The 61845-nt window shown below is 34.1% G+C and overlaps 2 protein-coding genes across 6 annotated transcripts; one reads left to right on the top strand and one right to left on the bottom strand.

Annotated features, from left to right (window-relative positions):
* Positions 1 to 5393: 5393 nt before the first annotated feature.
* Positions 5394 to 8363, bottom strand: LOC111395635 (V-type proton ATPase subunit a2-like). Of its 4 annotated transcripts, XR_002702825.1 has the most exons (5): positions 7959 to 8363; positions 6748 to 6856; positions 6492 to 6602; positions 6227 to 6400; positions 5394 to 5699 (listed from the first exon to the last, which is right to left on the bottom strand). XR_002702825.1 is itself a non-coding variant. In XM_023021720.1 (4 exons), the coding sequence occupies exons 1-3, from the start codon at positions 6817 to 6819 to the stop codon at positions 6314 to 6316; spliced, it is 270 nt and encodes an 89-aa protein (XP_022877488.1). In that variant the 5' UTR covers positions 6820 to 7952; the 3' UTR covers positions 5394 to 5699; positions 6227 to 6313. The 4 variants fall into 4 exon arrangements, 2 of the variants coding, with proteins under 2 accessions (XP_022877488.1, XP_022877489.1); XR_002702826.1 differs by lacking the exon at positions 6748 to 6856; XM_023021720.1 differs by lacking the exon at positions 7959 to 8363 and having other exon boundaries at positions 6748 to 7952.
* A 15271-nt stretch (positions 8364 to 23634) lies between these two features.
* LOC111395633 (beta-caryophyllene synthase-like) lies at positions 23635 to 26190 on the top strand. 2 transcript variants are annotated; one of them, XM_023021719.1, is made up of 7 exons: positions 23635 to 23812; positions 23934 to 24210; positions 24366 to 24738; positions 24897 to 25115; positions 25220 to 25358; positions 25447 to 25695; positions 25794 to 26190. In XM_023021719.1, the coding sequence occupies exons 1-7, from the start codon at positions 23675 to 23677 to the stop codon at positions 26082 to 26084; spliced, it is 1686 nt and encodes a 561-aa protein (XP_022877487.1). In that variant the 5' UTR covers positions 23635 to 23674; the 3' UTR covers positions 26085 to 26190. The 2 variants fall into 2 exon arrangements, with proteins under 2 accessions (XP_022877487.1, XP_022877486.1); XM_023021718.1 differs by having other exon boundaries at positions 24363 to 24738.
* The last annotated feature ends 35655 nt before the right edge of the window (positions 26191 to 61845 follow it).

Raw genomic sequence — 61845 nt, 5'->3', positions numbered from 1 at the left:
ACACACACACACACACACACACACACACACACACACACATATACATACCAAATTGTAAAATTGGGTAAAAAAGGTCTTCCTCGAAAATTGTAAAATCAAAGGAAATTGTGGGATAATTGTGTTTAAGAAAGGTTGAGTTTTTGGAGTTAAATCATATTTGGGACCGTGTTTAAGGATGTTTTATTTTCATTATGAAAGTAACTTACAATTTGAGCAAGATCTATAATTTTTTGTACAATTGAATTCTTTATAGAACTTCGAATAATATTGGCGCAATCACCAATTTTTTGTTCTAATTTATATGAAGTCTTTTCTTACCCTGTAGATATAGAATCTGTTAGTTCAATAAGTCTTTCTATTTTATCAAGATAATTCCTACTTGTGGAAGCAATGTCGTTAGGAATGGATTTTTAAAAAGTATCTCTAGAACTAAGTCTTTTTAAGCTATCTTAACTGGAGAATCTCATTTTGATATTTATTGATAGTCTGTTGGGATGAAGAAATTTAATCTTCAAGGATCTATAGTCTTTCTTCTAATGAATTCTTTTTAAGATTCAAATTTCTAACAATTTTGGCTATAGTTTCACAACTATCGCAAAATTGTATTGATGAAGATGATGACGATGCTTGAGAAGTAATGGTTTGCATAGTCTGTCTAACTCTTTCAGATATAAAAAAGTTAAATCTTATCATTTCTCTGCAAAAGTTTAAAGCTTCTTTGAGTGTATGAAATCCTTTGAAGAAGGGGACAGGAAATCTTTCTACTTGTTGTGGTACCTCTGGCCAATAATTAAATATACCAGGCTTTCTACATTTAATTACTACAAGAAAACTAAAATTTTTGCTTTTTACTTGATTATGAATCTGTTTAAAATGGTTAGTTAAGGTATTAATGTTGTCTAATTTTTGTTTAAAGTCAAGTGCCCATCCAGAGATTATCCAATAGACAACACTCCTTTCTTGTAATCCTTCTAAATTATTTCCTCTGAATCGAAAATTAGATCCTTAAAGGGCAATTGTTAGAGTGACATTCTCAAAGTTCATCACCTTTGATCCATTTGCATCATGAATATAATGGGTTAGAAAATTAATAACATGCTTACTTAATTTATCTGCTAAAGTATTATTTCTTTCGTCTATATGTTCTATACTAATTTTAAAAGTACTTAATATCTCACATAATTTTAACCATCTTTTATGCCTTATTTTATCAAAATTTGTCTTTTTGATAAATTTTATTATAGCTTCATAATATGTTCTTATTGTAAACTCAGTATTTAGGAATAATTTAAAGTTTTCTATGCTATATATGATGGCTATTATTTCATAATCTAAACTAGTTAAATACTTTCCTATTATCTTATATTTTCCGTTAGCACATCTACAATTTTTTCTTCATTTTTATCACTATATTTATTTGGTTTGGAATGTAAAATTCCTCCCCATCCTAATTCGTATCCATCTGTTTCTATTATCTTATATTCGCTATCTAATGGTAATCCTAATTGTGAAAAATTTTTAGTTTCTACTTTCTTTCCTAAATCTTTGACAAACTGTCTAACATAATTTAATATTCCTAGAAAGGCCTATAATTTCTTAGTTTCTTCTATTTTATCTAAAAATTGTAAAATTGTCTGTACTATATATGGTTGTAGCCGAATTCTTCTGTCTCCTAAAATTATTCCTAAAAATTCAAATTTTTATTTGTTTATTTATTTCCATTTTCTTTTTACTTATAATTAAATCATTTTTTATAAATTTATTCAAATTTATCTCTAGATGTTTCATGTTTTTTTTGTAATCTTTACTATATATTAAAACATCATCTATATATACACAAACAAATAGAAGAAAATTAAATATACTATTCATCTTTCTTTGAAAAATAGAAGATGCATTTTTTAATCCAAAATGCATGATTAGCCATTCAAAACGTTCATTTGCATAAATACTATATATTGGGCTAAAAGATTTATCATCGGATAATTTTACAATGTTACACTATATTTCTTCTATTATCATGGATCTAACTTTATTTTCTATATTTTTATATTTATTGGGGCATTTGTTAGCAAAATGTTTGGGGTCTCCACAAATATAATATTTACAATCTTTTTTTAGTTTTTGGTTTTCTAACAAATCTATTATAATTAGGTCTTTTATTTTTATAGTATGTCCTATTTAGTCTAATATTATATCTTTTTTTTTTTTTATCTTGATATTGTTTTTTATATATAGATTTTTTAATCCTTCTTCTATATTTCAAATTCCGTTTTTCTACTTAATGTTCTTATTAAAGGATTATCAACTAATTTGCTACTACTAGCTGCAATTTGTTTTCGTTTATCCATTACGTATAGATCCACTTAGTTTTCTTAAATTTACTAGGTTTTTAAATCTTACTTAAATCTAATTTTTCTAGTTTATTTATTATATTATCTAAATCTTGTCTAGTATCTATTGACTTTTCTTTTTCTAATATTTTAACTTTACTTTCCAATTTTTCTAAGCTAGGACTAATTACATATGTTTCTCCTGTATTATTAAATTTTCCTTTTAGTATTTCGGTATGTTGGTTTTTAATATATTCTAGATTACTTTATATAGTCTTTATATTTTTATTTTATTTTCTAATAAAGTTTCTACGTTTTTATTTGAATTGTTCATTTCTAAATTTTCTCCTAAATTTGCGAGTAAATCTACAATACTATTTACCTATTTATCCTTAGAGCGTAAAAGATGTTTAAAATTTTTATCAAAATTACAGATCAAAGCTGTATCTAAACCATCTTTTCTTTTAAAATTTCCTAAGATTTCTAAATTTAAGCAATCTATTATTTTCATAAACTAATTATCTTTTAGACTAGCAAACAGCTCTGATACCAATTCGAGTGATAAGATTTTGTAGTAAGAAATTTAAGCCAATTAAATTCTGTTTGAATAATTTGTGGCAAAAAGTCTTATTTTATTTATTTATAGTAAAGTTCTCTATGTTGAAAGTGACAGAAAATACTTTGTGCGATTTTGAAAATGTCTTTAAGTGAGTAAGAAAAAGTCTATCTATTAATTAAGGGAAAATGACAAATGTTTTGAAAAAATCTTTAAGTGATTGGAAAAAGTTTGTCTACTAATTTATGCAAGTAAGAAAAAGTCTATCTATTAATTAAGGGAAAATGACAAATCTTTTGAAAAAATCTTTAAGTGATTTGAAAAAGATTTGTCTACTAATTTAAGCGAGTAAGAAAAAGTCTATCTATTAATTAAGGAAAATGACAAATCTTTTCAAAAAATATTTTAAGTGATTTGAAAACGTTTGTCTACTAATTTAAGCGAGTAAGAAAAAGTCTATCTATTAATTAAGGGAAAATGACAAATCTTTTGGAAAAAAATTTAAGTGATTTGAAAAAGTTTGTCTACTAATTGAAGCGAGTAAGAAAAAGCTATATATTAATTAAGGGAAAATGACAAATCTTTTGAAAAAATCTTTAGGTGATTTGAAAAAGTTTGTCTACTAATTTAAGTAAGAAGGGAAAATGACAAATCTTTTTAAAAAATCTTTAGGTGATTTGAAAAAGTTTGTCTACTAATTTTAAGTAAGAAAAGTCTATCTATTAATTAAGGGAAAATGATAAATCTTTTGAAAAAAATCTTTGAGTGATTTGAAAATGTTTGTCTACTAATTTAAGCGAGTAAGAAAAAGTCTATCTATTAATTAAGGGAAAATGACAAATGTTTCGAAAAAATCTTTAAGTGATTTGAAAAAGATTTGTCTACTAATTTAAGCGAGTACGAAAAAGTCTATCTATTAATTAAGGGAAAATGACAAATGTTTTGAAAAAATCTTTAAGTGATTTGAAAAAGATTTGTCTACTAATTTAAGCGAGTACGAAAAAGTCTATCTATTAATTAAGGAAAATGACAAATCTTTTCAAAAAATCTTTAAGTGATTTGAAAATGTTTGTCTACTAATTTAAGCGAGTAAGAAAAAGTCTATCTATTAATTAAGGGAAAATGACAAATCTTTTGAAAAAAATCTTTAAGTGATTTGAAAAAGATTTGTCTAATAATTTAAGCAAGAAAAAGTCTATCTATTAATTTAGGAAAATGACAAATCTTTTGAAAAAATCTTTTAAGTGATTTGAAAACGTTTGTCTACTAATTTAAGTGAGTAAGAAAAAGTCTATCTATTAATTAAGGAAAACTGACAAATCTTTTGGAAAAAAATTTAAGTGATTTGAAAAAGTTTGTCTACTAATTGAAGCGAGTAAGAAAAATCTATATATTAATTAAGGGAAAATGACAAATCTTTAGGTGATTTGACAAAGTTTGTCTACTAATTTAAATAAGAAAAAGTCTATTTATATATTAAGGGAAAATGACAAATCTTTTGAAAAAATCTTTAGGTGATTTGAAAAAGTGTCTACTAATTTAAGTAAGAAAAAGTCTATCTATTAATTAAGGGAAAATGACAAATCTTTTGAAAAAAATCTTTAAGTGATTTGAAAATGTTTGTCTACTAATTTAAGCGAGGAAGAAAAAGTCTATCTATTAATTAATAGAAAATGACAAATCTTTTGAAAAAATCTTTAGGTGATTTTAAAAAGTTTGTCTACTAATTTAAGCGAGTAAGAAAAAGTCTATCTATTAATTAAGGGAAAATGACAAATCTTTTGAAAAAATCTTTAGGTGATTTTAAAAAGTTTGTCTACTAATTTAAGCGAGTAAGAAAAAGTCTATCTATTATTTAAGGGAAAAAGACAAATCTTTCGAAAAAAAAAAAAATTTAAGTGATTTGAAAATGTTTGTACACTAATTTAAGTGAGTAAGAAAAGCCTATCTATTGTTTAAGGGAAGATGATAAATCTTCTGAAAAAAATCTTCAAGTGATTTGAAAAAGTTTGTCTACTAATTAAGAGAAAACGCCAATCTTCTTACCAATTACAAAGTCTTCAAATTACGTGGCCAAAATAGAAAATTTTCTAAGTAGCTCCAACAAAACCTATTAAGATAATAAAATGTTCTCTTAGAAAGGAAATCTTACTACTTTTATCTTTATTTTCTCTTATAATTTTTATGTGTTTTTGCCTTTTTTTGGCAATTCTCAAGATCTTCTATCAAGAAATTCCGACACTGAGAGATGAAAAACTCAATGATTTATTTCTTGATCCGTAAAGAGGAGTCACCACTATTTCTATCTAACGTTAATAATATCACTACACCAAAAAAAGGTTTTTGCAACGTTTTAACGTGTGTTGCGAAGGTCGATGTTGTCATTGAGAGAAGTTTTTGTAAAGTTTATTCAATGTTACAAAAGTCTATATTTTGCAACGTTTGTTCACATATATCAATCACAAAACATGATAGAAAATAACTATATCAAATATCTCCAATAATTATTATTAACTGAACTCTAAAATGTAACAATATTTCTTAAAAACCTAGATCCAAAATTATAAAACACCTAAAAATCCAATATATTTTCCCAAAAAAATAAAAATAAATTATTAACTGAACTCTAAAATGTAATAGTATTTGTACGAAACCCATATCCAAAATTCTAAAACACCTAAAAATCCAATATATTTTCCAAAAAAAAAAAAAAAAAGCACTAAGTTGCGAGTGAAATCACCCTATCGGCTTCCCTAATTTTCTTCTCAGCAATCTTCAACATGAGCTGTGCCTTAAATATCGATCCTGCCCTATAAAAAAAGGAGATAAAGATAGATGTCACATTTTAGACATTTGTACCAATTATAATCGAGAAGAAAAGCAAAGAAAAATAAATTGTTCAACCATCAATTGCACCATGAACATACATTCAATTTACTAAATATTAATTTCAGTATAGTGATCGAAAAAATCAGCCAATACAGTAGCCTAAAACGGGGCTCCAATACCTGTTCTAGTGATAAATATGCTGATCAACCAATTAATTTTACTAAACTTCTTTTTACTCCTTTTTCTATTTTTTTTTTAAATTTTTAAATTTTTTAATTTTTATAGGCAGGGGGTGAAGATTGGTTTAGATGCCCATGTATATTAGAGTTTATCACACAATACACCTTATTATGCATCAGCAACAAGCCAGCACAAACCAAAAAGAAGATAATTGATTCCGAACTTCGATAATTCGATTTTCAAAAGAAGCATGCATGATAGGATAACAAAAGTTCCATCATTGTGTAAATCCAGAATTCAGAATTAGTGAAAGAACATCTATTATTACCTTATCTCCTGACACCGGATCAATCACTGGATCTTCCATTACCACTTGTTGAAGAAACACATTTCCCCTGGTTGCTCTAAACAGAATTCATTCAAAAGCCATAGATTTTTCTCTACCAACAAGTCCACTAACAAATCCCAGCTTCACTTGATTTAAGGGATCTGTTGTCATTTCCTACCAATATCATAAGCAATATATTAAACAAACATATAATGAAGACTATTGACTGGAGTGAAAAAGATAATCATGATCCATTTAAGAGTACTTGTTCAAGTAACAGGGGACGATCAACTGATCCCTCGCCAAGGATATGTGATTCAAATTCTTTGTGCTGAGCTGCAGCACTGGTTTGAGCTGAACGGAAAAACTGACTGGCCTGAATCAAGAAACACATAATTTTATTCATATTAGAGATTGGTAAGAGCTATTACCCGACTACATAAATTGAGAAGCACAAAGGTTCATGCAGAATAAATGTAAGCTTTTATAGCTGGAAAGCTAAAAAAGTAGATTGACATTACTTTCTGTACAACGAGCTTATATTCTAAAAGTTCATTATATGATCGTTGCAGCTTTTCATTGTTTGCATTCATCTCAACCAGCTCTACTTCCAAGTTCTCCAAGTTTCACCTTGTCCAAATGCATATTTGTTGTAAAATTCTCTCATCAGTCCAAAAGAATACACAGCATGAAGAGCAGAAAACTTACAAGATTATACTATTTAATAATAGGGATACATTCACAAAGTTGCATATACATATATATTGTGCGTTAGAAATCACACACTACAACAACATGCAGTACAAGGAGCTTCCTTAGAAGATTCTTGCACATTCAATAAGTACCCAAATGAAGCTTCTCAGAAAGGAAAAATCTCAAATTTCAAGCTCATAAACTAACACCATTATGCATTTGAAATAAGATGGACTGATTTGGGGGTCAGTAAAGAGATTGCACCATGCATGATCAGCCGAGTATATTACTGAGTATAATCCTCTTCCACGATAAGCCAAATTTTGGCAATGAAAGATGCTACATGTGTGTCTACCACAATTTGTCTAGCACTGTAATTTAAATAGGGAAAAGTACGAGTATTGAAAAGAGAAAATAACAAAATGGGTACTTCTGTTTTGTTTTTGACAAATATTTAGACCTGATTAATATGTGGGAATATGCAGAAGTGGGTGTCCGGCGGTAGGAGCACTCAGAGTGAAGTGTCTTATTTTGGTTTCACTTTCTCAGTTAAAAACAAAGCCAACTGGCTAAAACAAAAGGATTAGAACAAAATGAACACAATCTCTTCACTAAACCATATAAAATCTCTGATATGCAGAAGAAAAGCGATAAAGTATCAACTTCTTCAGCTCCCACAGATTAAAATATTATCACGTGCTTAGCCACATGACCACAAACTGAAATTGTAACAACTAATATGGAAGTCAGGATTGTAACATCAACACAAGTCAATGAACAACCATTTATAATAGAAAATAAGAACCTCCACCTTAATTCAATTTTGACATCTACCGTAATACTGACACAAAATACTTAAGTATGCTACTTAAGCAAAAGATAGGCAATCCTTGAGGCAAGAACCAATCCTATCTCCACATACATTATTGACCGGAAGTACAATATGCAAGCAAGGCTTGAAGCAAGAATACATATAGTTCAAAAATTAAAATATCAAGTAAATTCAAAAGAAGAGCCATAATTGAACTTAATTAATCACCTGAACTATACCACCAATCTACTGCTCCCTTATAGATCCAAAATTTTGCAATGTAATCCCAGATTCTTTAATCCCATGATCCATCCATGAGTTGCTGGACCCTAATCCCAGCTTGCACTCTCACCATTTTCTTTTATTTATCCACCTCCAAAACCTCATCCATTAAAGCCAAATTGACCATCCCTGCACGCGTCAATCCAATGCCATTTGGAGACAAGCCCGACCCCATAGGCCGTATCTTTTGCTTATTTTGGTTACAATCTTTAATTACAGATTCAAGCTCTTGGAGGGGCGGCGCCGGCAACTTGAGAGCGAGAGAAAATAAGAGAGGCGGCGCCGGCGACTTGAGAGCGAGAGCGAGCGAGAGAGAGAGATGGAAGGCTACGGTAGTGTTTTGCTGTGACTGTCTGGCGATGTCCACAATAAAATTACTTTTTTTTTTTTGAACTAAGCGGGTCGGGTAGGTTGAATCTTTTTCACGGGTCAACCCATAACCCGACCCAACCCGAACCGCCTCCTTCACCCAAAACCCGAACCCAAACAAAAATTTTAAAAAACCGACCCGAAAATATTTTGTTGGTTAATGTTGGTCAAAACTTTGCAAGTTTACCGTTAAATATATATATATATATATATATATTTTTTAATTTGGTTTTTTTAAAGTTTGTTAACTAACTAATCAATTGATAAGGAATTAGTAAAACTAAAGCAATTAAGACTTCAGAATTCTATAACAATACTTGTTAATATGGTAACACACACCAACCGTCAAAACTCACGCCAACAAAATAATTCACTTAAAATTATTTAGAAGAAAAAATTTAACTTATATATTGTAAAAATTACTTATAAAAAATATTAAAGAAAAATTTTAATTTAATATTTTCAATTTTTCTTTTAATTTTTTAAATCAAATATTTGGTCGCTGAAACCTTAGATGAATCAGGGACCAACGAATTTGGTCACTATAGAAGTCAAAATGTTGAAATAATAAGCTAGAATGAGACTTGGAGAATGGAGAGGCGAAGTTGTGGTGGTTGAAGTCCCGTCAAAGACAGAGATGCAAGATTGAGGCATGGAGAATGGAGAAGTGAAGTTGAGCTGAGTGATAAGGTCTGCAACATTTTTCTCTTTGTCTTCTAAATTGAAAGGCCCAATAATCCAAAATAAATAAAATAAATAAAAAGAAAAAAAGTCTAATTTTTGGCAACGTTGCGAAAAGTCTACCTTTTGCAACGTCTAAAAAAAGTTGCGAAAGGTACCTTTTGCAACATTTAAAAAACATTGCAAAAGATAATTTTCGCAACGCTTTTTAACCGTTGTAAAAAGTCTACATTTTGCAACATTTAAAAAAGATAGACTTTTTGCAACGTTTTTTAAAAGTTGCAACAGGTATCTTTCGCAACGTTTTTTAAACGTCGCAACATGTTGACTTTTCGCAACGTTTTGTTAAACATTGCAAAAAATTAAACTTTTCGCAACTTTCCAAAAACATTGCAAAAAGTAACATTGGGGACATTTATTTTAAAAATGTTGCCAAAACTCAATTATATTAACTAATTGCAACATTCACCTATTTAAATATTACAATAGACCCCTTTAATAACATTTAACTACCAAATGTTGTATTTTATCTGTTGCAAATGACCATTTTTGGTGTAGTGTATGTGGCTTTCTATAACAATCAACTATGAATCTCTCGATTTTCTAAACAAATATCAATAAATTCTTTAAAACTTTCTACTGAACAATAAAGCAAAGTAAATGAAATATAATTATCTAATGGCATAAAAATATTGGATCTTAAAAATAATATGATTGTAATGGTCTTAGAGTACTTTACCGTTCAGCAAACTAATTTATTAATTCTTTTAACTCTTTCTTAGATTTTTTCTTGACCTTTTAAAAAAGGTTTAAGAGTATGACTAAAAAGATTTTCATCATATTTAAAAAGGTTTGAACAAACTCCTTCTATTGGAGTACAAATTAGCCAACTTAACTAAAAAGATTACTTTATCTTTTGGCCGTGCAATCGAGAATAAAGAGGCTAAAGGCGTTAGAAATATGTTTTTGAAAAAGAAATAAAATATTATTTGTGAATAAATTAATTGCTTACTTGATGTTTCCGTTTTTAGGTCTTGTTCGAAAAGTAAATAAAGTAGAGGAAAATTATAAACAAGAAAAAGTGTGAAAAGGACCTACTTTAATTTCGAAATCTTTGAATTTACAAAGATTGTGGATAGATTTTTGAGTACAAGTGTGAAAGTGTGCTTTGTGTTTTTTCTCGATATATTTTTCTTTATGAGTAATATGTGTATTTTAATGACGCTGGTACATCACGTCTATTGTTTTGATACTATATCACTTTACAAGTGTACGATCTGTAATTAAAGAGAAATTAATAAATACTGTACAACTTTACAGGTGTGCGGTTTTAAAACGACTGCATAAAATTATTGACAATTTTTTTCTTCATTCTGACAACCTTATCTTCAGGCTTCCTCCTTTTGTTGACTTTTGCTTGATAATTGAGTACTATTCTTTTTATTTATGTCGTTTCATCTTTCTATCTTTGCTTTTTCTTCATTTTCAATTATTGCATATATTTATCCATCATTTCAATGTAGGTTTCTTCTAACTCTAGAACCATTTCATTGTCTTTGCTATCAAATATGTATTCTTCTTCTTCGGTATCTGATTTGGTTTCTGTAAATTTTCCATTAGTTTCTTGAAACGTCATCAGATATAAATTATTTTGCTCAATATTTGGTATTGAAAATTTTCTATTTTGATTCTTATAGGGAGATGCTCTTGACAGAAAATAACTCCATTACTCCATTGTGCTGCTGTCTGATATCATTACTTTGGACTTTCATCATTGTTGCGGTTTCTGATATCCGTCTTTCATAATCAATCTGTCTAATTTTTATTTTTGTATTTGTTTTTTAAGAGGGCCTAAATCTTATGGCTTCTTCATATATTAAAATATGATGATAGGCTGGAATTATAATACCAGTACTTACAAGAGGAGGTATGGAAATAAACTGAATCACCAAGGGATGGTCTTTTAACTGATCAAGAATTTGTTAAAAATTTTGGTGGAAAAAATTTAAAAGATTTGTATATATATAGTTATATCATACCAAACTGTAAAGTTGTGTAAAAAATGACCTTCTTTCTCAAAAATTGTATAATCAAAGGAAATTGTGGGATAATTGTGTTTAAGAAATGATGAGTTTTTGGCTGAATCATATTTGGGATTATATTTAAGGAAGTATCTATTTTCATTATGATAGTAACTTAAAATTTGAGCAAAATCTATAATTTTTTGTACAACTAAATTCTTTATAGAACTTCGAACAATACTGGTACAATCACAAATTTTTTGTCCTTTTCTTGCCCTGCAGTTGTAGAATCTATTAGTTCAATAATTCTTTCTATTTTATTAGAATAATTTCTACTTGTGGAAGCAATATCTTTAAGAATGGATCTTTCAAAAGTATCTCTAGAACTTAGTTTTTTAAGCTATCTTGTAATTGGAGAATCACATTTTGATATTTACTAATAGTTTGATGGGATGAAGAAATTTCATTTTCAAAGATCTATAGTCTTTCTTCTATTGAATGCTTTCTAAGATTCAAATTTCCAACAACTTTGGTCATAGTTTCACAACTATCACAAAATTGTACTGATGATAATGATGATGATGCTTGAAAAGTAGTAGTTTGCATAGTCTGTCTAACTCTTTCAGATATAAAAGGCTAAATCCTATAATCTTTCTACAAAAGATTAAAACTTCTTCAAGTGTATAAAATCTTTTGAAAAAGGGATCAGGAAATCTTTCTACTTGTTGTAGTACTTTCGGCCAATAATTATATATACCAAGCTTTCTACCTTTAATTACTGCAAAGAAATTAAAATTTCTGCTTTCTACTTGATTATGAATCTGTCTAAAATGGTTCACTAAGACATTAATGTGTTGTCTAATTTTTGTTTAGAGTCACTTGCCATCCAGAGATTATCCAATAGACAATGCTCCCTTTCTAGTAGTCTTTCTAAATTATTTCCTCTGAATCGAAGATTGGGTCCTTAAGGGGCCACTCTTAGAGTGACATTCCCAAAGTTCATCCTTTTATGCATATGTATCATGAAGATAACGGATTAGAAAATTAATAACCCGTCGACTTAAATTATCTGCTAAAATATTATTTTTCCGTCTATATGTTATATATTAATTTTATAACTACTTAATATCTCATATAATTTTAACCATCTTTTATTTCTTATTTTATCAAAATTTGTGTTTCTGATAAATTTTACTATAGCTTTATAATCTGTTCTCATTGTAAGCTCAGTTAATAATTTAAGTAAAATTATTCCTAAATAGTTATAGTAAAATCGAGAGATTGATAGATTAATTGTTATAGAAAGCCACATATTATTTGCACTATATAGAAATAGAAGTGACTCCTCTTTATAAATCAAGAAGTGAATCATTGAGTTTTCTATCTTTTAATGTCGGAGTTTCTTGATAAAAGATCCTGAAGATAATTTAGAATTTTTAGATAATTTATCTTTAGAAACTTTAAAAACTAATTTCATACCAAGAAATGAAGAATTAATAATTTTTAACAAGACATCATCTAAGATAGATAGTATAGAGAAGATATTAGAAGTTGCTGAAAGAATTCAAATAATAGGAAAAGATCCAATAAACCATTGGGATAAAAATAAAATAGAAGTTAAACTAGAAATCATAAATGGAAATATAAAAAATTAGAACAGTAGAAATAAAACATACAAATCAAGTTATAGAAAATTTTAATATACAGATTAAAGAGTAATTAGATTTAAAAGTAATAAGACCATTGAGTAGTCAACACAGATTAGCAGCCTTTATGATTAGAAATCATAGTGAAATAAAAAGTGGAAAAGCAAGAATGGTAATAAATTATAAAAGATTAAATGATAATACTGTAGAAGATGGATATAAGATAAGACAAAGATATACTAATAAATAAAATACAAAATAACAAGATATTTTCTAAATTTGATTATAAATTTGGATTTTGGCAAATAAAAAATGGCAAAAGATTCTATCCATTGGATAGCCCTGATTACTCCAATAGGACACTTTGAATGGTTAGTCATGCCTTTTAGATTAAAAAAAATGCACCCTCTTATTTTCAAAGAAAGATGGATAATATATTTAATTGGTGTTTGATCCTCATTATTTTTTAAAAATGTATTTTATAATAGTAAATTGATAGAGAATGTGTGGTTAAAAAAGAAAGAAAAGTTTTCGATTTGCATGTAATATCATTTTAATAAAAAATGTATGATTGAAAAAAGGAGAGAGAAAAATGTGTTTTAGGAAAAATGAGAATCAAACATACCATTAATTCACTTCCATTTGTTTGTGTATATATAGATGATATTCTAGTATATAGTAAAAGATTACAAAGAAAATATGAAACATATAGAGATAACTTTGAATTAATTTTTAGAAAATGGTTTAATTAAAAGTAAAAAGAAAATGAAATTGAATTTTTTGGAATAATTTTAGAAGAAAGAAAGATTTAGCTACAGTCACACTTAGTACAGATAATTTTACAATTTTTAGATAAAATTGAAAAAACTAAGAAATTACAGGCCTTTCTAGAAATATTAAATTATGCAAGATATTTTCTCAATGATTTAGGAAATAAAGTAGGACCATTATATAGTGAATTATCTAATAAATGACAAAAATATTTTAATCAATCAGATAAAGAACTCATTAAAAAAATAAAGAAGAAGTTAAAAACTTACCACATTAGAAGTATCATTAGATAGGGAATATAAGATAATAGAAATAAATAGACGTGTTTAGGATGGAGAAGAATTTTATATTCCAAACCAAATAAATATAGTAATAAAAAGGAAGAAAATTTTTGTTGATATGCTAGCAGAAAATATAAGATAAGAGAAAATTATATAACTAGTTTAGATTATGAAATAATGGCCATCATACATAGCATAGAAAGCATTAAATTATTCCTAAATAATAAGTTTACAATAAAAATAGATTGTGAAGCTATAGTAAAATTTATCAAAAAGACATATTTTGATAAAATAAGACATAAAAGATGGTTAAAACTATATGAGATTAAGTAGTTATAAAATTAGTATAGAACATGTAGACGGAAAAAATATTATTTTAGCAACTAATTTAAGTAGCTAGGTTATTAATTTACTCCCATTATCTTCATGATGCAAATGGATAAAAGAATGATGAACTTTGAAAATGTCACTCTAAGAGAGGCCCCTCAAGGAGCCAATATTCGATTCAGAGGAAATAATTTAGAAGACTACCAGAAAGGGAGCGTTGTCTACTAGATATTTGTTGAATGGCACGTGACTCTAAACAAAAATTAGACAGCATTATTGCCTTAGGTAACCATTTCAGACAAATTCATAATCAAGTAGAAAGCAAAAATTTTAGTTTCATTGCAGTAATTAAAAGTAGAAAGCCTTATATATATAATTATTGGCCGGAAGAACTACAAGTAGAAAAGATTTCCTGACCCTTTCTCAAAGGATTTTATACACTCGAAGAAGCTTTAAACTTTTGCAGAAAAATGATAGGATTTACTTTTTTATATCTGAAAGAGTTAGAAGGACAATGCAAAGCACTACTTCTCAACCATCATCATCAATACAACTTTGCGATAGTTGTGAAACTATAACCAAAGTTGTTAGAAATTTGAATCTTAGAAAGCATTCATTAGAAGACTATAGATCGTTAAAGATGAAATTTCTTCATCCCAATAGACTATTAGTAAATATCAAAATGAGATTCTCCAGTTACAATATAGCTTAAAAAGACTTAGTTCTAGAGACACCTTTAAAAGACCCATTCCTGAAGACATTACTTCCACAAGTAAAAATTAGTCTAATAAAATAGAAAAACTTATTGAACTAACAGATTCTACAGTTGCAAGGCAAGAAAAAACTTTATATGAATTAGAACAAAAAATTGGTAATTGCGCCAGTATTGTTCGAAATTCTATAAAGAATTCAGTTGTACAAGAAATTATAGATTTTGCTCAAATTTTAAGTTACTATCACAATGAAAACTGATACTTCCTTAAACATGGTCCTAAATACGATTCAGCCAAAAACTCAGCCTCTCTTAAATACAATTATCTCATAATTTCCTTTGACAAAGAAGACCTTTTTTTACCCATCTTTATAGTTTGGTATGATAGATACTATATATATAATATTAAACAAATCTTTCAATTTTTTTCCACCAAAGCTTAAACCGATTCTTGATCAGTTAAAAGACCATTCCTTGATGATTTAGCTCATTTCCATACCCCCTCTTGAAAATAATATGGTATTATAGTTCCAGCCCATCATCATATTTTAATATATGGAACCAAAAGATTTAGGCCTTCTTCAAAGACGAATACTTTAAATTAGAACGATTGATTATGAAGGACGAATCTCAAAAACCACAACAATGATGGAAGTCCAAATTAATGATTTCAAACTAGTAGCACAGTGAAATAATGGAGTTATTTTTTGCCAAGAGCACCTCGCTATAAAAATCAAAATAGAAAAACTTCCAATACCAAATATTGAGCAAAAGAATTTTTATCTGATGGAGTTTCAGAAAACTAATGGAGAATTTATATAAACCCAACTAGATACTGAAGAAGAAAAATACTTATCCGATGGCAAAGACAATGAAATGAATCCAGAGTTAGAAGAAGCCTACATTAAAATGATGGACAAATATGTGCAATAATTGAAAATGAAGAAAAAGCAAAGATAGAAAGATGAAAAGACGTAAAGAAAAAGAATAATACTTAATTATCAATCAAAGTCAATAAAAGGAGGAAGCTTGAAGATAAAGTTGTCAAAATGAACAAAAAGGTTGTCAATAATTTCATATAGTCGTTTAAAAACCACCCACCTGTAAAGTTGTACAGTATTTATTACTTTCTATTTAATTTTAGATCGCACACTTATAAAGTAATACAGTATCAAAATAATATATGTGATGTACTGGGGTCTATAAATACTCATATTACTCACAAAGAAAAACTCGCCTAGAAAAAATACAAAGCACACTATCACACTTGTATTCAAAAATCTCTCCACAATCTTTGTAAATTCAAAGACTTCGGAATTAAAGAAAGTCCATTTCACACTTTCTCTTGTTTATAATTTTCGTCTACTTTATTTATTTTTTGGGCAAGGCCTAAAAAGGAAACATCAAATAAGCAATTAATTTATTCAGAAATAATATTTTATTTCTTTTTCAAAACCATATTTCTAACGCTCTTAGTTTATTCTTTATGAATTTCATGGCCAAAAGATAAAATAATCCTCTGAGTTAAGTTGGTTAATTTGTATCCCAATAGAAGGAGTTTGTTCTAGCTTTTTTAAACATAATGAAAATCTTTTTGGTTATAGTCTTAAACATTTTTTTTTAAAAGATCAAGAAAAAAGCTAATAGAGAGTTTTAAAAATAATAATAATAAATTAATTTACTTAATGGTAAAGTACTCTAAGACCATTACAATCATATTATTTTTTAGATCCAATATTTTTATGCCATTAGATAATTATAATTCATCTACTTAAAAGATAAAATAATCCTCTGAGTTAAGTTGGTTAATTTGTATCCCAATAGAAGGAGTTTGTTCTAGCTTTTTTAAACATAATGAAAATCTTTTTGGTTATAGTCTTAAACATTTTTTTTTTAAAAGATCAAGAAAAAAGCTAATAGAGAGTTTTAAAAATAATAATAATAAATTAATTTACTTAATGGTAAAGTACTCTAAGACCATTACAATCATATTATTTTTTAGATCCAATATTTTTATGCCATTAGATAATTATACTTCATCTACTTTGCTTTGTTGTTCACTAGAAAGTTTTAAAAAATTTATTGATATTTGTTTAGAAAATCGAGAGATTTTATTATAGAAAGCCAAAAATTCACTATTCATGTGACCAATGACGCGCACTGTTCACCTTTTTTTACACACAATTCGTTTTAATTTCTAATTTTTATTTATTCCTTTTTTTAAGAATTCATATGAGACTACAAAAATGTAAAACCTACGCTCCGATTACAAAGTGTAACAACCCTACTTTTTATAAATTCGAATCACTACCCAAATTTTTTTTTAAAGAAATTTAACGTGACAATAAATATTTATAAATTTATTTGAAGATGGTTTACTCATAGTAAAGTTTTAATAATCCTTATTATTAAAAAGGGAATTGCAAAGATTTATCTACATCATATCTTATTCCTATATATTTGGAAAGATACAATAAATTTATATCTAAAATTCATGAATTAAAACACAATTAAACGCGATCTAAAGTTTATAAACAACCGTTTAAAGATTCATAGACCTAATTCGAATACGTATAATAATTATTCTCTCGATTTAGTGAACCATATACTCCATTAATTTACTAAAAAACATAATTGATAAAAAAAAATTGATTTATAACAATGTTATCAATTGAATGAAGTTTAACTAACTTATAGCACCTAATTTGATATGATAGTGTAAGTAAATGTAAACCGACGAGCACAAATTAATTATTAAAAGGAACTTTTATCAAGTTTTTTCATAAATTTTCTATGAGTGATAAGTTGGTGAAACATTTCACTAATGTCAACTTAGATTTTCATTGACCCAATTCCCCTGCCAACTTCGAAAAGTCTCAATTCATGCGATAATATCAAATATACTATATTACGTCTTATTCTGAATAATTGATTGAAAATAAAATTTTTGTTTCACCAGTACAAAATAATGAAAATAAATCTAATGAAAAACATAATCAAATAAACTGTGTTCCAAAACTTGAATCATAGATCCACATAATAATAAAATTAAAACAAATGCTCAAAATAAAATCTTTGATCACGTTACACCTGATTTGATTTATTAAGTTCAAAGAATCCTGGAACCACGATTGTACCTCATCGCCTGCCAATTAACAATTCGTTCTAACCTGTGAGGAGTAGGGGAAAATGGTGAGTATATAGGAATACTTAGTAGAATACTAATAATTGTGCCATCCTAAATAACAATATTTAAATCATACGTCAAAAATATCATACTGTCATCATATCTTTAGAAACCGATAAGAGCTCAATACATATCATATCTTTGTTACCAGATGGCTATATCATACATATATAATATCTTTCATAAGTATAATAATTCAACAACATGAAAAAAAAATTTAAAGGGATAAAAAAAAATACACCTCGTTTATCCTACGTTGTTAGATCAAACGATTTTTTTAGGAAATAAATTATGGACACACATTCCAAAACTTTTCCAAATTCTCCGACTATAGACGTGAACACTTTTTTTTTTTATTGTGTATGTAGAATATTTATTATATGGTGTTTTTTTGTGTAAGTATAGATATTCTAGGGGATTGCCCTAGTTTCTTGTAGTATGTATTTATCGTGAAAAATATTCATAGATTAAGTTGCCGATATGATCCAAGATAGGCGTTGAATTACCAAGGATTTATTGATTGATGAAGAGAGGCTACGGTTGAGATTTGAGTTCAATTTGATCCGACGAGACCATGCAATTACTTGATCGAGCTATGGAGTACAAAATGTTGAAGTTAACAAGCCAACATAACTTACATGTTATTCATGAAGGCGAAATCATGTTTGGTGTGTTAGAATCAAAGTTTTGAAAGATATATGGAAAAACGAGCAGCGAAGATTAAAATGGGAATGACTTTCAGCTTGGGTGTCGGATTTTTGGCCATGTGTACAATCCGGAATCGTCATGAAATTTTGCACAAGAAGAAAGAGGTTTCAATAATAAAACTATAAGACCGCATAGCTTAAAATCCAAGAGACCTCATACCTTGTAGTAGAACCAAAATTGAGGCTGAATGTTTGTTCTATACGACTGCACCGATTTATACTATGCTACCGTGTAGTACTACTTCTAGACGCAAATCTTCCTTTTCTCGCGAGTTTCCTAATTACACTAGAATTTTATTTTAATTGATCTTGTGCAATCTTTTAGAGTTTATTTCATTTTAAACTAGATTTTTATGTTTTCCTATAAATAGGTTTATTATTTCTCATTGTAAAACATGACTTTTCCACCATGAATTAATAGAGAATTTTCTCACGGGGCCTTATGCTTCAAAATCTTTGTTCTTAATTGGACAATCAAACTTATCAAGAAATTTGTTTTCTTGTGGTGTTTACAAATACGGGTGAGGTTCAATAATTGTGTAATCAAGAGGTCAATAAATTCTTATTGCTGGTTGCTTGTTTCATAGTTTTTGGATTAAATTCAAAACCTTGACTCATTGGCTTTCTTGGGATTTGGTTCAATCTCCTTGTGGGTTTTCGTAGCCTTCGCTGCTATGCGGGTTCACATCAGTTGGTATCAGAGCTTGGGCACTAAAATCAAGGTTATATCCTTTTTTTTTATTGAGTCTTTGCTTTTTGTTTTTCGTTGTTCTTCATGTTTTTCAATTGTGTTGAGTATTTGATCCATAAATATCCCGTCAGAATTTCAAATGTTGTTATTGGGCTAATTTCGTATACAAATCAACTTCTATTTGTTTTGCTGGAATCGTAGTCAAATTTTCTATCAAAAGAGTAAAAAAAAAGTCAAAAAAAATGAGTCAAAAAAATAGAAAAAAAAGAGTAAGAAAAGGGGGTAAAAAAAAAAAGAGTCAAAAAAAGTTTAAAAAAGGGTCAAATTCAAGCAGGAACCAAAATCAAATCAAATATTTTAGAAGAGATGTTATGGCAACTTGACAAGTTTGCGAGGATATGAAGACAGATTGGACCAATTCGACATAAAACTTGCTAACTTTCATAGGAGGCAACGTGCGGAAGTGCCCAATGTGAGGAGGCGGGATAGACGAAGCCTAGGATGGAGATTCGCGATCTGTATGGAGATGGTAGTGACGGTGATGAAGATGCATTGTTTGAGATTGATTTACGGATAATGAGAAATAGAGGTGATAGGCTTGAGAGAAGGGGTAGAAATGTTTTTGGAGACAGTGTTGATAGGAACGTAGGCAACATAAGGATGACGATTCCACCATTTAAGGGAAGGAATGATCCCGAGGCATACTTGGCGTGGGAAGAAAAGGTAGAATTGATGTTTGTGCCATAATAATTTTGAGGAAAGAAAGATAAAGTTAGCTGTGATTACATTTGTGGATTATTCTATATCTTGGGAGGACCAACTGACAACATCTAGGAGGAGGAATTATGAGAGGCCTATTAAAACTTGGGATGAGTTAAGGGTTATCATCAGGAAGCGGTAAGCGCCTAATCACTATTATAGGGGTAGGAGGGATATGCGCGAAAAAGAGTTCAGAGAGAAGCCTAGCAAATGTGATGGAGTTAGGTATTCAATGGAAGAGATAACACCTATTGAGAAGTATATTGGTAGTAGATCAAGTTAACTGGTTTGGATTATAAACTAGAATTATCAAAACTTCATGACATGGTTAACTCTCAAATTGATCATACGAAGGAACAAGAGAGCCAAAGAGAAAATTGTGTGGTGCACAGCTGTGAAAAAAAGGGGAAAAAAACACGAAAGAGTGAAAAGGAAGTAAAGAGTGGAAATGAGGATGGACAAATGGTTAAAATAGAAATGGACCATAAGAGGAGAAAGAAGGAGAGTCTTCAGAGATAAAGGAGGAGTCGGAAGTGAACATATATGAAAAGGAGAGTGAAGTTGAAGGGGCTTTAACTAGAACTAACAATTCCCTCCCTAGCTTTGCTATTTTTTTCTTACAGGATATTGAAGACTTGGTCCATGAAGACAAGCCTATTGAGATACCATACAATTCGGGCAGTGTGCATCAACTTGTAGATAAAACTCACCACAACACCTTAGTTTGGAAATCTCTTCATTACTGGAGGTTGAATGTGTGATCCCTAAGGAGAAGAAGGAATTACAAAGGCAATGGAAGGAATTTATATGCAAGGGGTTGAACGACAAAGATGATCTAAGGGAAAACATGAATCCATTTGAAGTGTCATTACTACAAGTACCTAGGCAAGATAGGATAGAGAGGATGCACGGTTATTCATCAAATGAAGTTGTTATTGGAGCATTTCAAACTAGCAAGAGCAAGCAGTCACGGCATGAACACTTTGATCCATGTGAAGAAGATTGGGTTTACATTCGAAAGAGGTGGATTCGAGTTTAGAAGAATTTCAAATTGTATCCGAGAGAAGACGGTCCATTTCATGTCATTGCGTTGATTGGGAATAAAAGTTATAACTTGGGTTTGGATTTGAGGTTGAATCCTTTTAAAAAGAGAGGGAACGATATGATCAGGGATAGGCGCCGAACTACCGAGGATTTATTGATTGAGGAAGAGAGGCTAAGGTCGAGATTTGAGTTCAATTTGAGCCAACGAGACCATGCAATTATTTGATCAAACTATGGAGTACAACATGTTGAAGTTAACAAGCCAAACAACAACTTACATGTTGGTCATGAAGACGAAATCATGTTTGGTGTGTTGGATTCAAAGTTTTGAAAGATATATGGAAAAACGAGCAGCGAAGATTAAAATGGGCATGACTTTCAGCTCGGGTGTCGAATTTCTGCCCATGAATATAATTCGGAATCGTCATGAAATCCTGCACAAGAAGAAAGAGATTTCAAAAATAAAACTATGTGACCACATAGCTTAAAATCCATGAGACCGCATACCCTATGGCAGAACCAAAATTGAGTCTGAATGTTTGGTCTATGCAACTGCACTGATTTATACTATGCTACCGCACAGTACAACTTCTGGACGCGAATTTAGCTTTTCTTGCAAGTTTCCTAATTACACTAGAATTTTGTTTTAGTTGATCTTTTGTAATCTTTTAGAGTTTATTTCCGTTTTAAACTAGGTTTTTAGGTTTTCCTATTAATAGGTTTATTATTTTTCATTGCAAAATAATGCTTTTACACCTTGAATTAATAGAGAATTTTCTCACGAGGCTTTTATGCTTCAAAATCTTTGTTCTTAATTGAACAATCGAACCTATCAAGAAATTTGTTTTCATGTGATGTTCACAAATTCGGGTGAGGTTTAATAATTGTGTGATCAAGAGGTTAACAAATTCTTATTGTTGGTTGCTTGATTCATAGTTTTTGAATTAAATCCAAAACCTTGGCTTTCTTGGAATTTGATTCAATCTCGTTGTGGGTTTCATAGCAATCGCTGCTGCATGGTTTCACATCAGTTGATATGAAATTTAATTATCACAACCGTATACCACCACAATTTAGATATGAATTGGGTAAAAAGGTTTCCGTGGGAGAGGCAAATTTCAATACAAAAAAAGGACTAACTGTAGTTTTAATTGAATTACAACTTCTAATTTTTAATTAAAGATTAGTTTATGTTTGATAATCCAAACTCGTGCCTACTGCCAACTTGTTTAAAATCAATAAACAACTTAATAAATTACAAATAATAATAATAATAATAATAATAATAATAATAATAATAATAATAATAATAATAATAATAATATCCGTGGGAGAGGCAAATTTCAATACAAAAAAAGGACTAACTGTAGTTTTAATTGAATTACAACTTCTAATTTTTAATTAAAGATTAGTTTATGTTTGATAATCCAAACTCGTGCCTACTGCCAACTTGTTTAAAATCAATAAACAACTTAATAAATTACAAATAATAATAATAATAATAATAATAATAATAATAATAATAATAATAATAATAATAATAATAATAATAATATATAAATAAATAAATCCTTAGAACTATAATATATTGGGCCTTACTTATCCGAAATAACTTTTTCTCGAGCCTAAAATGTATGATTAAATACAAGATATCTAACAAGCCCAATATTGATATCTTCACTCTATTTAAATCTAAATATTGACTCAAATAAAATTGAATTAATACATATATCACTTTAGTCTCCCATTTTTTCCAAAGTATCAAAAACATAGCATATAGAATAATTAATTCTATTTTATGAGATTTTTTAAGACTTCATAATAGCTACCCGCCTCGTACAACTGGTAGCTAATTTTTTATTTTTTTTTATAAAGGTTTTGCAGTTTTTTTGTATTTATTTTCAAGCTCAGATCCTTACGGGCCAGCCTTGGGCTATTTTCGGCTGAGCCACGGGCCACCGAGCCGATGAGCGAAATTGACACCCCTATTAATATATACCTTAAGTTTTTCTTTCATTAGTATGTAGCTAGATCATTAGTTAAGACAATCAATGTGATCTATTTATGACACTTTTATTTGATTTTTAAGATTCTAGTAGTTAAATATATGTGTATTAATTTTATTTATGGAATTTTATACTTTGAATTGTTTGGCCAATAATTTAATGATACGTGAATTTATAATAAATCGAACGTTAAATTATAGATTTTTATCACAGCATAAAATTCGATAATTTGGATAAAGTTATAGAGATACGTTAAATTAGGATTTATTCGAATTGACATCTCCGACAGAGTTAATTAAGATCAAGCTGCGAAAGAAATAGAAACCAAACAGTTCAACCTAAAAAGGTTGCTCATTTATGGCGGTGCATGGGAACTATAAATAGGATGTTAAAGCTAATAAAATTATAACTCCTAGAAAACAAATTATTTCTTGTCCCAATTCTAAAAGTGAAAGATAGAATGAATACCCAAATTCCTGCATCGGCTGCTCCCTTGATTTCCACCAAAAATGCTGGTATTGAGGATGCTCGGCGCTCGGTCAAATTTCATTCTTCAGTTTGGGGGGACTATTTCCTTGCATATAATTCTCATCTCACGGTGCAATTACACTTTATTTTCCCATTTCGTTTAGTAGCATTTTTTTTTTCCAAAAGCTACAGTATGTCTATTCATATTGAAAGATTATCGCATTAATGCGTTAAGGGTTCTACTTAAGCAGGATGTGTTGACCCACGAAGAGAAAGAACATCAAAGACTAAAAGAAGAAGTGAAGAAGCTGCTAGAGGCTGTGCCAGATGATTCTTTGCATAAACTAGACATCATTGATGCAATCCAACGTCTTGGAGTTGGTCATTATTTTGAAACTGAAATTGAAAAATCTCTTAGATATATATATGACACTTGCCATGAAAGTTGTGGCAAACAAGAAAGCAATCTTCATATCACTGCTCTTCGATTTCGGTTACTTAGACAACAAGGACATTATGTCTCGTGTGGTAAGTAAAAATAAAAACACTTAAGCATGCACCTAAATTGTTACATGCCATAAACATACACAAAATGTCTTGTGAAAATTTTTTGTACCCAAAAGTTAGCATGCACCTCCTACATCTTTATAAGGATACATTTGATGTATTTTGGGTTGAAGCAGATATATTCAACAAATTCAAGGACCGCCAAGGAAAATTTGATGAATCTTTGATTAGCAATTTACAAGGCTTGTTAAGTTTGTATGAGGCTGCACAGTTCAGAGCATTTGGTGAGGAAACTCTCGAGGAAGCATTGAAGTATACTGTCACTCAACTTGATTCCGTAGTCTTCCATGTGAGTGATTCTGTGTCTGCACAAGTTAGGGAAGCTTTGGAATTTCCAATTCATAAGACTATGACGAGGCTGGGGGCGAGAAAGTTTTTATCTATCTATCAAGAAGATGAAACACGTAACGATAAGCTGCTGGATTTCGCAAGATTAGATTTCAACCTATTGCAAAAGATGTATCAGAAGGAGCTATATGAGATTACAAGGTTAGCTTTGTTTTCTCGAGACATTATTAGACAGGTCAAGTATACCATTTTCTCTTAGTTTTAACTAATGTCAAACAACAGGTCTTGTCAATTTAATATCGAATATAAATGCTAGTAAAATTTTTGAAATTTTATTTCTGAAAATAAATTTTACATAGGTGGTGGAAGGCATTGGAGTTTGAAAATAAATTACCTTTTGCAAGAGATAGATTGGTCGAATGCTACTCTTGGGCATTGGGAGTATACTATGAGCCCCAATATTCTCATGGTAGGAAAATGCTAGCCAAAGTAGTAGCCATGATTTCTGTCATTGATGACATCTATGATGTATATGGGACTCTAGACGAACTTACTCTTCTCTTGGATGCAATTGAAAGGTAAATTATTTCGTTGCATTTTTTATTATCATACTTACTAGTTTATTACACAAAATAAAGGTTCGCCTTAACGTTTATTTGATATTGGATATCTTCATGAGCAGATGGGATCCAAGTCTCGTTGATCAGTTGCCATCATACATGAAATATTATTACAAAGCTCTTTTAGATGTTTATGTTGAAATTGAGGAAGAGTTGGAAAAGACAGGGAAATCATCCCTTGTTCACTACGTGATAGAAGAGGTAATTAATTAATTACTAGATAAACTCTTTGTGTCTGTTATATATGTATCAAATGTATATATTCCTCAATCAATGTTACAATTTTCAGAAGAAAAGACTGGTGAGAGCATATTTCCAAGAGGCAAAATGGGAGTACAGTGGCTATATTCCGACCCTGGAAGAATATATGAAAGTGGGAAAGCCATCTGGCACTTATATATTGTTTTCTTCAGTTTCTTTGACAGCCATTGCAGAGTTAGTGAGCAAGGAAGCCTTTGAGTGGGTAGCAAGTGATCCATTAATCCTACAAGGTTCAGAAATAATTGGTAGACTAATGAACGACTTGGTAGGATTTGGGGTAAGAAGTTCATATTTTTGTCTTCGATAATGGTCCTTACAAACAATAATCGATTTACCAGTGGCCTAATTTGTTGTTTTTGCTTGTATTTTTTGCAGTTTGAGCAGGAAATATCAGCAGTTGGATGTTACATGAATCAAAATAGTGGTGCATCAAAAGAGGAAGCTTTCGCAGAAATTCAAACACAAGTTACGAATGCATGGAAAGTCCTAAACCAAGAATGTCTTCGTCCAACTGCTGTGCCAATGGCTTTCCTCAAGCAAGTTATTGTCAATCTTGCACGTGTCTCCCATATTATGTACAAAGATTTAGATGCGTATACTCATTCAGCAGAAAAATTAAAAGATATCATAACTTTGTTATTAGTTCAACCAGTGGCAATACCGTGATCAATCGAGTAATGGTTGTAATATTTGGAAAATAAGGACGGCCATGGCACTGTATCCGAAATTATTATATGCATATTTGCAAATATTATTAGTATTTGTTGCTTTAGTTTTTTCTAGTAAAGAAGTTGAATAATCAAGGAATTAAATACTATAGACTTTTCCTTTCGACCAAATCGTACATCTTGTGATAACCATATTAAAATTAAACTATCCAGTGCACAAAATTCAATATTAAAATAATTTCAGTATATGTATGTGCTCGTGAACATGGATATATAATAGGACAATAATGAAATTCTAGTTCCCCCCATGTATTAATAACAACCCTACAAAGAGTCCCTAATAAAATATTGACATCGATTCATACAAGAAATCAAAATAATTAATTGTGATGAAATCCATATTTTCATACTTCAATATTTTTTAACAAGAAGCCGTGCAACTAACAATTGCAATCTGTCAATGGACATCAAATAAAGGAAACTACGAAAGAGACACGAGCTCGCTCTTTTTTTAATTATATAGCTGCCTTGTTAAGGCAGCTTTTAAAGCAGAGGCAGTTATAAAATCTGCCTTCTAAGGCGGCATGTATAGTACCTACATGCCCTGTACAGTTGGCAGTTAATTTTTTATTTTTATTTATTTACTTATTTATTTTTTTTTTTTTGAGGTTTTGTGGTTATATTTTATTTATTTTTCAGGCTTGGCTCGTTACAGGCAGACCCCTGCTGCTCGACCTGGCTCAAACCAAGCCACAAGTTACACTCGCTCGAGCTTTTTTAGGGGCGTAGCTGATGAGCCAAATTGACACCCCTATCACATACCGTTTTATAAGAGTTCATGAACTTTTATGTCCAAAACGGCATGTAAACAAAATATATAATGCTCACACAATTTTAATATAATGATATAGTTTACTAAAATATGCAATATGTGAATATGAGTTTTCTGAAATTAATTCATTGATGCAATCGGACAATGGACAACCAGATTAGTATATTTTACTTTCTTGCAAATTCTACATGAAAAATCAAATTTCACATAGATAAATTCAAAGATCGAATATAATCATGCAAAAAACGCAAAATTCCTTTGCCATTTCTAATACAAAATCATAAGATACATGGAAAGAAGGAGAAAAAACAAACCAGAAAAATCAATGTAAATTCGTATTAAGATTGTTGCTTCTTGATACCACTTTCTCATTCAAACAATCTAAAGATACTTACTCTTTCATATTAGTTCAACTGAACAAAACTTGAACCATGAACAAAATGATCAACACGATCAAAAGAGGAATGAACGACCAATGTGATAAAAATAGGAAAAGAAATTAATTCAAGCCCACCTAAACCTTTTCTATTTTGGTGTGATCCGCCGCTGTTCCTCAACTTCGACATAAACATTTATTGGAGCTTCCTAGCAATGTTGAATGTATGGCGGTAGCTGATCTAAGACACTAAGATCTCATCTGCACATATCTAATAGGTCAACTTCTTATTTTTATTTTTTTTATTTTTAAAAGGATAAATAAATAAGTATGATATCAGATATTAAGATAAAAGTGATAAAGAGATGCAGCAAAATAATTTACCTTTCATATTGTTGACATTAGTTGAAATTAAGAGAAAAACTAACATTTCATTGAGCACGCTAGCCTCGTAATTGGGTCAGTTAGGCAAGCTTGAATTTCTATTAGAAGAATTTCTCAATGAAGTTATCTCTAAAATATCATCTAGTTAGTTAGACAAAACATTTTTAGAAAAAATTATTCAAACATGTACCAAAAAAAAAAAAAAAAAAAAAAATTTATTTTTATTTTTTAAAAAAATCTTCCCAAAGTGCCTCATCACTGTTCTACGAATTGGTATCTAGTATCTACAGAGCTCCCTCAAGTTTTTATCAGGAATTCCATGGAGGATTAGGGAATCCAGCTGAATGGTAGATAACTTCAATACTTCTAGAATTTCCTATCAATGTGCAGCCCCATACTAGCTTACAACAAGCCTTGTACATTGCTAATCAAAGATTCATCAAATTTTCCTTTGTGGTCCTTGAATTTTTTGAATATTACAACCGCAGAAAAAATTAAACGTGCTTAAAAAGATATTGTGCAAGGTGCATTCTTACTTTTAGGGTACAAATAAATTTTCACTAGCATATGTTGTGTGTGGTCATTGATGTGTCACAATTTCCACACGAGACGCAATATCCTATTAATCAAAATTGAAGAGCAATGGTACGAAAATAATGATCATGTCTACCATGGTTTTCATTTCAAGTGTTTCATATGTTGATCGGACAAAACCCGCAAGTGTATGAAATCGTTGAGCAAGTAATAAGATTTGCGAGTTAAGAGTGTCGTTTTCATGAGGAATAAAGTCTAATTTGTAGTTCAATAATTACTATTAAATTCGAAGTGTGGTGATATCAAAGGAGATATTTTGTATGTTTTCTATACTAATCCTAAACTAACAAAGCAAATAAAGTATTTATATAATATGTGAATTTTTGTATTAGAATTATGAATCCCCATATTACCATTTAATTCAATTATTAATTTAAATCTATAAATTTATACATTCAAAACAATGATGGATCCAAGAAAATATTCAGGACGGGCTGACTCGTAGAATATAGACTCGTTCTTCGACTCGTATAATATGATGAAATTTGGGTCAAATAGAGGTTTTTCAAGTTCTGGTCGAGTTAGTATTTAAAGAATGCCAAAACGATTGCATTAAATTGTTAACAATACAAAAATAAGGAACATTGGATTTTTTTTCATGTACCAAGGTGCACGCCTAGGCATATCTAGGGTACACATTTGGTTGGTTTGAGACACATCAAGCACCCCATTTTTGATTGAGTGCGCGTCTCTAAATGAAGGCGAGAGCGCGGGCCTTGCCTAATTTTCGACATTTGAGCAGCTTTCAGTACTTTTTTTTTTTTTTTTAATTTTCCCTCCCTATTTTCGATTGAGGTGATTTACAGTGCATCAGATAGCTAACTTGGAGGGCTACAATTCTTTGGAAATATCAATTTTCCATTAGGAAAGTTTGCTATGCCAAAATTGGGTTTCAATTTAAGGCTAAAAATCTAAAACATAACTTTTTTAGCTGAAAGTGGATGTGTGACAATACTTTGACAATACTTCTCCTTTTGTCTTCTTTCCTCATCCAATTCACTCCTAGAACTCTCAAATCTTTATTGTGAGGTTTGACACAACTTTTAGCAATTGCACTTTAGTCCTCCAGATTTGGGTTTGCTTCATTTCAGCCTTTTTTTTCTTACAATCTTGCTCCTTTATCTTTCAGTTATATCCAATTAAATCCTTGAAATCTTTAATATTCATTCTATAGCTTGTCTCATCTATGAATTTTTTGTAATTTAGTCCTCAAATTTTGGATCTCACCCTTTTTCACTATTTTGCATTCATTTCTTCAATTCTTCATCAAATATCGAGTTTTACTTACAAAATACAATAGAACACAAGTTAAGTAATAGTTTATCCAAAGAACAGTTAAATATCATTATTTAAGATCTTGAATAAGTGTAGAACACTTATCAAACCTCCAAACTTGAACCTTTGCTTGTCCTCAAACAAAATTAAAATCTAACAAACACAATACTAATTACCTAATTGGTAGCCAATCAATCAAGCAATGCCAAAAGATTTCGCTAGCTAACCTGGCTTTTTATCTTTTGGATTGAAATCATAATATTAAATCTATACACATCTTCAAAATCACAATACATAAGTTAAAATCTACTTTTCCAATGTAAAATTGACACGTGTGTAAAGAATTAAGCATAGCATCATGAATTCATAAATAGTTTTAATTCCCGACCCTCAATGGTCAACTATGTTCTTTCATCACTTGTATGATTTAGACTCCCCCAAACTTATTCTTTTTGCTCTTTTTAAATGTGTGATCTAAGGTTGAATTTTTATACTATCTCCACATCTCTAGTTTCGGTAAATTTCAATAATTGCAAGTTAATATGTTAATAAACAAGGATTCTCCATAGTTTGATCAATCTCCGAAACTAAACTAGGCTAACAATCATTTATCAAAAGTCAAATTTTCTTAAACAAGTGTTTTTTGACTCCAATCCGGAACCAAAACCAAATTAGTTGATTTTAACGAATTTCAACCTAAATCAACCTACTCTAGCTCGATTAGTCGGTTTGAACTTTTAGTCCAAATTGATTTTTTTTTAAATTTATCTGAGTTTTGGGTTAACTTAGATTACAAGAATTAAAATAATCGAATAATTTTATATTATAAAAACTATTGACTAACAAATAAAATCAGGTTAATATAGATGGATCAACAGAAAACTTAAAAGTTTTGTTGTTTTTCTATATATTATGTAGTTTGGCTGCCTGAGTAGGAAAAAATGTTAAGTATAATACAATGAGCTTGCGAAAGGAAATTCTCAGTGTATTATTTACCGACAGCATCATAAATTGGAAAAAATCGAGATATACTTATGAGATTAGGACTTATCTTTCTATTTTTTATTTTTCTTAAATTAAAAAAAAGGGTAAACATGTAGGTAGGATGGGTGGTTCGGTTAACCCTAACAAATTACCTAGTGCAATGACTGAGCTGAATATAAAAGAAAAGAAAATATTTTTAAAATTTCTCTCTTTTTTAATTTTTCTAACATCTAAAACAATAAATCACATACAAAAACACACAAAACAATAGGCAAGCTCATGTTTTCCACCCCAAACTTCAAGACATTATCCTCAATGTCTTAAATTCTAAGTCCACATATAAAGGGGTCGAAAAGAAAATGAAGAAAATACTATCCTAATATGGCGTGAAATTCAATGGCTAGCTTTTCCTATTATTCTCGTTGTCACCTTGGTCAATGTCGATTTCAGTGTTCCACGACTTCATGTTCCCATACAATGCAATTAAATAAAGCATTAAGGATTAAAAAAAAATAGGGAATTTCATTTTAAATGTAAACTGCACCTCATCAAAGCTATAAGAATCTTCATAAGATGTCATATTCATCGAGTTTCAATCATGATATAAATATCTATATTAGGATTTAGGGGACTATTATGTCATGTCAAAATAGAATTCCCGTTTGAAAAAGATGATGGTTACTTTTAAAAGATGAAGCCACAACTACAACTACAACCACAACCACAACCACAACCACAATCACAACCTACCTACTTTCTGAAGTCCAAGCATTATATGAATAATCATGCATGAACTTGGATAAGTATTGTTACGCCTTACCACCAAGGCCCAAAAAAAAAAAGCATACATGGTGGTGCTACCGAATCTCATGAAGATGCTCACGCAATTCCTTAACGAGGCCTGCGTGGAACAATTTTACCGAAGCCCAAGATAAGGTGTTAGCCACGAGGCTGTCACCTGGGCGGGCCTCATCAAAGCCACAATCCGTACCTTCGAAAGGCGCCTCAATCAAAGTGAGGTATGTCTTATTGTATTTAAAATCATGGAGATGCTATCTACATGTGGGTAGCCGAAGCACGTATTAAAGTCGAAGCTCACATAAGTGAAGTGATAGCCTCCTAGTTCGAGGAGTATCGTTGTCACTTCTCTCAACAGATCTTTTACATCCAAGATCCTATAGAAGTCATTGATGTGACCTCCAACATCACCACAAATGTCAAGTCATGTCAAGCTACTACGTAGTACGATCCTAAACTGCATGCATACATCCATAAGTAACTGAGTACAACATGGCAAATTTCATTGAGATAATTAGTCAAGAAAAGAATAAAGGCCCCCCCCCCCCCCCCCGGCAAAAAAAAACCCCCCCCCCCCCCCCCCCAATGGTGCAATGGGATTTGTCTATTTATCTATCTCTTCACTTGGGCCAAATAGAGAATGAAATGCATAAAATAAATAGGGGGAAGGGTTCCAAACCTTTTTTATTTGGTTTAAGGGCTGCCAAACCTATGCCATAGAGTGGTTATCTTTTTTGATAACATTAAATGCTACATGGCCTAGAACATTTGATGTAATCATTTATGATCGGACACTTCAATCGTTAGGATGAAGTTGTGTGTTTCATCATCCAACGTCCACTAGTTTAGCTAGGCCACTATAAAAGCTCAAAACTCAAATCAATTCAAGGGTAATGCAATACTAACTATCAAACATTGTAAGATTGCTCTATCTCTGCTTCTCTATATCTATTCTCGGTGTTCATTCATTTTTTTGGCTTGCATCCCAAAGTTCATCCCATACTTAATATATATTTCTTCTGGTAGATTGACTTAATCATTGCAGTGCTTGCAGCCACCTCTCTCACCGTTAGAGAAGACTATGGGTAACTAACGATTAGTTCAAGAATGTAGAAAAATTGTTTTGGTGGAGTCAAGTGGGTCTAAAATCTACTGACCACATTAGAGGTACATTTTTTTAAGTCAACAACTGTAAATCAAAAACTAATGGGGGAAACACGCATTTCTAAACTCTATACTATTTTATTTTTTGGTAATTGCATTACATACAGAAAATAAAATTGCATATTAGATATAGGCATGTCCTTATGTTTTTCAAAAAAGAAAGGTTGATTGCGATCAATCTCAAGGTCCATACAATCTCCTATTTGCAACGATTGGATCGTGGCTTTGCAAACTCCGATCAACGGTGGTTAATCACAAATCAAATTATTTTTCTTTATTTCTTCATTTTCATTACAAAAAAGGAAACAGCAAGATGAAAACAAGCAACGGCTTTTCATCCCATTCTTGTTACAAATCTATACACAAACCACAAAAATCTCCATAAAATCAATCAACCCAACATAGATTTAGGGCCACCACTACACTACATCATGCATTCACACATCATTATATTCGAATTCAAAAGTAAAAATTCAAAAAATCTCACTTTTATTCACATTAAGTTTTGTTGGAATTTAGAATTTTTGTGTGGCTATTGATGATTAAATGTGTGGAGTTAGGCATATTTGGTTGATGTGTATAAATTTATTCTGATTTATTGCTAAACTTAAGGAATCAAACGATAACCCTAATTTAATTTTAACCTAGTTTTCCATTATAAAGGTGGATAGCTCAATGTTTTCATTTTTTTTTTATTTTTTTTATTTATTATTATTTTTTTTTGCAATTTATGATGGAGCTGTGGTGATTAGGATAAGATTTAGTTGGTAAGTATGGATTCAATTAATGTTATGAACTACTGGGGCTTGAACACCTTCAACTTTCATACAAATAAAAAGAAATTTTCATCAAACACAAATAATTCGATAACATTCTCCAATGAACTTTTCTATGATGTTTTTCTCCGAACTCATATGAGGCAATCATCCATTGACATATGACATATTTGCATGAAAAATTCTTCACTTGCAATGAAAATAAGACAATTTTGGCATGAACATGACACAAGGCACGCAAGGGCCTGCATCCCATGTCGCATCCCATGTCTATGTCTCTTGTTTCGTTCCCCTCCATTCCCTATTTTCACTTACAAATTTGATATATCTGAATATGATTCATTGCTTAGGGGTTACTAATGTATTTCATGATACTCGTTATAGGAAAATATGACATCAAAAAATGTAAGAAAAGAAAAAGAAAAAGGCAAGTAGACCGAAGATTCTTCAAGTTACAGCTTCATGTACCACGCCCCATTAATATTTGGCAAATCTTAGTTTTCCCCCTCTTAACTTGCTTCTGTGCTTTTGATTATAAATTGCTCTAGATTAAGGGCAATGTAGTAATAAAATTTTGGGTGTAGTTTAGTTAGTTTGCTATATTTATTTGTTTGTGTGACATGCATAAAAAATTGAAAATTTTCAAAAAAATATTTTCTTATTTTGTATGTTTTTTGCTTAAATTGGATAGCCTTATCGACTATGATTATGATTATCTGAAATTATATATGATAAATACATTTTAAATAAGTGATGCATTTTTTTCCAATTTGATACTTTTTATGTTAGATCATTTATTGAGCACAATAGTCATGATAATCAATATGAATTTTTTTTATCAATTATATTGATAGTATATGTTAAATTAATGTTGAACTTAGGTTGATAAACAAAGATCATATTATGTAGCACAACCACTTAAGCTATTAAGGATAGCTGAGGATGGTTGATCCGGTGTTGGAGTTATTTAGTTAAGTGTTGTTTTAATGATTGTTAAACATATTGATTGAGTGTTTTTGGCCAACAAGTAGAACCTATACCAAGGCTTTGATTTCAATTACTTATTTAAAAAAAGGCAATACATTAGGTATGGCACATAGGAAAAATTTACCTTCATTATTATGTGAAATTAGTCTTGAGTAATCCGGTTGTATTCATCATTAATATTTAGAAAACAATCAATCAGGCTACCTGCGATTTAGAGGAAAATTATATTCAAAAATCAAAGAAAAGATTCAAAAAATAGAAGAATGGGCACTGTGAAATAGAATAGATAAATACACTAAAGTGTGTTAAGAACAATGACAAAATAACCATAAGCAATGTTCTTGCTTAAGTAAGCCTTGGTTATTTAATTTAAAATTTAGACTTCTGGTGATCCTAATTGAAGTATAGAGGTTGAGACATTCAAATTTATGGAGAATCAGTACATGTCGAGATAGAGACTCTCATTGGTGAAATCTAACCAAATTTGAATGGGAGAGAAATGAGTGTTGTGATAATGAACCTTAGAATAAATGTCCCGAGTATGTGAAAAATAAGTTTGGGGATGTACATCCCAGAAGAGAAAAATGAAATATTTGATTATTGAGGGTGGATAGTAACTAACCTAGAAGCTCACGATAATTAGATTGACTATGCACGCACACACATTGATTGTTCATTGAATAAGTGGGAATTAATCTTATTGCATTACTTATAAGCTTTTTATGAACTGACAAAACATTTCAAATGTGTAATGCAAGTTCGGAAAAATTATTATTTGCGTTAGTTATAAACTTTTTATGAATTGACAAAAGATTTCAAATGTGTAATGCAAGTTCGGAAAAATTATCTTATATGCTCTTATATTGTTGTTTGCATGAGTGTTTAGTAGATAATCTTGTTCGAAACGAATAAGAGTTTAAGTTTAGGGATATTTTATATAAGTACATTTTATTCAATTTTTCAGGCTTCAATTCTCATTTATATTATTATATTGAGCAAATCTACTTAATTTATGTTAAATTATGTTAACCGTAACTCCCCATATTTTTATAAAACCTAGAGTGTTACCAAAAAATTAATTTTCTTCACTTTAAATGCAGAACCGACACAAATAAAAGTGTATTTTCAACCATAAATATCAATTAAAACGTGGAATTCGAGCTTCTAAAAAATTTAAACATAATCAGTTAACTAATTAATAAATGGTCTTTGAACAAATAAAATTAACTACTAAAATGGAAGATAAATAAAAACTTAACGTTTCTATTTTTCAAATCCTCTTGGTAGTCCGCATCACCTTTCCACCACAGTTCCAATCCACCCAAGCTAACCTGCGAAATTATTGTAAGAGTGAGTATTTAAATACCCAGTAAAATACGTACAGTTTCAATACATAATTATATAACAATAAATTATACACTTCATACCACTCTATGGAGTTATCATTGATCAAGAGACATTCCCATCTTAGGCCCTCTTCAATTCTCAAAAGATTTCATATCTCTTTCTAAAGAACCCAAAGCTCCTTGGTAATTCATGCAAATTTTTAATTGAATATAAAAATGTACGGAAACAAACCACTTGCACAAAAGTATTTTACCACGTTTATTAAAAAGTTGTAAAGTAATGCACGTTAAAACCCTTTTCCTATGATGCTTTATTTCTGCCTTGACTCTCTCTGACCGTGTCCATGAATAAATATTCCATGGTGAAAATTTATCTTGACTTCATAGGGTATTTATAGTGAAAATAAATATTTAGAAGTTGAGTTTTAGTGCAATAGTAATACAAAAGCATTATACCACTATAAATTGGATAAGAATGGGTTCAAATGGTAGAGTTAGTAGTATACTCTACTATTGGTTTCCAAGCACAATCATCCCATTAAAAATAGGACACTTGGCCAACTTGGACTTGGTTTCAAAATGCGAAATTTGAATTGTACTATACTATTGGTTTCATAACCAATAAAAATCACATATGGTAGGAATTAAAAGAGGAAAAGAATTTTATTTAATTAATATTCCAAGCTCCCACCAACTCTATTAACCCATTATTATTTTAATCAGACTCAACTTGATGCAGTCTAATCCAAAATATTTTTTTTTTCGTGTTGAAGATTTCTAATTAATTAAGAGCTACAAAAAGAGTCCAATATCAATAAACTTATTTTTTCTCTATCAAAATCTAATTATTGGGCCAAAATAAAAATAAAATTAAACTATTTCAATTTAGTTCCTCAAATTTCAAAATATAAAAACATAACATATAAAATAAATAAATTTTATTCTAAAAAATTTCGAGGGCGTTACAATCTCCCATCATTAGAAGAATTTCATCCTCGAAATTATCTTAATTAGTGAAAAAATTTAGATACTTGATCATAGCATACTTATGATATTCCATAACATGAAGCAAGAGAACTCATAATCATGCTAAAAGAATAATTTCACTTCATACCTTGGATCAATTAGAGAATGATTGAATGGTGAGCATCACGTACCAATGATTTTTTATATCATTACACATTATCTTCAAACTCCTAATCCTTAAAAGGTTACTTTGATTTTTTATTTTTTTCAAAGAAATTTCGTTAAATACGAATGTCGTGAAATTAAAGTTCCTAAAAAATAAACATATAAAATCATCATTTAAGATCACGTTGAAATCAGTTTAAACTATCATTTCAATATATAAAACAATTATTAATATCTAACCTTTCACAAAGAAACAAATGTCTCTACAAATATATGCTTATTTTAAAACACGACAAGTGGTGGTTACTTTTCTTGTGAATAGTATGCACACTGTTCACGTGAACAGTAGCACCATACTGTAAAAATTATTTTGTGAAATCAGTTGTAGAAATATATATATATATATATATATATATATATTTTTTTTTTTTTTTTTTTTAATGGTGGAAAAGCATTTTTTTTAATTTCTTTTGTTCGTCAATGACAAATTTTATGTCAAGTTTACGAAGATTTGGGTCATGAAAACGTTTCAAAAACACAAAAACACAAAAAAAAAAAAAAAAGGGGNNNNTTTTTTTTTTTTTAAAGGTCGACAAAAAGGTAGACTCGTGCTCTGATACCAAACTGTAACACCTTAAATTTTTATAAGCATTAGAGTGTTACCAAAAATTCAATTTTTTTTGACATTAAATTCAGAAACAACACAAAAAAAGTAATTCCTTTATTTTCAATCATAAATATCAATTAAAACGTGGAATCCAAGTTTCAAAAAATTTTAAACATAATCAATTAACTAAATAATGAGTGTGTCTTTGAAAAAATAAAACTAACTAATAAATTGGGAGATAAAAAACTTAATATTTTTATTTCTTCGAATCCTCTTGGCAGTTGATAAGAATGTAAAATAAAATATTTTCCCATCTTAATTATTGTATTCGTGTGATTATTTGATATCAAAATGTACACATTATACTTATACTTTGATTCAGGTTGTATATTGGTAGAAAAAGTGAAATTTAGAAGAAAAGAATGAGAAAGGATAAAAATGGAAGAAAGTGAAAGTTGAGGGACCAAGTTGTAAATAATCTAGAGATAAGACGGGCGATGGAATGATGATTTGAGAAGTTAGGAGTCCATTGGGTGCAATTAGAAGTGAAAAAAAAAGTTAAATATGACTGTAATATTTTCACAAATCAAATTCCCACCGCATAAAGATTTTTCAAATTTTTCATCCAGAGATTGAAGTCCGCGTTTGACCCAATAAATGTCAGAATTTGGAAAAAGATATTTCTAAAAAAATTGTAGCCCTTTGTGTTAATTTTCTAATTCATTTTGAATTGCCTTAATTGGATATCATGAGAAAAAGTTATAGTCAAAATACTGAAAATAGTCGCACAGAATATTTTAGCCGAAAATTTAGTTTCCTTATTCGGTTCAACCTCTTTTGGAAACAACTTAGCACATTATTTTAAGCCCTAGACTAGCGAGAACACAACTATTTTTCATCTCCTATCATTTTTCTTTGGTTTTTGGGCTCAAGAAATCCATGGAGAACTAAACTTATTGGTAAAGCCACGAAGGAACTCGGTTATATTTGGAAATTTTAATGTCTTTTCTTGCTTAAATGTGTTCTTCATTGTTAACAATTCTAGATTTAGATTTCTTATTCTTATGAACATATTTTGAGGTTGGTTTAATTTGTATTAAATTGTCATGGATTCAATCACGTTTTTTCCATCGAACAATTGAAGTATTTATTGAGTTTCAATCTTAAATCTCCTATTAGTGTGATTATTTATCATTATATGCTTGATGTATATAATCGCTCTTGGATTTGATTTCAATGGATTATTGTGGAATTTTATTATGAAAGAAATCTAAGTTTGGGGAATTATTGTGGAATTGAATAGGTTTGAAGGTTAAATTTTCCAATTGAAGTGTTGGGATAAAAACCTTTTGTTGAACCCACATCAGCCGAGGTGTGAAATGCTCATACGAAGTGTTCTCATATGAAGTGTTTCCACTTTGGGAAGTACACCACCACGTCAGCCGAGGTGTGGAACGCTCATACGAAGTGGTTCCAATTAAGATGATCTGCTATTACTCTACGGGGCATAGGTAGTTTTGCGAAACTGACCGACGCGCCCTACCCCCTGAATCTGAGGGGAAATGATCCCTTTAGACCTCAGCCTAAGGATCTGCTGCCGATTTCAGAACGAGATCTTTGTCAAGATCTTTTCTACCCCTAGGGTTTAAAGTGATTTGACGTCTCCATGAGGCTAGATGATGTGACCTATCAACTTTATGTCAACTCAACTCGGGAGAGAAGTAACCACCCGCCCACCCTATAGACGCGGCTGATTGACGCCTATGAGCACGCCTCATACCGTTCAGATGTATAAACATGTCTCACATCTAACGGCCCTCCTCACCTATAAATACCCAAGGCTTGGCAAGAGGCAAAGGTAATGAAACTCTTTTTACTTAGCACTCTATAGCAAGCAAATATATACTCTTTTCCCCACTATTTTGCACCACCTTGGTACTGTTCCAATCACCTTAACCTAACTTGACCGTCGGAGTGTATACGACCACTGCCACCCCAGCTGATTCCAACTGTGTGCATCTGACCGTGCGTTGATTGTGCGCAAGGAGGAATACGTGAAGTAGTTGTCGGTTGGCCACGTGGAGGATTCAATTTTCGAGGTCAACAGATTGGCGCGTCTGTGGCAATACTTCCCGTCCAAAGTTCTACATTCTCCACTGGAGAAAACACCGGAAAACTAGCGACTTACCTTGAAAAGGGCACGTTCTTGAAAAAGAAGAAGGTCGAGTTATATCCAAAATTCACATCACCCTTGAAAAAGGAGATAGAATGAGTTCCAGCCATGAATACGACAATCCCATGAGAAAGGTCTCTGAAGAAGAGGTGCTCCATAACAATGTTACTCACCAGAGACCCCATCACCGGCGTTGCCGAGGTGCAAGAACAACCATGCTCACTGAAGGGATGACTCAAATAGCGATGGGCAAAAGAGACATCGTAGTTCAGAATATGGCAATGCATGAACTTCTTATGCAAACCCAAGGTCATTAGGGCTATCAAATGCCCCAAGGGTGTTACCCAATGCAGGAAGCCCCTGTATCTCGTTCCCGAGGCCATATGAGCTGGCAGAGAGAACGCCCCCTCGAAAGAGAAGTGGGTACAAAAGTCACATCCTATGTGCAAGGGAACCAGTCAGCGGAACCACAGCTAGGGGACAATTTCCCTCAAGAATATGAGGGAGAAAGGTCGGTAAGCGTCTTCGACCGAATAGGGTAAAACCCTAGTAATAGGGCCCACTCGGTACAAAGGTCAGTTCGGCAAGACCAGAAACAAGAACAGGCGGCTTCCCCTAGAAATAGGAGGGATAGAAGGAACCCAGTCGATTGGGGAAGCCGAGGAGAGGCACCGCCACCTCCTCAGGATATTCAAGATGATGAAGGGTCAGATGGGCCCTGTCGATCTTATGAGATCGATGACGATGATGATAACCTCCCTTTTTCAAGGAAGACCCAAAGCTTCCCAATGCCGACGAACTTCATGCCCCATAAGATCTCCAAGTATGAAGGAAAGGGGGGCCTGGAGAAGCACCTCACCAAGTACATGACATAGATTAGCCTTAGAGGAGCTTCGCCTGCTTTGAAATGCAGAGCCTTCCACTTAACCCTAGGCGGAGCTGCTGAAGTGTGGTAAATCAGACTTCCTCCCCTAAGTATTAAGAGTTGGCCAAATTTGAAAAAGGCATTCTTGAACCAATACCTCTCACGCAGGGAAGGAAAGGCCCCAGTGCAATGCCTGCAAGATATGAGGCAGGCCACGAGAGAGATGCTGAAAAGCTATCTCGCCAGGTTTACAGACGAAATCACATACTGCGAATAGGTTACTGACAGGGAAGCCCTTTCAGCTCTGAAAGGCGGCCTCAACATGAACACTTTGTTCTGGAGGGACGTGCGTAGTAAGAATCCTGCCACCTATGACGAACTGGTGAAAATGATGAGAGTGGAAATCGTCAGTGAGGAAATGATTGATCACCGAAACTGTGCCATGCAGGGACTCCCTCCACCTCAGAGGCAGGTAGGTCAAGGACCTGCAATGCACCTCATTACTCAACAGTGGACTCAAGCAGGTCATACAATAGCTCCCACCTCCGGGCAGGCACTGGCTTCCGCCACATTGAACGCAGTGCCGGTGTTAGCATATCAGAATGCTCCTGGGAAAGCAGGACCATCCGAAAGAACTGATAGTAAGAAGAAGAAGAAGAAGAAGAAGAAGAAATGGTCAAACAGGCCCTTGGAAGGAGCAAGGTTTTGCACTTTCCATCAACTCTATGCGCATGACATTAGTGAGTGCTGAGACGCCAATCGACGCCCTGATCGAAGCAACCCACATCTGTCCAGCAGGAACGAATATCCTCGTAGATCCGCCTTCCCGAACAAGGGAGAGAGAGGGGCACAGAGTAATCACCTCGGAGAAGAGAATCAAGGGACCGAGGTTAGTCTAGACAGAGAGATCAGGCCCCATTCTCTGGGAACTAGGTCATCAGGAAAATCGATACAATCATTGGGGGACCTCACATCGGTGGCAACACCAGGAACGTCCAAAGGAATTACACAAGGGAAGCAAAGGACCCGCCAATGATTACTTACATTGTTAACGAATCACAAACGGCCAATAAGATGTCCCCAATCACCTTCTCCCAGGAAGATGCAAATGGAGTTCACCACCCCCATTTTGACGCATTGGTTGTAAGAGTCGTAGTGGCTAGGAACGGACTCAAACACATGCTCGTCGACAATGGAAGTTCGGTAAACATACTGCTCGGCTCCACCTTCGACAAAATGCAAATTGAACATGGGTTTATCCCCATGATCGACGCACTATTCGGATTTACTAGAGATAGCATCGTCCCACGAGGGTGGATCACTCTGCCTGTCGAGATGGGTTCAACACTCCTAGTAGCCCAACACTTCATGAAATTCTTAGTGGTCGACCATAGATCGACTTACCATGGAGTATTGGGCAGGCCTGTTTTGAAAGATCTTTGGGCCGTCACTTCCATCCACTACTTGTGTATGAAATTCCCAACTGAACATGGGATTGCTACGGTCCGAGGCGACCAGATGGGCTCCAGGGCTTATTATTTGAACTCTCTGAGAAAGTCGGAGCCTCGAACTGTTAATGTGATCATAGCTGAAGTTGCCAATGAAGCCAGCATGGACGTGGAAATGTTCGACGCCCCTGAATAAGGGTATACCTTCGAACAGAAGGAAGACATCAACATGGAGGAGGCCCCTGAACAAGGACACCCTCTTGATGAGTTAGATCCCTAGATAACTGAATCTAAACCAAATGCAACCCCAATGGAAGAACTAGAGACTTTCTCTTCCAACCCGGAGGACCCAAGTCAGGTCTTACAAATAGGGAAGGCACTGTCCCCTAAAGCGAAAGAGGAGATGGTAAGCTTCCTAAAAAGGAACTTGGATGTCTTCTTTTGGAAGCATGAGGACATGGTGGGGATAGATCCAAGGATCAGTTGCCACCATATTAACATCAACCCCTCATGTGCCCCTCATCGACAGAAAAGACGTGCCCTCAACCCAGAAAGGTACGAGGTTCTCAAGGACAAAGTAGGCGAGCTTAGCCGCAGTGGTTTCATAAAGGAAGCCATCTACTTGAAGTGGATATCCAACCCGGTCCTGGTGAAAAAGCCAAGCGGGAAGTGGAGGGTGTGCGTAGACTTTACCAACTTAAATAAGGCATGCCCTAAAGATAGCTTCCCACTTTTCAGAATAGACCAACTTGTGGATTCCACTGCTGGACATGAACTGTTGAGCTTCATAGATGCATATCCGAGGTACAATTAAATACCCATGTTTCGACCTGATGAGGAAGCTACTTCATTCATCACAGATAGAGGACTCTACTGCTACAAAGTCATGCCCTTCGGATTAAAAAATGTCGGAGTCACATATCAGAGACTGGTCAACATGATGTTCGCCGAATTGATTAGCAAAACCATGGAGGTCTACATAGATAACATGCTAGTCAAAATCCTCCAGGCAAGTGAACACGTAAGTCACCTCGACCAAACCTTTCAGATATTTAGAAAATATAAGATGAAGTTGAATCCCCTCAAGTGCACCTTTGGGGTGGTTTCGGGTCAGTTCTTAGGGTATATTGTTAATCAAAGAGGAATTAAAGCCAATCCAGCAAAGATAACGGCCTTGCTGGAAATGAGATCACCTCAGAAGCTGAAAGAGGTCCAAAGCCTCAATGGTCAAATAGCCGCACTCAGTCGCTTCATCTCTAGGGCCACAGATAAGAGCTTACCATTCTTCAAGGTGTTTAAGCAAGGAAAGAAGTTCCAATGGACTTCTGAGTGCGAAAAAGCCTTCCAGGCGCTAAAAAAGTACCTCGAAGAGGCATCCCTGTTGTCAAAATCTCAACCAGAGGAGTCTCTGCTGCTGTATTTGGTAGTATCAGACGTGGCGGTCAGCGCTATTCTAGTCAGGGAAGAAAATGAGCGGCAATTGCTAGTATACTATGTCAGCAAAGCAATCCTCCCAGCTAAAACACGGTACCCAGACATGGAGAAGTTGGCACTTGCCCTCATCACAACCTCGAGGAAATTGAGGTCATACTTCCATGCCCACTCGATTGACGTTCTTACCAACTTCCCATTGAAGCAGGTGCTACAGAGAACAGACGCATCAGGATGCCTACTAAAATGGGCAATTGAGCTCAGTGAGTTCGACATATTGTTCCGACCTCAACATGCCATAAAGGGCCAAGCCTTTGCAGATTTTGTGGTTGAGTTTTCCAAAACCCCGGAAATGGAGGCAATAATGGAACTAGCCAACCCCCAACATGAAAACTGTTCGTAGATGGATCCTCAGGAGAGGTAGGCTCCAGGGCAGGCATAGTCTTGGAAAGCCCAAAGGGTCACAAGCTGAATTGCGCAGTAAGGTTCGGCTTCAAAGCCTCGAACAACGCTGCCAAATATGAAGCCCTTCAAGTGGGCCTTAGACTGGCAAGAGAAATGCAGGTCAGAAGGCTCGTGGCCAGCAGCGATTCTCAGCTGATAGTGAATTAGGTCAGTGGAAGCTTTGCGGCCAAAGACAATAGCATGGTCGCATACTTGAAATTGGTTCTGGACCTGGTCCCCCATTTTGAAAGGTTCGAACTGATTCAAGTCCCATGCCTAGAGAATACACATGCAGACGCCCTCTCAAAATTAGCCAACAGCAATGATTCTGAGTTATTAAAAGTTGTCACTATAGAACACTTGACGAAGCCCTCCATTTTCGGAGGAGAATAGGTACTGTGGATAGAAGGCACCCCATTATGGATGCAGCCCGTCATCGCCTACGTAAATGATCAGACACTACCTGCTTCCAGAAGCAAAGCAAGGAGGCTAAGGAGAAGGGCTGCGCACTTCGTCCTGGAAGAGGATGTGCTGTACCAAAGAGGCTTCAGCTCACCACTTCTCCGATGTGTGGGAGGTGAAGAGGCCACATATATACTTAGAGAAATCCATGAGGGAATCTACTAAAATAACTCCGGAGGAGCGACCCTGGCATACAAGGTTCTCCGTCAAGGCTATTTCTGGGCGACCCTAAAAAGGGATGCTTGTCAGTTCGTCTAAAAATGTGACAAGTGCCAACGTTTCTCGAATATTCAAAGTTAGTCTTCTCAGAACCTCTCCGTGGTAACTAGCCCTGGCCATTTGCCAAGTGGGGCATTGACTTCATTGGTCCACTCCCTAAAGGAAAAGGAAGCACGACCTTCGCCATTGTCGCCATTGACTACTTTACCAAGTGGGTCGAGGCTGAACCTCTTGCGAAGATCACCGAAGTAAATACTACAAAATTCGTCTAGAAGAATATCATTTACAGGTTCGGTATTCCTCACTCCTTAGTGTCCGACAATGGGAGACAGCTCGACAACAGGAAAATGCAAGAATTGTGCGACGAACTGGGGATAAAAAAGGATTTCTCAACGCCTCATCATCCTCAAGCAAACGGACAAGCTGAGGCAGTAAACAAACCATCAAGCATACCCTGAAAAGGAAGCTTGACACCTCAAAGGAGGCTTGGGTCGATGAACTTTCCCACGTCCTCTGGGCCATTTGAACCTCAAGCCGAACTGCAACGGGAAAAACACCATTCTCAATGACTTATGGGGCCGAGGCCATGAGCCCGATCGAGGTCGGGGTCCCATCGCACCGTCGAATACACTTCAACGAGGTCAGTAATGACGAAGCCCGAATGAACGAACTCCACCTCCTTGAAGAAAGGAGGGATACATCCCAGGTGAATTTGGCAAAGTATCATAGGAAGATGACCCGTTATTATAACTCGAAGGTCAGAAACCGAACTCTTTGCCTGGAAGACTTCGTCCTCAGAAGGGTCTTTCAATCATCAAAGCCAATCGGGTCGGGAATGTTTGGACCGAACTAGGAGGGTCCTTACTGCATCCGCAGGGAATCCCGACCTGGCACTTTCGAAATTGAAGACATAGCAGGGAAAGCACTGCCTCATCAGTGGAACGTCGAACACCTGAAGAAATACTATCAACGATGAGTTTTTATCCGATCTGATCTCAGTGTTGTCTAAAAAGTGTGTCCCAATCCGATCCCATTTGTAATCTTCCTATCATACTAAGCGCTGAAAAAAGCCTTGGTAATGGATGATGTAACTTTTTTTTAAGTATTGATACTTCAATTCATTGTCACATTGTTCGTCATGTTGTTACCTCAATCCCTCAGTATTATTACTTAAGTGATCCGGTCTTCTGATTATTGTTAAGAGGCGCCTTATGATTACTGAAATGGTCCGATCTTCTTATTATTGTTAAGAGGTGCTTAGTCTTAAAAGTTTGTCATTCATATATGCATATACAGAACAATGCGATAAGAAAGTAGAAGCAATAACACTTGGTAAAAAAAAATTTCATTTCATTCACTGCAAAATTACAAGAGGCTAAAGCCATTACAAAATAAATCCTACTCTATGGGAGGCTCCTCCCCAACAGCCTCTGCCTCGCCAGCCTCTGGAGCTGTCGAAGTGTCCTCTGCAAGCCTATCAGGCTAACCTCCAGTAGGTCCCTCGAACTCTGCCTCTAAAGAGGGAATGTCCAGAGTAGGGTGGACCTCTTTAAGCCGACCCAATATGCCTTGGGCACTCCAGGAGGCCCAGAAATTTGCAAAGTCATCGTACAAGGGATGTTTCTCGAAGTGGTCAATGAAATTCTGAACAGTCACTTTCCCTGTCGACTTTAGCTCCTCTTTCAAAGAGGCAATTTCCTCAGACTGGGCCTCTATCCTCTGCCTCAGCTCAGCTTTCTCTTTATTGGAGGCCTCCAGAGCCTCCGTGGGAAGCCGGTGGTGCTCGTTGGCATGATCCACTCTACGGGTCATGGCAGCCACCTGGCACTCCACTTCATAGAGCTCCTTCATCAGTTGCTCTATATCTCCAGTAGCAGTCGCCAACTGGACCTCAGCCTCCTTCTTCCTTTTCTCTTCCTCGACAACCTTGGCCCGGGCCTCCCTCACCTTGTCCCTGTATTGCATCGCCTCTTCGAGGCACTTGGCGAGGTCCTCCATTTTGGCGTTGAGGTCCTTCACCAAGCCCTCGAGCTGGATGCTATTGCTCAGGGCCCGGGCCATGCATGCATTATTGGCCGCCACCGGGTCCTCGGCTGTGCAAGAGGTGGTGTGGTCCCTCCATTCTTCAGTCCAATACTTATTGTGGACCACCGCCACTACAACCATTTCTGGGGGGAGGGCCTCCAGTACTTCTTTAACGGGCTCTTCAGAGTCCGAGCTCAGGAAGTCCACCTCCCTTGAGGGACAGGCTCTCTTCTTCTTAGGCTGTCCTGACACCTGGGCGAGAGGAACATCAGTAACTGGCGTCTCAACCGAAGCAGGTGAAGCCTCTGATGGCATGACCGTTCTCTCCGAAATGGCCACCACGATAGGAATTGTGGTTTGCTTCAGAATGGGAGGTGGCCTCGCCACCGTGGGCAGCTTAGAAGGGACAGCAGGTTTCTTATCCTTCCGAAGCAGATTCGCCTCAGGATCCTCAGGCACCTCCTCCTCTGTCGGAGGCAGGAGCCTCTTGTTGGCATCCACTAAGTCCTCCATTTGCTTCTTGTAAGAGGAGGAGGAGGTCTTCAAGGTCCTCGCCTCGGCCATCATCTTCTATATTGTTTTAAAGTCGGGCCGGAGAGGCATCTTCTTACTAAAGTTATCTGCAAGAAACAAGAAAATTAGTACAAGTGTAAACGACTCAAAAATGTTCAAGGGTATTCGCTTCGAGACGTTACCTTGTGTGGCCATCAGGTCGTGCGTCACGAAGTAGAGGTTTTTTCTGATCAGCCAATGGAACGAGCTCTTCTTTGGAGGTAGCTGATAGATTACATAGATGATCTCCAAGTCGACTAAGGACAGCTCGCACCGTGGAAGAGTGCCTTCAAAAAATGAATACGTGTTAGTTATAATCTGAACCAAGGATAATAAAAAAGAAATACAACTACAATACTCACTAAGTGTCGAGTACTTCGTAGGGACCGTAAGAGGTACCAGAGGGTCTCCTTCCATCATGTCCCATCTCCCGACGGTCCAACACCATGAGGTCTTCCACTCCTTGATGGAGCTCAATAGATCGAGCACGAATGTAGTGTGGGAACCCCAAGAGATTAGGTAATACCAGCCCCTGGTCTTATCCCCCCTCCCGGCTATTACTTTTGGGATGTAGAGGGTCTGAAAAATAGAGAATGGCATCTCCACCCCTAGGACGCCTCTTTCCATAACATCCAGGAGCCCACCATTTAGCTCCAGGAGTTCGGGTTTAATTCAGTCGGTGCCAAGCCATAGGAACTAAGCACCATCTGAAAAAAAGTGTGAATTGGAAGCCTTAGGCTGGCCCTAAGGATCACCTCGCTTATCGTTACACACCCTGGCCTAGGGTAGCAGGCCCTCTCGTCATGCTCTGGTAAGATCATGTCTATGATGTTAAGTATCCTATATTCGGTCCTAAGTCTTTTCAGGTCGGCCTCTTTTAACTTGGAGGGATAATCCGATGCCCCCCAATGCACAGAGGTGTCTACTGGGCTATCCGGCCTCTTCCAAATATTCTCTCCCTAGTATTGCCTCGGCTACTTCGGATGAGGTCGTCAAAATGGGCTCGTCCATCTGTACTAACTCCAGCCCCCTCCCCGAACTAGCACTACCCTCAGAGGCTATTTTCAGAAAGGAAAAATCTCAAAATAGTTGCTAAAACTTACGAGTTTGAGTGTACCCCAGCCGAAAGCGATCAAAAAGTGGTGTGTGATCGCTGGAAATGCTTGAAGAACGTCAGAAATCACAAAGAGATTTGAGAGCAAGGGAATTTTCTGTTTTTGCAAGAGTAAAAAACTCCAAAAGTGCTCAACTCCGCTTTTTATAGAGCGCTCCAACTAATCTCCACCGTTAAATTCAAATGCAATTAATTTGCGCCATCCGTCGCACCATAAATCTAGACTGTTAAAATAAAACGCCAGATTTGGTCTACGCCTAAGATCTTGCTGTGATCCTCACGCTCACATATAACGCGTCACCTCGGTTACCACTAGCCGTCAACAATAAGTAGCTGCAGCAACCTTTTAGGAGAATGGGCATTGCATCCAACTGTCACCGTGGAAATATGCAGCAGCTGTCAAATCATTTAATGTCAAACACAACCACCTCGGATCAGCGCACCGGTGGCAGATGAGCTCCTCACTCAACTTTACAAAGCTTAGGCACACCTGATGCGGAATCCCTTGCGGGTCATCGCCTCGGTCCCTGCGTTCTCTCCTAAGCTTTACAAAGTTTTAGCCATCTTCCAACATGTTGTCTCCTGTGGGTCAGTGTACCAGTGGCAGATGAGCTCTTCACTCAACTTTACAAAGCTTAGGCACACCTGATATGGAGTCCCCTATGGGTCATCGCCTCAGTCGCTACGCTCCCTCCTAAGCTTTACAAAGTTTTAGCCATCTCCCAACGCATCGTCCCCTATGAGTCAGCGCACCAGTGGCAGATGAGCTCCTCACTCAACTTTACAAAGCTTAGGTGCACTTGATGCGGAGTCCCCAGTGGGTCATCACCTAGGTCGCTGCACTCCCTCCTAAGCTTTACAAAGTTTTAGCCATTTCCAAATGCATTGTCCCCTGTGGGTCAGCGCACCAATGGCAGATGAGCTCTTCACTACCTGACACGGAGTCCCCTGTGGGTCATCACCTCGATCGCTGCGCTCCCTTCTAAGCTTTACAAAGTTTTAGTCATCTCCCAATGCGTCGTCTCCTGTGGGTCAGCGCATCGATGGCAGATGAGCTCCTCACTCAATTTTACAAAGCTTAGGCGTACTTGACGCGGAGTCCCTTGTGGCTAATCGCCTCGGTCGCTGCGCTCCCTCCTAAGCTTTACAAAGTTTTAGCCATCTCCCAATGCATCATCCCCTATGGGTCAGTGCACCAGCGGCAGATGAGCTCCTCACTCAACTTTACAAAGTTTAGGCGCACCTAACACGGAGTCCCCTGTGGGTCATCACCTCGGTTGTTGCATTGACAATCTCCCCACGTATCATTCAGCTTGTCATTACCTCGACCTCGCGTAAATTTTTTCCCTCACACAGTGACAAAGATTTAGCGCATTTGCCTATGATCCACGCTTCGGTGAACATAGAAAATCGACCCTCAAGTGCTCACAAATCACGATCCCCATCCCAAGGCATATACACCTTATCAAGAAGACAAGTCCACCCACGATATAATTATTCATACTTAGACTTGGGGGACTACTGTTATGCCCCTAACTGAATCCACATCAGCCGAGGTGTGAAACAGTCATTCGAAGTGTTCTCATATGAAGTGTTTCTACTTTGGGAAGTATACCACTATGTCAGCCGAGTGTGGAATTCTCATACGAAGTGGTTCTGAAGTGGTTCCAATCGAGATGATCTACTATCACACTACGGGGCATAGGTAGCTTTGTGAAACTGATCGAAGCACCCTACCCCCTAAATCTGAGGCGAGATGATCCCTTTGGACCTCGGCCTAAGGATCCGTCGTCAATTTCAGAATGAGATCTCTGTCAAGATCTTGTCTGCCCCTAAGGTTTAAAGTGATTTAACGTCTCTATGAGGCTAGTTGATGTGACCTATCAACTTTATGTCAACTCAACTCGAGGGAAGTAACCACCCGCCCACTCTATAGATGCGGCTGATTGATGCCTATGAGTAGACGCCTCATACTGTTCAAATATATACACGTGTCTCACATCCAACAACCCTCCTCACCTATAAATACCCAAGGCTTGGCAAGAGGCAAAGATAATGAAACTATTTCTACTTAGCACTCCATAGCAAACAAATATATACTCTCCTCCCCACTATTTTGCACAACCTTGGTACTGTTCCGATCACTTGAACCTAACTTGATCGTCGGAGTGTATACGGCCGCCGCCACCCCCACTGGTTCCGACCGTGTACATCTGACCGTGCGTTGATTGTGCGTAGGGAAAAATACATGGAGTAGCTGTTGATTGGCCACGTAGAGGGTCCAATTTCCGAGGTCAACACCTTTAATTGAGTATTTTCATGCAAAAATTGACATTGATTAAACCAATCTAATCGAGGAAATTCCGGCGCTTCACTATTTCATATATTGATATTAAACTTTTACTTCAATTTATTCCAATCGACAAATTATTTTCACACAAATCGCGACAAAAACCCTAAGCTTTTGATCCTTTAAATAATTTTTCATCTCCCTGTGGATACGACACCCCAAAACTGTACTACAATTACCGCGTTAATCTTTGGGCGTAGTCAAATTTTGGCGCCATTACCGGGGAGACGGTACAAATAATCGAAGGATTTTTTAGCAAAAGGGCGACTTCGTTCCTCTTTTACATTTTTTTAGTTAATTTAATTTTAATAGTTTTTATATTGTTATTTCTCACAAAATTCCATATTTTTTGGTGCTTTATGAATAGAGATCAAGACGAGCGAGGACGATTCATTGCAATGTTACAACTAGTGTTTGAATCTCTTCCTAACCCTCTCTTTGATACTGAATCTATTGGCACACACATCACATCACATAACACAATGACTGATAATAAACATGAAGAGGCACCAACTAGGACTTTACATGATTATCTTCACCCCACACGTACATCTACACCATCATGCATTATATTTCCACCTAATATGCCATGTATGGACCTAAACTAGGAATGATTCAACTTCTTCCCACCTTTCACGGTCTTGAAAATGAAAACTCATACGTGCATATTAAGGAATTTGAAGAGGTGGTTGTAACTTTTCACAATCAATGTGGTACAATGGATGCTGTCAAGCTTAAATCTTTTCCTTTTTCTCTCAAAGAAAGAGTAAAGAGCTGGCTGTATTCATTGCGACCACGTTCAATTGGGACTTGGGTTGAAATGACTCAAGCATTCTTTGGCAAGTACTTTCCCCACCATAGAACAACTGCATTGAAAAAACAAATCTTGTCTTTCACTCAAAAGGAGAGTGAAACTTTATATCAAGCGTGGGAAACGTACAAAGAATTGCAAGCCCTCTGCTACCACCATGGTTATGAAAGTTGGTGCATTATGAGTTATTTTTATGAGAGATTATTATCTAGAAAGCTTCAATTTGTTGAAATGATGTGTAATGGTGAATTTTTGCAAAAATATCCGGATGAGGCCATAGACTATTTAGATGACTTAGCTGAGAAAGCCCATACCTGGACTAGACCTAGTGCCACCTAGTGTACTCATAGGTTACAACCCACTGGAAACCTAAATAGCACAGGTATTTATCATCTTAAGGAGGAAGATAATTTTAGAGCAAAGGTAGAAGTCCTTACTAGAGAACTTGAAAACCTGCGTGCTATGGATTCAAAAACCACTCGATCTATTTCTCGTGTTGAGTGTTTAGAGCCTTGCTTTATGTGTGGAGGGAGTGATCACCTAGCACAGGAGTGTGCTACTTATGCTGAAATGAGGGAACTTTATGAGGAACACTGTAATGCTTTAGGCATCTATCAAAAGCCCTATACCCCTTACCATGAGACTTACAACCCAGGATGACGAAATCACCCCAACTTTAGCTGGAAGTTTGAAAACCAACATGTCCAATCCAATAGAGCTTACAATACACCCCCACGTCAACCCACATCCTCTGGGAATTCTTTAGAAGATATTTTACATTCATTTATTGAGGCATAGGATAAAACAAATAAAAAATTTGAGACTATGATTGACCAGTTAGTTGAGGAAAATAAAGAGATAAAGAATTATGCCTCCAAACTAACCATTACCTTAGCTATAGGAGAGCATGGAAAATTCTCGGCTCAAGCTCAATCAAATCCATAGGGACAACACATGGCACAAACTTTGGGATCAGGAGAGACCAACTTTAAGGACGTAAATGCCATAACCACTAGATCTGGGAAAGTCATTGAATCAACCCTTCAATTTAGGGAGAATGAAAAAGAATCAAGTGAGCCTAATGAGAGTAGTCCTAGTGAAGAAGTAGTAGAAGCTTAAGTTAGGGTACATTTTCCTCAAGCCCTCAAATCTACCTCGAAGTCAACCACTCAACACAATGAAATCCTAGAGCATCTTAAACAAGAAAAAATCAATTTGCCTCTCTTGCACATGATTTCTCAAGTTCCTACATATGCTAAAGTCCTTAAAGATCATGTTAAGAAAATCGCTTTCTTGACCGAGCAGGTGAGTGTTGTGATAGAGTAGAGGATCCCACCAAAGTATGAGAACCCTGGTTGTCCTACCATCTCTTGTGTCATCAGGAACCATGAGTTTACACAAGCCCTTCTTGATTTAGGAGTTAGTGTTAACCTCATGCCTTATGCTATATACTTATTGTTAGGTGTGGGAGAGATAAAACCTATCTCAATGGTCCTTCAGTTAGCTGACGAGCCCACCATAAGACCTGGGGGAGTAATTGAGGATGTGCTAGTTCAGGTTGATAAATTTTACTACCCCGTTGATTTCTTGGTACTAGATGCGAAGGTTAAGGTGAATGTTGACTCCAAAATCCCAATTATACTTGGTAGACCTTTCCTTGCTACAGCTAATGCTCTAATCAATTACAAGAATGGTCTGATAAAGCTGTCTTTTGGGAATATGACTCTAGAAGTTAATATTTTTCATGTCACCAAGCAACCTAGAGAAGAAGATGAATCTCATCAAACCTACATGATCGATGCATTAATGCAGGAGGAAGCATCTGCGAAAATTGATTATGATCCCTTGAACTCTTTCCTCATGAACTCTAAAATCTCAATTGGTTCTGATATTGATGAATATGCTAACATTTGTGCTGTTTATGTAAAATTGCAGGACTATGAGACTTCACCATGGCAACCTAAGTTTGAAGAATTGCTCGAAAGGATTTGAGGACAAAAACCATCAAGCATTGAGAACCCTAAGCCAGAATTGAAAAAACTATCCCCAGGACTAAAACATGTGTTCCTTGGTCCACGTGATACCTTTCCTGTCATTATTTCATCAGAATTGGATGCATTACAATGTAAACAACTTTTAAACATTCTAAATGAACATAAATCTGCATTAGGGTGGACCATAGCCGACATCAAAGGTATTAGTCCTTTAATTTGTTCCCATAGGATTCATCTAGAGAAAGGGACTAATCCTATGAGAGACCCATAATGTAGGCTAAAGCCTACAATAAAGGAAGTGGTAAAGAATAAGGTGCTTAAATTGCCAGAAGCAGGAATAATTTACCCAATTTCAGACACTAAATGGGTTAGCCCTACATAGCTAGTCCCCAAGAAGTCAGGTGTTACTGTGGTAAAAAAATGAAATAGGTAAATTGGTCCCTACAAAAAGGATAACTGATTGGCGCATGTTCATTGATTATAGGAAATTAAATGCTGCCACTCACAAGGACCATTTTCCCTTCCCTTTTTGGACCAAATACTTGAATGTGTGGCTGGTCATCCCTTTTACTATTTTCTAGATGGCTATTCAAGATACTACCAAATTGAGATTGCTTTAGAAGACCAGGAAAAAACCACATTCACGTGTCCTTTTAGTACCTATGCATTTCGTAGAATGTCATTTGGACTTTGCAATACCCCTGCCACATTTCAAAGATGCGTGATGAGTATGTTTAGTGATATGTTAGAAAATTGCATGGAAGTTTTTATGGATGACTTAACTATTTTTGGGACCTCCTTTAATGCATGTTTGCTAAATTTGAAAAGAGTCTTGGCTAGATGTGAAGAAAAAGGCTTAGTTTTGAATTGGGAAAAATGTCATTTCATGGTATCTTTTGGTATTGTCTTAGGGCATGTTATTTCTTCAAGAGGGATAGAAGTAGATAAGTCAAAAATTGAATTGATCTCTAAATTGCCTACACCTAAGACAATAAAGGACATTAGATCATTTCTTGGTCATGCAGATTTTTATAAGAGGTTTATACAAAATTTCTCATCCATATCTAGACCCCTATGTAACTTGCTAAACAAAGATGTGACTTTTAAATGGACACTTGAATGTAAAAATACATTCGAATTATTGATTGGTAAACTCACCTCCACACCCATAATGCAACCACCTGATTGGACATTGACATTTGAAATTATGTGTGATGCTAGTGACTTTGCGGTAGGTGTTGTTCTAGGGCAACGAAATGAAGGTAAACCTTTTGTGATTTACTACACTAGTAGAACTCTAAATAGTGCTCAAATGAATTATTTCACTACTGAAAAGTAATTACTAGCGGTAGTCTTTGCGCTTGATAAGTTTCGATCCTATTGGAATGACTCTTCCATTACTATTTTCACAAATCATGCAGCTGTTAGGCACCTTCTTGTAAAGAAGGATGCTAAGGCAAGACTAATACGTTGGATCTTGCTTTTGCAGGAATTTGACATCATTACCAAAGATAAGAAGGGAGTGAAAATTGTTGTAGCAGACCATCTGTCAAGGCTGACCTTTGAAGACAACTCAAACACCTTGTCAATTAGAGATGAATTTCCTGATGAAAATTTATTTACTATCTCTTCTCTACCATGGTTTGCTAATATTGTGAATTACTTGGCTGCATGTGAAATCTCAAAGGAGTGGAGTGCACAGGATAAAAGAAAATTATTGGTTGAGGTACGTAACTTTTATTGGGATGACCCCTGTTTATTTAAGTATTGCCCCGATCAAATATTGAGACGATGTGTTTCAATGAGGAGATACCCAGTCTACTAGATTTTTGCCATACCCAAGCTTGTGGGGGCCACTTTTATATGAAAAAGATTACTGCAGTGAGGTTTTTATTGGCCCACCTTGTTTAAAGACACTGATGCCTATTGTAGATCTTGTGAGAGGTGTAAAAAACTAGGTGCTATTTCCCGTCGTAATATGATGCCTTTAAATCCCATTTTGGTAGTTGAAGTGTTTGATTGTTGGGACATTGACTCTATAGGACCTTTTCCACCCTCTTTGGCTATTTATACAACATTGTAGCTGTAGACTACGTGTCTAAGTGGGTAGAGGCAGTTACTTGTAGAGCCAATGACAATAAAACGGTTGTTAAACTTTTTAAAGAAAATATTTTGTCTCGATTTGGTACACCACGTGTTATCATTGGTGATAGAGGTACACACTTTTACAACCGTTCATTTGAGGCACAAATGAAAAAGTATGGGATGATTCATAAAATTTCCACTTCTTATCACCCACAAACTAGTGGACAAGTAGAATTGCCTAATAGAGAAATTAAACAAATTTTGGAAAAGACGGTGAACCCTAATCGTAAGGATTGGTAGTTGAGACTGCATGATGCACTTTGGTCTTATTGTATAGCTTTTAAGACTTTCCTAGGCATGTCACCTTATAGACTAATCTTTGGAAAGCCTTGCCATTTACCTGTTGAACTTGAGCACCGAGCCTTTTGGGTCATTAAACACTTCAACTTTGATCTAGAAGAGGGAGGTGGACATAAAAAATTTCAATTGAGTGAGTTAGAGGAGTTAAGAAATGATGTCTATGAAAGTTCTAGAATCTACAAGTCAAAAATGAAAGCATTTCACGATAAACACATTGTGAGAAAAACTTTTGAATCAAACCAGATAGTGTACTTGTATCATTCTAGACTTCACAAGCACCCGGGAAAACTACGCTCTAGGTGGACTGGTCCCTTTGTCGTAACATGAGCTTTTAAGAATGGGATAGTTGAAATTGAGGACCCTAATGATAGTAGGGTATTCAAAGTAAATGGACGGAAATTTAAAATACTCTATGGGCAACAGGTGCCTGCATTGAAAGAAATTCCTCTTGCAGATCCGGTTTACCACCCATAACACACTTCAGGTACATTTTTCACTTTGTGCTTCTGTATATTAGTTTCAAATTTTTTTTAGTGTGTTTTGCATTTTTTTTTAGATTATTTTTATTTTTTGCATTACCCTTTCCATTTGAGACTTTCAGGCTTTCTATACTTTACCTCATGTGATTCGCCTCTGCACTCAGGTGACATCTTTCCTTACCTTTATTTGGAATACATGTTTTTGCATTGAGGACAATGCAATGTTTAGTTGGGGGAGAGTTTAACTTAAATTTTGTTGTGAATTGCATGAATTACATGGAATTCTGGTCTAAATTTTGCCTTAAGTCTCTATTTGCTACATATTCATGTTCTTGAATGACAAAATATGCCACTAGGAGTTGATATTGTTCGTGTGAGTCTAGATGTAGCAACACTTGTTGAATCATTTTGTGCACACAAGTCTTGTGGTAAGATAGTGGTTTAACACATGTAGCTAAAGGAGTCTCTTGTTGAAGTTTTACTGTGTGAGAATTAGTAAGGATCGAGAGCCATCATACACTAAAACAGCAATAAGCATTCATTGGTTTTGTGAATTGGAAACTGTTTTGAATACATATGGTTTGTGGTAAGATGGTAGTTACTTGGGAAATGATGAAAGTCAATATAGGATCAAAATTTGTACCTTTCAATCTAGTTTTTCTTATGTATACAACCCCTAATAGCTCCGTTGAGCCATAGACATATATAGCATCTTTCTTTATGCACCATGCTATTTCTACTTCTCCACGTTGGAGTGTAATCTATCTATGTATTTGTCCAGCTTTTTTTTTTTACTTCCAAGTGTGTAGTAAGTATTGAATGCTTATTTGTGAAGAATAGAAGCAAGAAAATGACAAGAGTTAGTATGTGCTCAAGTGAAACTATGTGCTCAAGCAAGACACCCTTAAAAAGAAAAAGAAAAAAGAAAAGAAAAAAGAGAGAAAGAAACAAGACAAAAGAAAAAAGAATAAAAAAAAAAGATTGATTTCGGGGTTGAAATATTGAAGAGTGTATTGATCGAAGGATGTAATCTATTGAGATGCTTGATGAAATGCCTAGCTACATGCTTGGAAGTTTTTGAATCTTTTTATCCTCATTTTCATACAACCTAACTTAAACCATGTTGCAACCCTTTACGTTGACTGTTTTGATCCCAAGTATGATTGTGGTAAGAAAGTGATAAATTTTTATTTAACAGTATGTCTATCATAAGACCAATGTTTGCTTGTTGCTTATTCAGAAACATCTAAGCCTCCAAATTATGAGTGTCTCCATTTCTCAACTCCATGGAGAGAAAACCGCACAGAACATTTTGATACTTGTGAGTTATGAGGCTGAGCCTTTGGCTCGAGATATACTTGATGCTACATGTGTTAGGGTTGGCAGTAAGATGGCTATGGCTTGACACACACTCACACATTTAGCAAGAGTTTTTGATATCTTGATGATCATAACATTGTTAATTTTTTGTGGTGTTGAGTTTGACAAGATAATGAACTGTAGTTGAATTGGAACTCAACAACTTCACTCATAATATGGATCAATCACTCATTTGTTTTGTTTTGCATTAAATTGCTAGGGACTAGCAATAAGCAAGTTAGGGGTGTGATAAGAATGTAAAATACAATATTTTCCTATCTTAATTATTGCATTTGTGTGATTATTTGATACCAAAATGTACTCATTATACTTATGCTTTGATTCAGGTTGCATTTTGGTAGAAAATGTGAAATTTAGAAGAAAAGAACGAGAAATGATCAAAATGGAAGAAAGTGAAAGTGCAAGGACCAAGTTGCAATTAATATAGAGACGAGACGGTCGATGGAATGATGATTTGAGAAAGCTAGGAGTCCATTGGGTCCAGTTAGAAGTGAAAAGAAGTTAAATATGACCATAATATTTTCACAAATCAAATTCCGTCCACTTAAAGATTTTCCAAAATTTCATCCAGAGATTAAAGTCCACGTTTGACCCAGTAAACGTTAGAATTTGGAAAAAGCTACTTCTAAAAAAATTGTAGCCCTTTGTGTTAGATTTCCAACGCGTTTTGAATTGCCTTAATTGGACATCAGGAGAGAACGTTATGATTAAGATACTAAAAATAGTCGCCCAGAATATTCTAGCCGAAGATTTAGTTTCCTTATTCGGTTCAAACTCTTTTGGAAACAACTTAGCACATGATTTTAAGCCCTAGACTAGCGAGAACACGGCTATTCTTCATCTCCTATCACTTTTCTTTGGTTTTTGGGCTCAAGCAATCCATGGAGAACTAAACTTATTAGTGAAACCACGAAGGAACTCGGTTAGATTTGGAAATTTTCATGTCCTTTCTTGCTTAAATGTGTTTATTCATTGTCAAACAATTCTAGATTTAGATTTCTAATTCTTATGACCTGTTTTGAGGTTGGTTTAATTTGTATTAAATTTTCATAAATTCAATCACGTTTTTTCCATCGAATAATTGAAGTACTTATTGAATTTCAATCTTAAATCTCCTATTGGTGTGATTCTTTACCATTATATGCTTGATGTATATAATCGCTCTTGGATCTGATTTTAATGGATTATTGTGGAATTTTATTATGAAAGAAATCTAAGTTTGGGGAATTATTGGGGAATTGATTAGGTTTGAAGGTTAAATTTTTCAATTAAAGTGTTGGGATGAAAACCTTTAATTGAGTATTTTCATGCAAAAATTGACATTGATTGAACCAAACTAATCGAAGGAATTTCGGCGCTTCACTATTTCATATATTGATATTAAACTTTTACTTCAATTTATTCCAATCGACAAATTATTTTCACACAAATCGCGACAAAAATCCTAAGCTTTTGATCCTTTAAATAATTTTCCATCTCCCTGTGGATACGACACCCCAAAACTGTACTACAATCACCGAGTTAATCTTTGGACATAATCAGCAGTCCACGTCACTCTTTTCTTATGAAGTATATTAGTGATCAAGAGACACACCCATCATAGATCCTCTTAAATTTCCAAAAGATTTCATATCTATTTCTAAAGAACCCTGAGGTCCACTAGTAATTTATTCATATTTAACTTAATATAAAAGTATATGAAAACTAACCACTTACACAAATGTATCTTACCTCGTTTATTGAAAGGTTATAAAATAATGCATGTGAAAATCCTTTTCCTATGTTTCTCTCTCTCTGCCTTGACTCTCTTTGGCCGTATCTATGAATAAATATTCCCTGATGACAATTTCTTTTGACTTCATGGTGGTATTTATAGTGAAAAAAATATTTACAAATTGAGTTTTAGTGCAATAGTAATAAAATAAAACAAAGCCATGTAACAAATTGGATAAGAATGGGTTCAAACGATAGAGTTGGAAGTATATTCTACTATTGGTTTCCTGGTGCAGTCATCCCATTGAAAATAGGATACATGGCCAACTTGGACTTGGTTTCAGAAAGTGACATTTGAATTATACTATACTATTTGTTTTATATCAAATAAAAATCACGTGTGATAGGAATTAAAAGAGAAAAAGAATTTTATTTAATTAATATTGGAAGACCCACACCAACTCTATTAACCTATTATTCTTTTATTCGGACTCAACTTGATGTAGTTTAATCCAAAATAATTTTTCTCGTGTCGAAGAGATCTAATTAATTAAGAGCTACAAAAAGAGTCCAATATTGATCCACCTATTTTTCCTCTATCAAAATCTACTTATTGGGCCAAAAAATAAAATTAAACTATTTCACTTTGGTCCCTAGACTTTCAAAATATAAAAACATAACATATAGAAAAAATAAATTTTATTCTAAAATTTTTTTGATGTGTTATAGTAACTATAGGTAAAATTCAGATTTTATAAGTTTGGATGAAATTGGATTGAAACTGTACAAAATCAAGGAATTAGGGACCAAAATAATGAAACCTTGAAGTTGAGGATCTATCATGCAAATAAAGTGGACATGAGATGCAAAAGAAATTATTGTGTAGGACCAAAGTGCACTAAGTTGAAAGAATTTCCGACTTTCGTTAGTTTCCTATTTAGACTCAAATTCTACATGTGACATGGTTTAATACTTCATTTTAGAGTTTTTGAATAATTCTATAAATAGCTTTCATAATTCTTTATTAGGGACACACAATTTTAGAGAAAAAAACACAAAACATTAAGATCAAAGAGAAAAAAGCTCGGATTTAAAGATTTTTGGGATTGACAAAAATTCTTGGTGCATGATCAAACTCCATAATTCATCAAGATTTCAAAACTCAATTATGCACTCTATATATTTAGGGATGTCAACGAGTCAAACCGAGCTGACTCGCGAGCCGAAACTCTAAGCTCAAGTTCGGACTCGATTCGAATAAAAATAGTTTGGACTTTTCTTGGTCTGAGCCATGCTTTAGGTCGGCCAAAAAATCTAGGCTCAACCCTAACTTTCGACTTGAGACTTAGCGAGTCGAGTCGGGCCAATCTTAGCCGACTAGCTCTCTCTCTTTTTTTTTTAATTATATAACTGCCTTAACTAGCTACAACTTCTATAACTGCCCTTTGAGGCAGCGTATGTTGTCTTGTTAGGCCAGCACATACAGCTAGTTGCCTTTACAAGACAGCTTTAACAACCCAATTTTTTATAAATTCAAATTGCCACCAAGAATTTCTTTTAAAGAAATTTAATGTGACAAATAAATATTTATAAATTTATTTGAAGATGGTTTACTCAAAGTAAAATTTTAATACACCTTGTTAATAGAAAGGAAAGTGCAAAGATTTATCTACGTCATATCTTATTCCTATATATTTGGAAAGATACAATAAATTTATATCTAAAATTCATGAATCAATGCATAATTAAATATGACCTAAAGTTTATAACCAACCATTTGAAGATTCATAGACGTAATTCGAATACGTATAATAAATATTGTCTTGATTTAATATGGCTATATACTCCATTAATTTACTAAAAAAACATTTTTAATAAAAAAATAATTTATAACAATGTTATCTCTTGAATGAAGTATAACTAACATATAAAATCTAATTTGATATAGGAAACCAACGAGCTCAAATTAATTACTAAAGGAACTTTCGTCAACTTTTGTCATAAATTTTCTATGAATAATAACTTGGTGAGACATTTCACTAATGCCAACTTAGATTTTCAGTGACCCGATTCCGCTGCCAACGTCCAAAAATCTCGATTCATGACATAAAATCAAATATACTATACTATGTTTTATTCTGAATAATTGATTGTTAATATAATTTTGGTTCCACCGATATAAATAATGAAAATAAATCATATGGAAAATATAACCCAATAAACCGTGTTCCAAATCCTAAATCACAAATCCACATAATAATAAAATTAAAACAAATGATGAAAATAAAATCTTTGGTCACATTACACCGAATTTGATTTATTAAGTCCAAAGAATCCTAGCACCACGACTGTACCTCATCGTCCGCCAACCAACTATCGTTCTAACCTGTAAGGAGTAGGATAAAATGGTGAGTATATGAGAATACTAAATAGGATACGAATAATTGTGCTATCCCAAATAACAATATTTAAATCATGTGTCAAAAATATCATACCATCATCATATCTTTAGGAATCGGTAAGAGCTCAATAATTATTTTTGGTACCAGATGGCCATATCATACATGTTATACCATATCTTTAACTTTCGTAAGTATGAT

Source organism: Olea europaea, chromosome 6 (genome assembly GCF_002742605.1).
Source record: "Olea europaea var. sylvestris chromosome 6, O_europaea_v1, whole genome shotgun sequence".
Classification (NCBI taxonomy): Eukaryota; Viridiplantae; Streptophyta; class Magnoliopsida; order Lamiales; family Oleaceae; genus Olea; species Olea europaea.
The sequence above is the reverse complement of the archived record's forward strand: the minus strand, read 5'-3'. Positions and strand labels throughout refer to the sequence as shown.

Bases quoted from the DNA above. Each gene is read 5' to 3' on its own strand.
- LOC111395635 (XM_023021720.1), bottom strand. From the start codon at position 6,819: ATGAATGCAAACAATGAAAAGCTGCAACGATCATATAATGAACTTTTA. The intron at 6,603-6,747 runs GTAATGTCAATC...TTCTTGATTCAG, and splicing joins ATAAGCTCGTTGTACAGAAA to GCCAGTCAGTTTTTCCGTTC. The intron at 6,401-6,491 runs GTACTCTTAAAT...TGATATTGGTAG, and splicing joins GTCCCCTGTTACTTGAACAA to GAAATGACAACAGATCCCTT.
- LOC111395633 (XM_023021718.1), top strand. From the start codon at position 23,675: ATGAATACCCAAATTCCTGCATCGGCTGCTCCCTTGATTTCCACCAAA. The intron at 24,211-24,362 runs GTAAGTAAAAAT...TTTGGGTTGAAG, and splicing joins AGGACATTATGTCTCGTGTG to CAGATATATTCAACAAATTC. The intron at 25,359-25,446 runs GTAATTAATTAA...TACAATTTTCAG, and splicing joins TTCACTACGTGATAGAAGAG to AAGAAAAGACTGGTGAGAGC.